The sequence below is a fragment of the Eretmochelys imbricata genome, chromosome 20 (assembly GCF_965152235.1).
Source record: "Eretmochelys imbricata isolate rEreImb1 chromosome 20, rEreImb1.hap1, whole genome shotgun sequence".
Classification (NCBI taxonomy): Eukaryota; Metazoa; Chordata; order Testudines; family Cheloniidae; genus Eretmochelys; species Eretmochelys imbricata.
The window spans coordinates 19,325,521-19,386,468 of record NC_135591.1 but is presented as its reverse complement, the minus strand read 5'-3'; the positions used below and the strand labels follow the sequence as shown (position 1 = coordinate 19,386,468).

At 51.0% G+C, this 60,948-nt stretch overlaps 2 protein-coding genes across 6 annotated transcripts; one reads left to right on the top strand and one right to left on the bottom strand.

Moving 5' to 3' along the window:
• Positions 1-428: 428 nt before the first annotated feature.
• Positions 429-10,760, top strand: PODNL1 (podocan like 1). Its single transcript, XM_077838644.1, has 10 exons — positions 429-552; positions 3,303-3,551; positions 4,100-4,193; positions 4,754-4,818; positions 5,587-5,696; positions 6,325-6,481; positions 6,974-7,089; positions 7,435-8,092; positions 8,959-9,107; positions 10,124-10,760. Exons 1-10 carry the CDS (start codon positions 550-552, stop codon positions 10,272-10,274), a joined length of 1,752 nt encoding a protein of 583 aa, XP_077694770.1. The 5' UTR covers positions 429-549; the 3' UTR covers positions 10,275-10,760.
• A 2,825-nt stretch (positions 10,761-13,585) lies between these two features.
• CC2D1A (coiled-coil and C2 domain containing 1A) lies at positions 13,586-48,880 on the bottom strand. 5 transcript variants are annotated; one of them, XM_077838228.1, is made up of 30 exons: positions 48,848-48,880; positions 47,824-47,911; positions 44,660-44,792; positions 44,280-44,389; positions 43,617-43,682; positions 42,080-42,217; positions 40,657-40,984; positions 40,382-40,506; positions 39,598-39,670; positions 38,749-38,844; positions 37,743-37,873; positions 36,558-36,630; positions 35,953-36,092; positions 35,324-35,462; positions 34,176-34,348; positions 33,090-33,212; positions 32,311-32,369; positions 30,879-30,995; positions 30,102-30,175; positions 27,694-27,752; positions 27,552-27,603; positions 26,396-26,495; positions 25,005-25,095; positions 24,174-24,305; positions 23,482-23,531; positions 19,717-19,783; positions 18,539-18,665; positions 17,814-17,890; positions 17,393-17,440; positions 13,586-16,945 (listed from the first exon to the last, which is right to left on the bottom strand). In XM_077838228.1, exons 2-30 carry the CDS (start codon positions 47,884-47,886, stop codon positions 16,925-16,927), a joined length of 2,985 nt encoding a protein of 994 aa, XP_077694354.1. In that variant the 5' UTR covers positions 47,887-47,911; positions 48,848-48,880; the 3' UTR covers positions 13,586-16,924. The 5 variants fall into 5 exon arrangements, 4 of the variants coding, with proteins under 4 accessions (XP_077694354.1, XP_077694353.1, XP_077694357.1 ...); XM_077838227.1 differs by lacking the exon at positions 48,848-48,880 and having other exon boundaries at positions 47,824-48,077; XM_077838231.1 differs by lacking the exons at positions 13,586-16,945; positions 17,393-17,440; positions 17,814-17,890; positions 48,848-48,880 and adding an exon at positions 23,127-23,185 and having other exon boundaries at positions 47,824-48,077.
• Positions 48,881-60,948: the final 12,068 nt, after the last annotated feature.

Here is a 60,948-nt window from a genome sequence, read left to right as displayed (position 1 = left end):
GGGTGCTGAGTAGCACAGGATCGGGGCGGGGGCAGAACATGGCGGTTCCGACCGCACGCAGGAAAAACAAACAGTAACAGTTAAGTTTCCCCAGAGTCCTAGCTGCCTCTGAGCATGGTTGGAATGCCAGACTCAGTAAACGTGATCCCTTCCAACCATTCCGTCAGGACCTCTGCCAGCCCCATTATGCAACCCCAGTCGCAGCAGACCCAGAGTCCCCCTACTTGCCCAGAGCCCGAGTCTCCCCCAGCCCACCTCCCTCCCTTGGCTTTGATCAGACGAGAAGACAACACCAAGCGAAGACGCAGCGTCCCGGCTGCAGTGCGACAGCTCCTGGCAGGTTGCTTTCTCCGTTTCCTTTCCCAGTGCCCCGGCGGGCGTGTGCGGAACGCGACTCTTCCTGTGGGGACCGTGTGAGGACGATCTTTATTTCAGAGGCAAAGACAGAGCTGAGGGAATCAGGAGCCCCACACCGATCTGGCTTCAATTAAAGATCCTGGGAAGACTCTGCAGAGTGGAGCCTGGGAGCCTCGCAGCTGGGACCCGGCTATGGTGAGGGAGAGCTTCGGCTCCAGCCTTTTCGGGGACCCAGCGGACTTAAGGCTTATTGGCGAAGAGGCTCCAGCGATGCCTGCTTGGGCGGGTGACTCATGAGGGCAGCTGGGGGCCATCCCACTCTGTGCTGGAGGAGGGAGGAGGTCTCCCAGACCCGCTTAGAGCATTGGCACTGGCCAAAAGGGGAAAATTTTATGAGGGATTCATCCCAGCCGTTGGGGGAGTCTCCGTCTGGCCCTGCCCCCCACCTGCTCTGAGCAGGGTTCGATGACACAGTGATAGCGCTCTCGCTGGTGGGGCTGTGTCGAAGGAGATTTCCCAGGCAAGGCCCAGGGGAGATCCAGCTTTCGACCCCAGGGCCGATTCGCTGCTCTTGGAGGGGAGTGGGGTCTAGTGGGTAGAGCAGGGGCCTGGCATTAAGGTGAGGGTCCCCAGACCCTGCAATCAATGTGCCTTATCCCTGCCCTGCAGGTACAACCCCAGAGCAGAGCTCATTCTTTAATGGCCAATTTGTTGGAGCTGTCAACAAGGGGCCATTCAGTGCCTGTTGGGCTGGCAGGTTTTGACCTGTCTGCCAGCTGGGAACTGGGCTGGGACCCTGCCCGCTCATTTCACACTCGTCTCCCAAAGGGGGAGGGAGCAACTCCCCCGGTCCTGGCCAATTTCAAACCACGTCACAGTTGGGTCCATTTTGGCAGCCTCGGCGGAGAAGCTGAAGACTGAACAGATTCTGCTCTGGAGGGACGGGACAGGAGTGTGTCCAGGCCGCACCTGTTGTTCTGTGGGGGATTGGGGCCGGTGAATCTATCGGAGCCCATCTAGCCCTGCAGGGTCATTCCCTCCAGGGCGTTTTCCAGGGCTGTGTCCCATCTGCTGTTAAATCACTCTCTGGCATACCAAACAGAGCTCGTGGGAGCCCTGTAGTGCGTACCTGTTGTTCCACAAATGTACACGTCGCTTCCAGTAAAGCATGTGGCCAGGGAATGAAACAGGCAGTGGGAGAGTGGGGTTTCTTGTATTATCGTTAGGGTGACCAGGTGTCTGGTTTTTGACTGGGACACCTGGTCGAAAAGGGACCCTGGGGGCTCCTGTCGGTACTGCCGACCTAGCCATTAAAAGTCCGTTCGGCGGTGCTGTGGCACCAAGGCAGGCTGGACCCTACCTGTCCTGGGGCACCGCACAGCGCCCCGGAAGCGGCCAGCAGGTCCGGCTCTTAGGCGGTGGGGTTGGGGGCAGGAGGCTCCACGCGCTGCCCCCGCCTGATGCACCAGCTCCACACTCCACTGCGGAGCCTCCTGCCCCCTCGCCTAGGAGCCGGACCTGCTGGCCGCTTCCAGGGTGCAGCGCAGTGCCCCAGGACAGGGCTCTGCAACACTGCCGCCCCGGAGCTGCCCGAGGTAAGCCTGCGTCCCAACCCCCTGCCCTGAGGCCCCCCAAACCCGGAGCCCCCTTCTGCCCCCCAAACCTCTCATCACTGACTCCACCCCAGAGCCTGCACAGACTGCAGCCCCTGACTGAGATCAGGGCCCCGTCGTACCAGGCGCTGCACAGACCCTGACTGAGATCGGGGCCCCATTGTGCCAGGCGCTGCACAGACCTAACTGAGATCGGGGCCCCATTGTACCAGGCGCTGCACAGACCTAACTGAGATCAGGGCCCCATTGTACCAGGCGCTGCACAGACCCTGACTGAGATCGGGGCCCCATTGTACCAGGCGCTGCACAGACCTAACTGAGATCGGGGCCCCATTGTACCAGGCACTGCACAGACCTAACTGAGATCGGGGCCCCGTCGTACCAGGCGCTGCACAGACCCTGACTGAGATCGGGGCCCCATTGTACCAGGCGCTGCACAGACCAAACTGAGATCGGGGCCCCATTGTGCCAGGCGCTGCACAGACCTAACTGAGATCGGGGCTCCATTGTGCCAGGCGCTGCACAGACCTAACTGAGATCGGGGCCCCATTGTGCCAGGCGCTGCACAGACCTAACTGAGATTGGGGCCCCATTGTACCAGGCGCTACCCAGACCCTGACTGAGATCGGGGCCCCATTGTGCCAGGCGCTGCACAGACCTAACTGAGATCGGGGCCCCATTGTACCAGGCGCTGCACAGACCTAACTGAGATCGGGGCCCCATTGTACCAGGCGCTACCCAGACCCTGACTGAGATCGGGGCCCCATTGTACCAGGCGCTGCACAGACCTAACTGAGATCGGGGCCCCATTGTACCAGGCGCTACCCAGACCCTGACTGAGATCGGGGCCCCATTGTGCCAGGCGCTGCACAGACCTAACTGAGATCAGGGCCCCATTGTACCAGGCGCTGCACAGACCCTGACTGAGATCGGGGCCCCATTGTACCAGGCGCTGATGTGTTAATTTACAGACGCACACACACGTGCACACACAATCCGGCTGCCGTGCTGAGGAGGTGAAACAGCAGCCTGTGTAGCTGGGGGGAGCTGGTCGGCTGCCAGGCCGGCTAAAACAACAACTAAGGCATTTCAGAGCTGCCAAGTGCCCTGTAAACCGACCTGCCTGGATCCCCAGCAGGCCTGGCTCAGTGGGGCCCTTCATCCCCCCGCAGCAGTGGCTGGTGCTGTGGAGACAGAGCCTGCATTGATGGGGCTGAGCAGGGCCAGGCCTGGGCTGGTAGGAGCCCCCGGGATCGCCGCTCCGTAGGGCTGCGGCATACAGACGGTTCAGTTCGCTCCGGAATTCACCGGACCCTCTTCCCCTCTCCCCAGCGGCTGAGCTGCGGCTGTCTCCTGGTCCTCTTTGTGAAGATCCCCTCCTTCTGCCTGGTCGGGAGCCAGGATGACGAGGACACCCCGCCATCCCCCCGGCTCGGGGGGGGGGCCCTGCCCAAGAAGAACGCCCCGGGCTGCCCGGCCAACTGCACCTGCCCATCAGAGGAGACGGTGGAGTGCGGTGGGCTCGACCTGCACGTCTTCCCCAGCAACGTCTCCAGAGCTGTCCAGCATCTTTCTCTGCAGGTAACTGTCCCCTGCCCCGCAGCGAACCCGGGAGCCCAGTCAGGGCCAGAACCCAGTTTCCGAGGAGGGTCTGTAGAGCGACCCGGGGTCAGGGGCAGATGGGTCCCGTTGGATGTGGCGTCCCAGGGGTCAGAGGCAGCCGGGGACCGTTGGACATGGCGCCCCAGGGGTCAGGGGCAGCTGGGACCCATTGGCTGCAGCGGCCCACGGTTCAGAGGGCAGCTGGGGGCCCTTGGATGTGGCATCCCAGGGGTTAGGGGCAGTCGGGGACCGTTGGACGTGGTGCCCCAGGGGTCAGGGGCAGCTGGGGGCCCTTGGATGTGGTGTCCCAGGGGTCAGAGGGCAGCCGGGGGCCGTTTGACGTAGCACTCCAGGGGTCAGAGGGCAGCCAGGGGCCTATCGGACGTGTTTCTCCTGGGAGGCCAGAGCCCAGAGCAGCCCTCCCCTGACTCTTCACCTCCCGTGTCTCTCTCACTGCTGCCCTCCGGTCCTGGGCAAATGCCTCCCACTTCCCCAGGGACTGAGGTGAGCGGGGTCTCCTTCTGCAGAATAACCAGCTACGGGAGCTGCCCTATGACGAGCTGGCCCAGCTGACCAGCCTGAAAACCCTCAACCTGCACAACAACCACATCATCTCCGATGGTGAGGGAGCCGCTGCGGGCAGGGGGCTGGGGACGCCATCGAAGGGAGCGGTGCAGTGGGCAGGGGCCCTGGCTGCGTGACCTGGGTGTGTGTGTGTGCGAGTCAAGGGAGAGCTCTTCCCAGCCTCCAATGGAACAGAAATCCCCATGGTCCGGTATCGGAGCCCGTCATCCCTTTGTCCTTCTCTCCTTGAATCCCAGCAGGCCGTCCCCCTGTCCTGCAGTTTCAGCTGGATACAGGAATTTCCTCCACTTCCACTTCTAAATTCTTGTGCAGCTGCTGGCTCCTACCCCAGAGGCAGCTGCATTTCAGCAGCATGAGAAGTTTTTTGGGACCGTTATAGAACAGCGCGGTGGGAAGCTGGATGCAAAGCATTCTGGGTAGCTGGATGGCAGGTACAGGATGCATAGCTCCGTGGGTGAGTGGAAGCAGCCACGGGGCCTTGCAGGGGTGGAGGCAGGGTCTGAGTTCGCGAGCTGGATGGAGCAGGTACACGTACCGGCCTCCCTTCTGCGCAGGGTGTGCCTGGACTAGGCAGCCTTCTCTCTGCTGCTTTCTAGGCCTCCCGGATGAAGCCTTTGAATCCTTGGAGTCGCTGCAGTACATCTACCTGGCCAACAACAAGGTGTGTGCGCGTCTGTCCTCTGACATGGGGGCGGCAGGGTGGGGCCCGGTGCTCAGCATTCACAGCTGCTTTAACGAGCTGGGATGGCACCAGGAGTTTGCACCCAGCTAGCTGGAAGGGGCTCTGCATGTGTGTGTGTGAGAGAGGGATTTCACAAGCTAAACCATGCTGAGTGTGGTCACCAGTGGGATGGGACCTCCAGGGAAAGCCAAGGGTGCTGCAGGGAGTGGTATGGCTGACTCCGTCATGTGGCACTAGGGGGCGCTACGCTGCAGGGAGCAGGTCGGGTGGCTCCTCTCTGGGTCCGTGCTGACCCCGGAGCCCAGCCTGGGGGCACTGTGCTGCAGGAGGTCCCACCTTTCAGAGGAGACAGGTCCCACATGGTCATTAGAGATGCTGTCCCATTTCCCTCAAGTGTCTGTGCTAACCCTGGTGTCCTGGGAGATTCCAGCTAGGGTGATTCCATCCTGTCTTCCTAACCTCCTGCTGCTGTGCTCATTGGAGACAGGATTCCTCTCCACTTCCTGTCCCAAACCTTTGTGTGGCGGCACTGGGCACTATTAAACAGCTGCTGCATTCTACCCCAGAGCAGATGTTGAGCAACCCCTGTATAAACAGCTGCTGCCTCTGACCCCAGAGGTGGCTGCGTGTCAGTGACCAGTGAAGCAATCCCTCTATAAAGCCTGGCCAGGCCCTCTGGCAGCAACGGGTAGAACCACACTGATCTCCTGCTAGCATTGGCCTGTCCCCCTTTGGTTTCTTTCCCAGCTCACAGTAGCACCGCAGATCCTCCCCAGCACAGTGCGCATAGTGGACCTGGCTGCTAACCTGCTCACTGAAGTCTATCCGCTCACCTTTGGACAGAAAGCCAACCTCAGGTAGAGCCGCCCTCCAGGCCTCCTGCCTCGGGCACGCGGGAGAAGGGAGCACTCTGACGCAGAGGGCCTGCAGCTGTGGGCCGTTTGCTGAGGGGCTCGGATCTCAGTGGGTTGGACTGGCTAAGCCAAGCTCTGGGCCTGATTAGTGTGGGCATCTTCTTCAAGCTGGGTGGGGAGCTCAGTAGGGGGCGCTCTCCCCTCTGTGTTGACCTCAATGTCCCAGCACAGTGCTAGGGGGCGCTGTGCTGCAGGGAGCGGGATGGGGGCTCCCTAGGGGGTGCTCTCCCCACTATGGCACTAGGGGGATGGGGGCTCACTAGGGGGCGCTCTCCCTTTGCAGTCAGTCCTCACCCCAGCATGGCTCTAGGGGGCGCTGTGCTGCAGGGAGCGGGATGGGGGCTCACTAGGGGGCGCTTTCTCCCCTTGCAGTCAGTGCTCACCCCACCATGGCACTAGGGGGATGGGGGCTCACTAGGGGGCACTCTGCCCTTGCAGTCAGTGCTCACCCCAGCATGGCTCTAGGGGGCGCTGTGGTGCAGGGAGTGGGATGGGGGCTCACTACGGGGGCTCTCCTCTTCGGGACAGAGACTGGTGTCAGCTCTGTTTTGCTTCCCTCTCCTCCATGTAGGTCCGTGTATCTTCACAACAACCAGCTAGCCAACTCCGGGCTCCCCTATGACGCCTTCAATGGCTCCGACGCCGTCAGCACCATGATCCTCTCCAGCAACCAGCTCAGCTACCTGCCCCAGAACCTGCCCCCCGCGCTCGTCCGGCTCCACTTACAGGTGGGGCAGGGCTGGGGCTCATGACCGGGGTTGGGCGGGGGGTCTGCCTCTGCAGGTACTTTGTATAAACGTGTGGTTGGCCTGGATCCCTGAGGCATGACACATCCCAAAGCCCCACAGCCATTTGCCTTTGATATGGGGAGAGGAGGTATGGGCCAGTGGTTAGAGCAGGGGGCTGGGAGCCAGGACTCCTGGGTTCCATTTCCAGCTCCGGGAGGGGAGTGGGGTCTAGTGGTTAGAGCAGGAGGGCTGGGAGCCAGGACTCCTGGGTTCTATGCTCAGCGTGGCCTTCGTTTCACTCTGGGACCTTGGGCAAGCCCATCCCCTCTCTGTGCCCCAGCTCTGCCATTCAGATGGCAGCTGGGCTGGGTGGCCTAGTGGTTATCTTGGTACCATATCGAGGGCAGTCTCCCCCCAGCCCTGCTGATGGTGTCTGAGGAGGGCTTGGGAGCTTCTCCCGACTCTAGTGGCCAGGACCTCCTGTCCCTGCAGAACAACCGCATCGCCCGGATCCCCAGGGGGGCGCTGAGCAGCCACTGGAAGCTCCGAGAACTCTACCTGCAGAACAACAACCTGTCCAACCAGGGCATGGACCCGTCTACTTTCAGGTGCGGCTGGGGGAGGGAGCTGCCGCGTGGCAGAGTGGTTAGAGCGGAGGAGATGGGACTTCTGGGCAGGGAGGGGGGGTCTAGTGGTTATAGCCGGTGGGGCTGGGAGTCAGGACTCCTGGGTTCTATTCCTGGCTTTGGGAGGGGAATATGGGTTAGGTGGTAGAGCTGGGGGCCTGGGAGCCAGGACTCTTGGGCTCTATTTCCAGCTCTGGGAGGGGAGTGGGGTCTAGTGGTTACAGCGGGGGGACCAGCGCGTCAGGACTCCTGGGTCCAGTACAGCAGGAGGCTGCGGCACTAGCTGCTCCCCCCGAGCCAGCGCCCCGTTCCCCGTCCCCTTTGCAGCAAGCTGAAGAGCCTGGAGTACCTGGATCTGTCTAATAACAACCTGACCGAGATCCCGGCTGGCTTCCCCCCGAACATCATGATCCTGCACCTGGGCAAGAACCGCATCGGCTCACTGCCCCGGGACAGCCTGAGCCGGGTGCGCGGCCTGCAGTACCTGCTGCTGCAGAGCAACCGCCTGACGGCCGCCGGCATCCACCCCGATGCCTTCCTCAGGCTGCGCAAGCTGCATACCCTGCACCTCTACAACAACCGGCTGGAGCGGGTGCCCCCGGGGCTGCCCCGCCGGGTGCGCTCCCTCATGATCCTGCACAACCAGATCGCTCACGTCGGCCTGCACGACTTCGCCAGCACCTACCTGCTGGCCGAGCTCAACCTGAGCTACAACCGGCTCTGCAGCGCCAAGATCCACCGGCTGGCCTTCCGCAAGCTGCGCCGGCTCCAGAGCCTGGACCTGTCGGGCAACCAGCTCACCCTCCTGCCCGCCGGCCTCCCGCCCAGCCTCCAGGTGCTCACGCTGCACAAGAACCAGCTCAACTCCCTCTCGCCCGAGCTGCTGGCCAACCTGACCAGCCTCAAGGAGCTGCACCTGGCCCACAACAGGCTGCGCATCAGCTCCATCACCCCTGGCACGTGGCAGGAGCTGCAAGGGCTCAAGGTGAGGGAGGGGGACGATTGCCCCAGTGACGTAATCGGTGAGGGCAGTGGGGTTGACTGGTTAGAGCAGGGGGGCTGGCAGCCAGGACTCCTGGGTTCTATCCCGGCTCTGGGAGGGGAGTGGGGTCTAGGGGTTAGAGCAGGGAGCTGGGGATCAGGACTCCTGGGTTCTATCCCGGCTCTGGGAGGGGAGTGGGGTCTAGGGGTTAGAGCAGGGAGCTGGGGATCAGGACTCCTGGGTTCTATCCCGGCTCTGCGGGGGAATGTGGCTTAGTGATTAGAGATGAGGCACCAAAACTCCTGAGTTTGTACCTTCATTGCTAGGTTAAAGAGCCCTCTGGCAGCATGGCAATGTGAGACTGGATCAGGACCAGTGGCCAAGTAGCCCCTTATCCTGTCTCTGAGAGGCCCACCATTAGATGCCTCAGCTGAAGGTGCAGGAACCCCCACAGGGATACTCAGCCCCCTATGGAGCTCTCCTAATAGTCAGAGATTGGCTTAAAACCACGAGGTTTAATCTTCCTTCCAGAACTGTTCTAACTCCAGATGTCCTTGTCATCCGTACAAACATCCAGCCCACTCTTCGAGTCTGACTGTGTTCGCAGCCTCATTGACTTCATGCGACAGGGAGTTCCACAGGCGAACAACATGCTGAATGGAGAAGTAGTTTGAGTTTGTGCCCCACTCCCAGTGTAGAGACTCGAAGGCTGCGATCAAGTCCCCGACCAGCCTGCCCTGCTATAGCCTTGTCTAGAACAGTCAGGCCTGGCAGGGCGTTACCAGTGATTAGTGGTGTAGAGTGAATCCAAGAAGCTGTTGAGAACTCTGCTGGTGGCTTGGGTAACCCTGTCCCTCCTTCTCCCCCAGCTCCTGGATCTCAGCAACAACGAGTTGTCGTACATCCCCCCTGACCTGCCGGAGTCCCTCGAGTACCTGTATCTCCAGCACAACCGCATTGCCGTCATCGGGGCCGAAGCCTTCCACACCATCCCAGACATCCGAGCCATCATCCTCAGGTAACAGCCGGAGCAGCAACAGTAGTGCTGGGAGCACAGGCAGGCTTCCGCCCCGCCATCCTGCTGACCAGAAGGTGGGGCCAGAGCAAGGGGCTGGGAGTCAGGATTCCTAGGTCTCTGTCCCTGGTTCTGGGAAGGGTGTGGGAGGAAGCAGAGCAGGGGGCTGGGAGTCAGGATTCCTGGGTCTCTGTCCCTGGTTCTGGGAAGGGTGTGGGAGGAAGCAGAGCAGGGGGCTGGGAGTCAGGATTCCTGGGTCTCTGTCCCTGGTTCTGGGAAGGGTGTGGGGGGAAGCAGAGCAGGGGGCTGGGAGTCAGGATTCATGGGTCTCTGTCCCTGGTTCTGGGAAGGGTGTGGGGGGAAGTGGTCAGAGTAGGGGGCTGGGAGTCAGGATTCCTGGGTCTCTGTCCCTGGTTCTGGGAAGGGTGTGGGGGGAAGTGGTCAGAGCAGGGGGCTGGGAGTCAGGACCCCGGCTCGCTGAAGGTGCGTCTACGTTGCAGCTGGGAGCACGCCTCGCAGTGCAGGTAGACAGACTTGCACTAGCTTCGCTGGGGAAAATCCAGCTGTGATGGGGAGAAGGAGAGGCGGCTCCAGCTAGCCCCCCGAGCTGCAACCCACGGGCTTGGGCGGGCTCGGACTCCGGTGGCCAGCCTGACTCCTGCCAGAGTCTCATCGTCCACACGGCTCGCGTTAGCGCACTCGCTTGAGGCTTGCTGCAGCGCAAGAGGTCCCCTGGGTGACCTCAGCCAAGTTGCTGCTCTCCGCACCCCCTCCAGCACCTCAGCAACACTTGTGGGGTGGGGAGGGCCAGAGGGTCAGGTTGGAGCCCAAGTTTGGGCTCCACGGAGCTATAGAGAATGGGACTGTCCCGTCCTTGCTCTGTCACCTGAGGCCTCTGGCGTTGAGGGGCCCAGTGCTGAGGGCAGGGTCCTAGGTGCCATCTCCCTGGACTATTCGGCCAACAGAGGCCTCTTCTTGGCAGAGAACGAAGTTTTTCACCAGTCCTCCTGTTCTTTCAGATCCAACCGTCTGCTGGCAGCCAGCGTGTCTGACCAGGCCTTCGCGGCCCTGAAGCAGCTGGAGGTCGTGGACACTACAGGGAACCCCGAACCCATCAGTGTCAAGATGCCACGAGCGGGGCACTGGCTCAGGTCCCAACCAGGCCCCTAGCAAGCAGCCACCTGAGCCGGTCAGTGTCTGCCCTGGGCCTGGTTTGTCAGGGAAGCTTGAGTAGCAGCGAGGAAGTGAGGAACCGGGGCAGCTTTCTCATTCTCCAGCTGCGCTATTCAGGTCCTAGACCGTGTTATCGCTATGGGCTTGGATGGTCCTGTTAAGGAGCGGCAGCTAAGCAGGGTTGGGCAGGCTCGGTACTTGGACGGGAAAATCCAGCTATGGTGGGGAGTAGGGTGGGTGTCTCAGTAGGGGGCGCGCTTCCCTGAGAGTCAGCACAGTACTGGGGGCGCTGTGCTACCGGGAGCAGGGGGCACGCTCCTGCTCTTTCAGCCAACCACAGAATTGAGGTCCTGTGCCTTGGTCAGCCTGGCGAATTCCATCTGCCTCCCTAACTCCCCCGGCACTCTCCACTAGATCGGCCACTCTTCTCCAACCTCTCATCCAAACCATCACGTGGAACTGCCACGTTCCACCCCAGAGGTGGCTGCATTTCAGTGCCAGGGAAGTTATTGCCCTCTGTATGCACATCTGTATAGGGCTAAATTCTGAGCTGCTATCAGGTGCGATTCCTTTGAGCCCTCCAACCAGCTCTGAACTAGACAGGTGCTTTGGGATTTCTCGGGCTGAGAGGAGGTCTAGCAAAATCCCCTGAAATCCCTCTCTCCTGCGGTCATTTCCTGCAGCCACCTTCCCTCTGTCATTTCCTGCAGCCGCCTTCCCTTGCTCCCAAGCTCTGCCGCTCCACAGCCCAGATCACAGCGATAACATGGTTTCAATATCCTCCCTGCCTGCCCCAAGGCAGTGTTCCAGAGGGATTACACTGCCCGCTATTCGCTCCTCGGGGCTCGTCCAGCTGCACAGAGCCCCGACACACCACTAGGCCCTGCCGCAGCCTCCTGAGGATCAGCACATCCCGTCGGGCACTTAAGGTCTCGCTCAACTTTAGCCACGTATTTGAACCAGCCTTACAGGGCACAGGCTCTCAGGAGGGCTGCTCGCCGCTGTGCCCGAGTGGGCCAGCTGGAGGCGTGCATCCGCAGAACCTGACCTGTCTTCAGCCAGGGCCTGAACTCCACCCAGCTGACAGGGACCCTCCCCGAAGATTAGTGACTGCAGTACAGGCAGGGTAAGGGCTGGGATGGGGTCTGGACCCTGCGCCTCAGGGCTGCCAGGTAACAGGCGTCTCCATGCTGCCGCCCAGCAAGAGCACTGATGAAGCCAAAGGAAGGTATTTCAGCTACTGGAACAGGGGAATGGGCCTGGACCCAGGCAATGGGGCCAGCAGAGCTGTCGGGTGTCTCCACGTCTCTGAGCCATGGGGCGGGGTGGCATGTTTTGGGTCCGGTAGCAAAGGACCCCAGGGTGAATGGAATAACCAGGGCCCCTGTCCTCTGTCCCCAGTTAGCTCCCATCCCCCTCGAATGAATCCCTAACAAATAGATGTCACCTGGCCCCAACGCAGGCCAGAGGAAATGACTGTAAGGTGGGTGCACCATTGGTTGAAAAACCACCCTCGAGTCGCTATCACTGGTTTCCTGTCGAACGAACGGGAGGGACAGAGCTAGTGGGGTCCTGCAGGGCTCTGCCCTGGGGCTGGTCCTAGGCAATATTTGCCTTCATGACTTGGCTAATGGAGTGTGTGCTTACGACTTTGGCAGAGGACACCAGGGGAGGGGCTAGAGGACTGGATTAGAATTCAAACCAACCCTGCCTAATTGGAAACTGGGCCTGAATTCAACAAGGTGAACTTCAGTAAAGTGCAAGTCCTACACTTTGGAAGGAAATGACACGCACCGATACACACCGGGGAAACCCTGGGTAGGTGACAGTGCAGTAGAAAAGGATCAGGGGGTTACAGTGGATCACAAATTGGATATGAGCCAACACTGTGAAGGCGGCTAATATTCTGGGCTGTATTCACAGGAGTGTGGTATGTAAGACACGGGAGGTAATTGTCCTGCTCTGCTCAGCACTGGTGAGGCCCCAGCTGGAGTGCTGTGTCCAGGACTGGGCACCAGCTTTTTAGAAGGATGAGGACAATTTGCAGGAAGGACAGAGCAGAGCAACAAAAATGATTAAAAGGTTTAGAAAACCTGACCTGTGAAGAAAGATTAAAAACACTGGGTATGGTTAGTTGTGAGACAAGAAGACCGAGGGGAAGCTGGTAGGTCTTTAAGTATGTTAAGGGCTGTTATAACAAGACCAGCAATCAACTGTTCTCCACTGTTCTCCATGGCAACAGAAGACCACGAAGGAATCGTCTTAGTCTGCAATAAGGGAGATTTAGGTTAGACATTAGGCTAGTGACATACAGGAATAGGTTACGGGGGGTAGAGGGGAGTTGTGGCATCCCTGTCATTGGAGGTTTTTAAGAACAGGTTAAACAAACCTGTCAGGGATGACGGAGATTTACTTGGTCCTGCCTGAGTGCAGGGGTTTGAACTAGGTGACCTCTTGAGGTTCCCTCCAGCCCGACAGTTCCCTGAATCTAACCAAATCTCCGACAAGGCCCTGAGCTGTTTCAGGCCCTACATGAGGAACTGGCAGCAGGAGCAGGCCATGGAACGAGTGATCCATGCGCGGCCCAGTGAGCCCTGATAGCACGCCCCCCTCAGCAACATGCTGCTCCTCAGCTTGCATGAAGTACTAGTGACTGCAGCTGGTTTGAGAAGCAGTGTAGCCTAGAGGTCTGCGTGGGCAGCCAGGACTCCTGGGTTCTAGCCCCTGCTTGCTCATTAATTCACTCTATGCCTATAGACCTGTCACTGCCCCTCTCTGTGCCTGTGTTTTAGTATCTGTAAAATGGAACTAACTCATCCTGAGACAAAGTTAACACAGCACTTTGAGCAGGTAAAAGGGCAACAGTGTTACTGGGGTTGTTTCTTCCTAGGCAGAGCCTGGGGCCATCTCCAAGCTGTGTTCAGGTCTCCCCCTTTCAGACCAGGCATGCCTGAGGCACCTAGGTTACCCTGTGAAGACGGCTCAGGTTGGTGCTGACCACGCGGCACTGTCAGAGAATGGTTTGGCAGCCCGCATGTGCAATGAGCACAGTAGATCTCAGTCCATTTCATGGAGGGGGGGCAGGCAGCCCCATTTGTAATTAGCCCCGTTGTTGGGAAAGAAGAAGCACCGCTGACCGAACCAGACCCCTTGCTGGAGAGACTATACCAGGTGGGCAGAAGAGTTAGGTAAGTTCAGTGAAGGATGGGTACAGAGACAGGGTGGGGGTGCAATCGATTTCAGCTGCTCTTTCCCCTGGGATGGGAAGCTGGCATTAAGTGAATCCGGCAGAGAACACAAGGACTAAAGAGGTTCTAGAGAGGTTTAATTGTTGTTACAGGATTTCAGTTCAGGGTAGAGCTGGGTCTTGTTTTGGTTGTTTGGTAGAAAAAGAGATTTGTCTTAAAAACTTTATTATATAGATCTGTGGTCTATCTAAGCACAAAATAAAACCAGAACGCAGTCAGTTCCAACATCTCTGCTTTTACATTTGCTCTCGGATTCTCCGGACTGACAGACGCCCCCAGAGACAGGCACTTACAGCATGTAAAACCAGACCCAGCAACACACACGGTTCACTGGGCTGTGGAATCAGACGAGGCGGATCAAGAGACATTTCGACAATCTACCCATTATTTACCCTCCAACAAGATTTCTCTTGGGCCAGAGACAGAAAGGGTTAAAATTTGGTTTTAAAAGGAAGGTCTGGGGGGAGGGGGAAGTTGAGATTGGACCATTTTGACAGCTAATCAACTCATCCCTCATCCAGCAGCAGCTCTTAGAATTTGGTTATTTACAGGGCTTAAAGGAATGTTTCTGTTTAAAGCAGGCTGTCCCTTGCAAGGGGTGGGGAGAATCCGGATCAGTCTCACACGATCCTTTCCCCTCCTGCCAGGACAGGGAGCAGCGATTAGCGGTGCAGCCCCGCTGGTGCGTGGAGGCTCATCGCCATTGTCAGGGCCACGCAGCTCTCAGTGCCAGGCACGTAAGGAAGAGGCACCAGCCCCACAGCCAAGCTGGGACTGAGATGCCAGCAAGAGTGGGGCAATGCAGGAGGGAGAGAGATCCAGGGGGAATCCCAGCACCACAGAAGTCCAGGATTTCAACCCCTCTAGTGTTTGGGCCTGGGGGTAAGTGGGACTCATTCAGCTATTGCCCTCCACTCCCAAGAGCTCCTAGGAACAGGACAGTTCCCCACCTCCCCCACCCAGCTGCTTGCTTGTACGATAGCTCTGTCTCTCCCCTCTTGCTCACTGGGGGGTGGGGTTTGTGGTCTCTGCTTTAGGCAGCTCAGAGCTAGAGGTACCTTTAGTAGCCCCCAGCTTTGGTCTCCTAATGAGCATGGGGTTTTTGAAATCAACCATTCCCAGCCAAGGTATCCCGAGCCTGCCGAGCTGCTGAACACGGTTCCTGCAGGGAGAAGCTGCAGCTGGTCCATTGGAGCAGGCGCCAGGGGAGAAGGGCAGCAGGGTGAAATGCAGATCTGTTTCAGCCTACGGCCACAGGGAGAGAAAGCCAGCCCTGCGTGCGCGCGTGGCTCTCTCTGTCCAAAGGGCAAGGAATAGGCATCGGAGCGGGACAAATGGCCAGAGAGGGGCTCTAGCTGCAGGTTCCTCTATGGTCACTACCAGTAAGTGGGAAATGCAGGGCGAGGGGCATCTTGGACAGCACTCAAACTGGGCCCCTATTAGCCCTTCTGGGTGGATCAGGTCAGTAGCGAGAAATAGCCCTATTCTCCACTTCCCTCTTTCACAGTCTCCTTAAAGCAGCAGGCCCCCGATAGGGTTGGCAGTTCACAACGTGTACCACCCTCCCCAGGCATCCTCTTCCTAGAGCCCTGTGAGTCCTGAACAAAGCAGTGTGAGCAGCTGGGGCCTGCAGTCCCTGGGGGAGGGGGTGCGTGCAAAGTGCATTGGTGCAGGGATCCCTCCATGCAAGATGAGCTGCGACCAGAGTGCAAATCAGGGGTGGGGAGAGGGTACCTGTGAGCCATAATGGGGGGAAGGGGAGGGAGCATCTTTAGTGTCATCTAGTTCTGACAAGGTGCGGAAGTCTTAGTCGGTATTTACACGGTAGCCAGTTGAGGACGCTGGGTCAGCTGCTCTGATCCACGATGAGGTGCCTTTCCCTCCCTGTGATTGTCCCGGCCTTGGCAGGAGGAGACAGCAGGAACATGTCCTCCCTTCCCCTGTAGTCCACTGGATCCAAAGGCCCCGGATCTCACCCGGTTGGGGCAGGGTGGGGGGGCCTCAGAGGGTGTCTCGGGGCTAGGGAAAGGGTTTTCTGCCCATCTCTGCTCACACAGCCCTGGCCTCCCACCACGCAGGCAAAGGCTGGAAGAGCAGCTGCTGCCAAAGCCGGAGCTCTGATGATACAGGCTGGGGAAGGGCGTCGGGGGGCATCCAGGGACAGGCCTTAGCTATGTCTGTGTGACGCAGACAGGCACTGGGGCCGTCCCCGGGAGATGCTGCTGCAGGCAGAGGACGGGGCATTCCACAGAAACAGCACCAGGGATTGGATTAGCTGGGCGACAGATAAATGCCCCCCCGCCTGGGGCCTTTGGGAGGGAGAGCACAGGGCAGTGCTCACAGGTCGCAGCCTTAGCCTGGCCCACGGTGCTGTGTGGTACAAAGCCCCCTTATAAACCGGTGCCCAGAAGGACAGCACGGATTGCACTTTACCAAGGTGGGGGGAGAGTTGCAGAGACAATGGCTATACTCTAGTCTGGCCTCGAACCCTGCTCCAGCCAGCACCCGTGCCCCAGGACAGGCACGGCCTTTTCCCAACCACTCCCTGCCCACAGAATTCTAGCCCAGGGTCTGCAAAATGGTTTCAGACTGGGCTCTGAGGGACAGGGCAGGAGATGGGACGGGTGGTTTCCCCTTGCACCAGGTCTTGCCTGGACTAGGACGGGGACTTGTGGCTGAGAACAGGGTGCATCAGCCACCGATACACCCCTAGGCTCCTGTCAGATGGTGCTGAGAACAGCCCGGGGGCTAGTGCAGACGGGGCATTACAGGTAACGGCTGCACAAATGAAGAGTCCTGCACACTGCAGTCCTGTCTGCCCGAGCAGCCAAGTGCTGAGCCTGCTGAAGGGAGGTGGGACCTGTGGTCAGCACCCATTTGCCACAAGTATCTGCCCTAGCACGGGCCCAGCCCTTGTAGAGACAAACCCGGCTGTAGTTTGGCCTTGTGAATAAAGTGCTCTCCCGCTAAGCCTTTTACCAGGCGGCCAGCAGAGCCAGGGACCAGGAGCGGGGTGGACTCCGTGAGCAGAGGGGCAAAGTGATTGTCACACGATTGTCTGGCTCTTCTCCCTGCGGGGCATCACGCACCTCAGGGTTCGGGGGGGGGGGCTTTTCTGGGGGGTGGGGGTGAGGTCAGGGCCTGAGCTTACTCCTACCACCAGAGTGGGGTGGGGAAGGGGCACAAGGACAGAACCCTCCCTACATGAGCAGAGGATGCAAGGTCAATTTCAGGGCCTTTCCCATCCCCTCATGTATATCCCACCCCTCGGGGAAAGGAACTCCACCCCTCCCATTAGTGTCTGTCTAGTTTCTCCCCCATGTGGGTCACGGAGGGAAGAGGAATGCAGTGTGTGGGGGGCAGGCCATTCTGTCCCAAGCCTTCAAAACACCAAGGGCTTCATCTGCGGAACTTCTGAAGCTGGAAGAGAAAGACACGTGTGGGTATTTGAGTGGCAGCCCCTGGGGCCAGGTGGGGCAGGGCAGGGTCAAGCAGCACTTAACTCCTGGGCGGGGGCTACAGAAACCACAGCAGGTCGGCATGAGGGAGCTACGGCTTGCACTTGGGACCCCCAAGATCCTGGGACTGCCGGACAGCTTTGGTGTTTCCAGGCCTGAAGGATTGGGAAAATCGACTGCGTCGGTGCCACCATAAATCTAATGAACGGCTCCGTCGCTGGTCAGCCCCCTCCATGACAGCCCGGGCAGAGAGGCCAAGGGGGGAATGGGCCATGGAGACTGAGCTCCCCTCCAGCTGCCAGTGGGGGTCCAGGGCTGAGATGTGGGAAACTGACCCTGCTCTTAGGATAAACCCAGGACTCCTGGCCAAATGCACTCTGACCCTGCTCAGCTGCTCGGGGACGCTTACCTCGCTCTCCACGAGATTCCGCTTGTACAGGGCTTCCTTGGCAGCGTCCTGTTAACCAACACAACAAGCATCAGGAAGTCTAACTCCCCTGGGGCGGGGGGAAGCTGCTGCAGGGACCATGCCAAGTTTGACAGCTCTGCTGCTTTAAAGCAGGTACCTTGGCAGCAGCGAGCGATGGGCCTGGCACAAGAATCTTGCCAGGCTTCTACCTACGCCCCCACAGAACCACTGGGCAGTAGTGAGCACGTGAAGTTAGACACCAGTCCCACAGATTCCAGTCGCCCCGTGTTATTTGTCACGAGTGGAAAGGGCTCATGCCAAGACGCCGGCCCTGTCCCACCACACACGATCACAGAACCAACGTTTGGCTTCTGCCCCAGCTTTCTGTCAGGGAGAAGAGAACGGTAAGCGGTTTCCTCACCCGATTGCCCTCGTTCCCGAGACGCCGTGCAGATTCGGTGTAGAACTGCAGGAACCTCTCCAGCTGCGTCAGGTACTCTAGGGGGAGGAAGGTTCGATTCAGTCAAGCCTCTACAGGCAGGACGGGGGTCTTCAAACCTTTCTGGGGTGGGGAATGCAGCTGAATATCGATTCTCTTCAAGACCCCTTCCCTCCCCAGCTGCAGAACGCTCGCTGTGGCGGTTGCTCAGTGTCATGCAGCGTTAGGAAAGCCCTTCTGTTCAGTTGCTCTTAGTGCAATCCCTCAGTTAAAGCAAGGCAGCCCCAGCACATGCGACTGGCCAGTGCTCTGTGGTTTGGGAGTCTCTGCTCTTGGCACGACCCCTGTGCCTACGGGGTGAGCGAGTGAGATTAAACAGGCCCAGTCAGGCATAGGCATTACGGCTAAAAAGAGCAGGGGGGTCCTTAAGGTGCCGTAGGAACGCGGCTTAGGAATTACCACAGACATGACAAATCACTGGTCTCTGCCCAAGTCCTAGTGGGACGTGTGTCCCTTGCCCCAAGTCCCTTTCAGAGGGCGAGGCCACGACGGAACGGCCGACTCACCCACAGCTCAGGGTGGAGGCTTGCAAGTCAGGCTGTACCCGTCCTGGGGCAGAAGCCGGGATTATAGGTTTTACACTTCTCACAAGCACTGCGATGGGCAGCACCCCCCAAAACGAGCTCCGATTGCCGGGCTGCACTTGCCTTTCCTGAACGCAGGGCCCCCATGCTGCAGCTGGGATTTCAGCCACTGGCTCCGCTGTGTGATGTCCTGGTACTGTTCCACTAGCTCGCTGGGAAGCGGTCTGTGAGCCTGTCTGTACGCCAACACCTGCCAGCAAAGCCAGAAGGCACGTTCGCTTCCCAGGCAAACACGGGAGCCCACAAAGCCCTGACATACATCAAACCATTGCAAGCTGCAGGCGGGAATCAGCGCCGGTAGCAGAGAGCACGGGCTGGGGGGGCAGCTCTGGAAAAGCAGCCAGGACCCAGTGAGCCCGGCGCAGGTCAGTGGTGGATGCATCCAGTGGCAGGGCATTCTCTAGCCCTTTTACATTGCCCCTAGAAGGGGACATGACCTGCGGCCACGTCTCCCATAACCTGGCACCTTTGTGATTGTGCGGCAAGAGCCACTGAAGCCCACCAAGCACGGGACCTGCAAGTCGTAAGCGGCTGGTTCCCCTCGGCGGCCACTGGGCGGGGTGGGTTCCTGAACTCAAGATCATTTCACATTCCAGTTCATTGGGAACCCGCACCGGGAGCAGGGCTGGTGAGGACCTGCCCAGCAGAGACAGCAGCTGGACGCTGCCTGAAGGGACCTGCCCCAAAGACCATGCTTGCACAAGGGAGAGACAGAGCCAACACATTTTAAAATCCTAGCACAGTCAGGGCAGTCTGTGGTGTGAATCGGTGCTCCAGGGGGAAGGTGAACCCGAGAGGGAAATGCCTTCCCGGCTGAGGCAGCCCCACAGAATTAACGTGCTGGGGCCTGATCCAGAGCCCACTGCAGTCAAAGGGAATCTTTCCATTCGCTTTCGGACCAGGCCACCAGCAGGGTAATATCCTAAATAGGGACGGGCCTCAGCCAAGCTCTTGGATTCAACGCCCCCGAGGCCAGAGTCCATTCCAAAACCTGCAGCGTGAACTGCTTCCCCATCCAAATGGTAAGTGCAAGTTTTGTCAAAGCAGGCAACTGGGAGTCAAGTCGCCACTGTTCTATTTCTAGCTCTGCCACTAACCTCCAGATCACCCAGGTCCCTCGTGGCATAACCCAGCAGCTGCAGAAGACCCCCGCCCCTTCCCCACAGAATTCTACTTGAGGCCTAGCTGAGCTGATGCTGCGGGAGAATCTGGGCAGGCATAGGGCATCGGGTTTCACTCACCTTCTTTTCCAGCTTCTCCTTGTCAAAGGCTAAGACGTTCAAGCTGTGTAGAGTGTGAATGGGTTTGCTGAGGAAAGAGAAACATTAGCCTTGGTTAAACCCAGGAAAGGGGCAGGATTCCATTCCCCCCGGAGGTACGTACAGAGCACGACTACGGGCCAGGAAGTGGCTAGAACTTCCCCTCGCTCTGACTTCCCCAGAGGGGACATGCTCTGACTCCAGAGAGAGGAGAGACGGTCAGGAATCGAGACCACGCCAGTGCAGAAGAGATCCCAGGGTTTACCCTACCGAGATCCTCATGGCCTGGGGAAGCTCTGCCCTGCCAGAATGCCTGACTTCAGGCCAGAGCTGCTACTCCAAAGCAGGCTTCAGCCCCTTGAAGGGATAGCAAGCATGCTCCTGTGATCTGAACCCACTCCCGCTGCCTAGAAATGAGCTCCCCTGACATCTGCCAGTAGCTCTAGCTCCCAGTTCGATGGCTTTGCCGGACTAGATGTCGCGTTGGGGAAGGTGGGAGGGGTGCAGAGGCAGCGCTGTCCCCAGACAGGCACTTGGGTGCTCTACATGGTGTTGAAAGGAAAGAGGGACACAAAGGAACAGGGAGGGGTGGGTCAAGTTCAGTCACGTTGTGTCAGACAGAGTGACGAGAGCTCAGGCGTAGAGAGGGGAAGTGAATTGTCCACCACCACAGCCAGGATTACAACTCAGGAATCCTGACTCTCCCAACCCCAGCCCCCCAGCTCAAACCACTAGACTCCACTCCCGTTCCAAAGCTGTGACTACAGCCTAGGAGTCCAGAGGCCCAGTCCCTTGCTCCAATCACTAGTCCACGTGAAGACTGGAAAACAACACAGCCTTTAGAGAAGCCACCCACCACATGTGAACATAAAAGCCTTTTGAGTCAACAGGTTAGGAGACTGGTGGGAGTGTTAACTCAGACCCGGTGCATGTCAGTGCACTGTGGTCTACCGGCGCTTGTAAAACATCCTGGAAACACAGGAGCCCAGTGTGGTGTTCCCATCAGACCCCCACTTGTCAAGCTCTAGCTACCTCTCACTTCCCAGCCTTGCCACGCAGCACAGTGACTGATGGGCTGCAGGCCCCCAGAGAGAGTCTGCATCCCTCTGTCATGGCCTGCACACCTGGACCAAGTGGGTCAGTCCAAATGCACAGAGGGAACATTCATCAGGTTAAAGGAAGGGCCCCCAACTCTGACAACCCCTGAGGAGGTGGAGGGTCCTGGAGTGAAGGCAAAGCAGAAAAGTGATCCCTGCCGCCACACAAATCCCACTGCATAAAGATGCTGGGCTCTCGGAAGCCAGTTAGTGGTGGGGAGATTAGAGCATGGGACTGGGAGTTAGGACTCCTGGGATCTATTCCCAGCTGTGTCACTAACTCATTGCATGGCCTTGAGAAAGTCACTTGCCCTCTACTGTGCCTCAGTTTCCCCTCATAGTTAACAGTATCGCTGTCTCCTCTCTGGTACAAACTAAGGCAAACCTTTTGCTGGGGATGGATTAGTTTGTCTCATTGAAACATTTTTACAGCTGCACAGACATAGCTCTTCACTCTCACACACCCACACCCCCACCCACCATGTCCAGACACCCACGCGTCCCATCCTTGCCATTTCCTTTCAGGACATCACCTGCTGCACTCCGGCTGAGAGATACTTTCAGAGCTGGGACCTCTGTCATGGGAAATCAGGGATCCAGGCAGGGAAGGGAGGTAGGGAACTGCTGTCCCTCCCCCCCCCCCGCCCCACCACCCCCACAGTCCACTTGCTCTCCCCAGTCCAGATCCAAAGCCTGGGACACATCACTGGGAAGCAGACTGCTCCCGACTTCATCCTCCTGCCACCTCTCCCCAGTGCTGTGACTCTTTCTGTGTCTACACTGTATTCGCTAGCCCCTGCTTGTCCCCCACCCAGCTCCTTTTCATTTTATTCTCTCCAGCTCTGAGTCCTACCTGATTTCTTGCTCCTTCTCCTGACTCTCTGCTTGGCCTTCCTCCTCCTCAAGCCTCTGTTCTTCACCACTTCTCTCTGTCGCCTCTGAGCCTTCCCCTTCTCCCTCCCTGCCTCCAGCCTGGTGCTGAGAAAACCCATTGCCTGCCCCCCTCCCCCATCTCTACCCCTAGCTCCCGGAGGAGTTGTTCGAGACCTCCATGCTGTTCTGCACACATCACGTCACCTCATACCTTTTCTCTGCCCTCTCAGGAGATGCATAGCTCACCTCTGCCACTGGGGAGAGGTGGCAGGAGGATGAAGCGGGGAGCAGGGTCTGTAGGACACCAGCAAAAGGGAGAGTATCCCTGGATTAGACTGAAGCAGGAGGTTCCTGGAATACCAGGGGCCCTAAATGCGCTAGTCACTCTAAGCTATCACTCTTCCAGGGCCAGCAGAAGCGAAAGGTGTTCCACGTAAGAACTTCCAGGGCCCGAGAGGAGGAAGAGGGTCCAGAGCCGGCCTTGCTACAGCACTGAGCAGATGGACGTTCTGAAAGGAAATTAAAGACAGAGACAAGAGACCATAAACAGCGACTGTCAGACAGAGGCTGCGCCCTGATCTCAGCAGGGCCTGCACAGTCTCACTCATCCCATTCAGGGAACCTGATAGGACTCGCTGGACATACAGCCTAAGGTATCTAAGCACAGCACACTGCCATCTCAGAGCGCTTCTCAGCCAGCACTGACAGGATCCCCTCCCCATGTATCCAGGATCTAGCCAGGATCCCCCTTTCCGCACATGAATATGGGAAGGGCAGGGTGGCCGCAATCCCATACATTAGACAGCTACACAAATGTTCTCCGTTTGCTGTCCTGGCTACGGTGGCAAGTCTCTCTGTGGGTGCTGCTGTTTTACTGATCTTTCCTCACCCCCACCCAGGAAGTTGGGTCTGTCCAGCAGGATGGAGAGAGTTGCTTTCTCCACTGGAGCAAATGGGAAATCAGTCGCAGATGAGCACAGCTTTGCACTTCTGCACCACTGCTCATCCATAGATCTCAGAGCGCTCGATGAAGGCAAGCATTCTTCCCACTTTACAACTGGGAAACTGAGGCATGGGGCAGCAAAGTGACTTGCCCGGGGTCACGCAGTGAGTCAGTGGCAGAGCCGGGAATGAGCTCAGTTCCCTGCTCTAATAAAAGCATTCCCCCTTCCCCCACCCCAGTTACAAAATAACTCTAATAACTGGTATAGGGTGTTACCGTGAGCAGCTACCATACTGTGCAATAATGCAGCTTGTCAGAGCACCATGCAGGGAAGGGATAATTAGTGACTAAATCACATGAGCGAGAGGCAAATAATCTGGGTTCTGTTCCCTACTCTGGCACCAGTTTGTTCCATAACCACTCACTTTCCCGTTTCTGAGCCTTAGTTTTCCCACCTGTACAATGGGGATAATTCTGACCTACATCCCAGAGAAGACATTGTGAAGTGCAGGGCGATTCTGTGAGTGGACAGAAGGTCCTAGAGAAGGGCAAAGAATTATTTATTATTGTATTATTACCCTGGAGTTTACAGTCTACAATATCAGCACTGCCAGCGGAGGGTAGTTTGCTTATGCCCACATGTCTCATCGTCCAAAGCTACAGAAGCAAAAGCTCAGCAGGAATGCAAAACATCCAGCAGGAATCCCCCCCCCCCACCCCCGAAAGAATGGGGGAGGGGAAGGATCTTTAAGCAGACAAATACTCAGTTTCCTTAGAGCACAGAAAAAACTTCAAGCAGCACAACTAAGCCAAGCCAACGTGAGTGGGACGTACCTGTTGCCCATGTCCCTTACTGGACCGATTGTTGGTTTGGGGAGAGCAACCTGAAAGAAGAAGCAGAAGCTTTCAAAATAAGCCACAGCACTGCGATGCCTTTTCATCCCCGGATCTCCAGGTGCTTTACAAGAGGCCAGGACAGGATCGTTACCCCACTTAATGGCTTGGGAAATGACTTGTCCAGTGTCCAGCCTCACACATGTCAGTGGCATAGCTGGGAACAGAATCTCCCCAGTACAGAGCCCTGCACACTGGACTGTGCTGCATCTCTATTAGAAGGGAAAAGGGCCTTTTTGAGCAAAATCCCCGGGGGCAACACCACAGCTCACATGGGTGACCCCAGGCAGACCGGCTGCATGCTGCTCCTTGGGCAATTTTTCTTTTCGGTCAAGTCCCAGCTCTTCGGACCCCGGTGCGTGATGAAGCTTTGCAGGCGAGGGCGAGGAGATGTGACCGCTCTGTTTGGGACCAACTTACATTCCCTCTCTCACGCCAACACCCTGAGGGACGCTGCCTCCTCTGACTGGCGGCCCAACTCCAGTGGCCTGGGGCTAAGGCAAAGTCTCTGCAGAGCTGGATCTGACTCTCTTGCAGGGCACTTAGCATTAGGAGGCTTTCCCAGTCAGTCCTAGCATCATCCTGCCTGGGTCACAGGGAACCCAGAGCTCCATCAAGACAGCTGCCCTTACCGCTGGCATGGTCTGAGGGTCAATAACCAGCCATTTCTCTGTTGTTGTCTCCAGCTGCTGAGAACTCAGAGGCTCCCTTAGACGCACAATCACCTCCAACTTCCCCCCTGTGGGCCGGCGGCCATCCAGTAGCTAGGCATGGAAAGAATGGAGCAGAGAAGTGGGTGAGGGGGAAACAGTGAAAAATCAAGAGGAGGCCAAAGCAAAATGAAACAATGGGGTCGCTAGTCCAATATCCCATCTCAGGACATATCTAGTCTAGCATTCTGCCTCCCTGGGGCAGACCACTGGGGTTCATCTAGCCCAGTATCCTCTCTCCAACAGTCTTCAGAGACAGGCTCAAGCCCATAATTGGCACCCGGGCTGACAGTGAAATACTTCACAGCAAAGGGGACTGGAATTCCTTCCTGACCCTGCGGCCTCCAGCTGTGAAGCATGAGATTGGATTATCCTCATTTTAGCAGAATTATCTTTATTACTGGTCAATTATCCAGCCCATTAAAAAAACCCATCCAGACGCAGTGTCTGCCTTTGCTCCTACAGCCGTGCACTCTCTACCCACTGTACAGCAGGGAAGTATTTCAGAGAGGTGTTGACTGCAGCTGGAAATGGTTGGGGGCCACATTAACAGAACCAGCCCGACATTGACCAGAGAGTTCAAGCAGCTGGTAATAACATCCAGCCCCTGCCCGTGCTCTGCTGTTTGCTCCTTTCTAATCTCAGCTCCTCTGGCCTGGAGGAAGCTCTGGGACTGAGACTCTGAAGGGTAAGGGGGTAGGATTTATAGGCAGCTGCTTAAAGGGAGGAGGGGAACCCTTCACCGTTTCCTACCTCAACAATCTCCCGAAGCTCACACGTAGTCTCCAGCGCCTCCAGTTTCAGTTGTGCTGTCCCCACCACGCGGTCTGTCTTGAACAGCCCCCTGGGAGATTGCGGGGGGGGGGGGAGAGCAGGGAGAAAAGGATATGACAACATTAAATTGAAGTCCTCATCAATCCCTCAGCCCAAGACATCCAATCCCAGCTCCCACAAAGACCTGTTTGTCCCTGGAACGTCCCCAAAGTGGGAATCAAATTCTCAGAAGTGACTAATGGGCAAAACCCTGCCACTCCGACCCCTGTTCCCACGCTGAACGATCCCAGCAGCACTCCCCCAGATCTAACACGTCGATGGGCGGGTTTCAGCTTTTGGGGGAAGGTCCCGGCTCTGTGCCCCCTAAGGGCCAGCTGTGCTCTGGAGGTGCTGCACCAGTGGGCTAATATATCCCTCCTCCGGCAGCTGCTGCTCCGTTCAGCTCAGTCCCACGCCGCTGTCTCCAGGACTGTTTCCCCTGCACCAGTGTCAATCTCCATGCAGCCTCTCTCTACAAGCAACTAGATGTTTCCTAGACTCTCACAACCCTCCACTCACAAGTCGTCTCCCCTCCTCCCTTGTCAGAGCCCGGGCAATCCAGCAATCCCTCTCCCCCACCGTGACCACTATCCTTCCAGCTAAGCAGGGCCACACATTCACTGCTGCTGCTGACGTGGCCTAGTGAGTGGTGCTGTTATGGGTATGCTACAGCGCGAGGGGGGGTGACTGTCGCGCACACAGGCATACCCAAGTGCTGGCTTTAATTTAGCCAGCACGGATAACAGCGCCAGTGAAAACATGGTGGCACAGGCTTCAGCCTCAGCTAATCACTCGAGTACGCACCCGGGGCCCTGGCGGGTATGCCTACACACCTGCTCTTGCAGCCTAGACATACCCTATGTGACAAACTGTTCTCCTCCCCAGGCAGGCTACCTCTGCGGTGCTCCCAACACAGGGGCGGGACACAGGCAGGGAATGAGCCCAGCTCTCTGCCTGGCAGCACAGAGCACTTACCGGCAGGACAGTGAGTAGGCACTATTCCTTTGCTACGCAGTGTAACAGTAACCTGACGACCAGCACTCCAGGTACACAGAGATGTGCACGCTTGGTCCATCTCACAGTACTGCAGGTGTTGATTTCAGCAGAAGACCGACCGTCGGCAGCAGCGAAGCTGTTAATAAGCAGTGATGCCCCACAGCCTTTGTTTATTTCACCTTTGAATGCTGCCATGGACCTTCTGCCTGCCCCCAGTATTCATGAGTTTTCCGCCCCAGGATATATCAAGAATGTCATAGGGAAGGTTCCCTCTAGCTTCTGCGGATGACATTTAAACCTGCCCTCCAGTGCTCCCAGCCTCGCATCTCACTCACCCTTTGTGGACAACCTCAAACTTGAGGCCTTTGGTCTGAAAGACTCTCTTGAGCCCTCGGTGGCCCCGATTAATATACAGCTTGAACTGCTCTTTGAATTCTGCCAAGGGAACAGCAGCAAATCATAGTATTAGCATGAGGATTACACACCAAGGGAAGAGCCGTTGACTGCATCCCTGGGCAAGACAGGAGCCAGGAATAGGATTAGTAGGAAATACTGCACAGCTGCAATGATTTTCGCCTTGGGATCTCAGTGCGCTTTGCAGTTAGTTATGCCTCAATATAACCCCCTCCACCTGCTCCATTTTATAGCTGGAGAAAAGGAAACAGTGTGGTGAAGTAATCTGCCCCCAAGGTATCACAGAATCAGCAGCAGAGCTGGGAACAGAACCCAGACTCCTGGTTCCCAGTCCCCTACTTTAGCCACTGCAGCCATCGCCTCTCAAAATCTTGGGAAGAAAGGCCTTGAGGCACCAGCTGACATGTCACTGGAGATTACAGCCTCTCGGTCTTCCAACCTCAAGCAGAGCTTATTTCACAGAACAAGTTTCCAAGTCAGGCAAGTGGAAATTGTGATGCTTACAGGAGAGGGAATAAAAACAGATCCAGAGAGGCACCGAGGGGGCATACACTGAGCGGTCCTTGCCTACACAGCTCTGCCCCCACAGTGAAATCTTGTCCCTTTACCAACCACCCACCCACCCCACCCTAATATACCAGTCCTGGGCTCCCCACACACACAGCTCTGCTGATGCCTCTCAATCCCAGCCTGCTGGCTCCCCACTATTCCAGCCCATGAGCTCCTTGCACACTATTTAGCGACTGTCCCTCAATCCTGACCTGCCCCCCTCTGCTCTCCCAGTCCCAAGTCTCCAGATAGAAGACTGACGTGCACCTTCAAAGCTGTTTATCCAGGATCCCTGCAGTATCTAAGGGCTTCATTGCAGAACCATTTCCATTTCTGCTCTGCAACTCTCTTGAACAGAGACTACCCGATTACATGTGGGGTGTTTTGTCACCTGGGCTCATTCCACATGCAGATCACCTGAAGGCCAGAGCTCTAGTCTTCAGAAATGAAAGGCTAACAAGGGAACCCTCCTCCCAACACAAACACACACACACGCACACGCACCCATAACTCCAGACGGAAACCTACCGGGCGAATCTGTGTTTTTGATCACGTTGGTCTTATCTTTTTGAGCTTCCTCCTACAACACAAGACAAAAACAAGGGGGCGTGAGAACTGAGCCTTCCCAACTGAAGCCTGGGAATGTTGCCGAGCAGCAATCATAACTCACCGCGTTGGGGTGGGGAAACTCGAAGCGCACAAAGGCATCCAGGTCATTGGGAGTCACGCCTTAAAATACAAAAAAAACCCACCCAGTTTATAGCTTAAAGACGACGACCTAATATGCGACACATGATATACAAATCCAAGGACTCTAATAGGATTACTGGGAGCAAGCAATCCCCCCTGAAGCTACCTAACTAGAGGAGAGAGCTTTTTAACTAAAGGGCAGATTAATCTGTACTGGAGACATCGGGGATAGTTGAAATGGTTGTTTAAGACAGAAGGTTCTGGCCTACACGGGAGACAAATCCTTTTTCTAGGACTGGCTGAAAATTGTCAAAACTCTTCTGTGATGGAAAGGTGAGTTTTCGATTCAACAATATTTTTCACAAGAAGTGCCCAATTTCCACAGAAAGTTTTGGCTTTTCCGCAAAAATCCCAAATGCCCCCAAACCAAAGTATTTCTATTTGGATAATCTGCCGCACCACCTAATGGGAGCTGTAGTTCCGCTATCTCACATCCCCATTCTCCTCGACTTTAGCTGAGCTCCCTGGCTGGACTACATCTTCCACGATGCACCACAGCCAGGGATTCCCCTCTCCAACTGGGGAGTGGGTGCATCATGGCAGATGCATGTGAACCAGGGAGCCCAGTGTGTAGGAGAATGGGAGCACAAGGTACCCAAACTACAACTCCCATAAGGTACTGCAGCAGCATTTCCAAGTAGAAATTTTGCAGTTTTCAAATTTTCTGAGAAAAAATAAATTTTCTTTTGGGGGAAAAAAACCATTTGCCAACCAGCTCAAATGCTTTCACTCAGAGAGAGAGTCTATAATCCATCCTAGATCTGTGCAGTCTCACGTTCTGCTCATTTCTTCCCACACATTCACAGTTACCACCATCCACCTCATGCCCAGCTATTGCTATTTGATCATATTTTGGTGTTATTTTTGTCTGATACCCTCCTATCGCCCCATATCCCACTTTGTTCCTCCTCTGCTAACGACTGGATACATTTCACTAAAAGTTAATCCTGCTGAAGAGCGTTGGCTCAGATTAAGGACTGGGCCTCAGGAGAAATGGCTTCAGTGTGTGGCTCTGCCAGACTTCCCGTGTGACCTCGCACAAGTCACATAACCTCTGGGTGCCTCTGTTCTCCCTCTGTAAAATGGGGGTAGAAATACTGATCTACCTCCAAGGGGCATTGTGATAATCAACAACATCTGTAAGACACTCAGATATTAGGGTGATGGCGTAGTACCTAGACAAGTACCCAGGTACTAGGTAAGTACCTAGACGAATAGACAGAGTTGCTGCAGGACAGGGTTATTTCCAACTGAGGCTGAAAATATGGAGACAGCAAATCTTCTACGGTACTTAAGTTCCTCATAAATTGTAACTTTGCATTTCCATAGCAATTTTCATTCCAGGATCTCAAAGTCGATGCCAAACATTAATAAATTAAAGAAACAAAGTGGGTGAGGTAATATCTTTTATTGGACCAACTTCAGCTGGTGAAAGAAACAAGCTTTTGAGCGACACAAACAAGAGTGATGTCCAAGCTCGAAAGCTTGTGTCTTTCACCAACAGAAATTAGTCCAATAAACGGTATTACCTCACCCACCTTGTCTGTCTGATATCCTGGAACACACACAGTTACAACAACACTGCAAACAATTAATAAATTAAGTCTCTCAGTCCTCTTCCCCAAGAGCTAGGTGGTATTATCCCTATTTTACACATGGGGAAACTGAGGCACAGAGGCTAAACAACTTGCCCAAGGTCACACAATCAGTGGCAGAGTCTGGGACAGAACTCATTTTTCCTGACATTTTTCCTGACAATTTTCCTGACATGTCATGATTAGACTCAGACTCTAATCATCTGAGTCCCAGCCCCCGTGGGGTTCTTCTCTTTATTGGGACAGCTCTGCATAACCGTGTTTCAGACACACAATTATTGATGCACCTACTAGTCCACAAGGGGATCCCATACGAGAAGAGCAGGGAAAAGCACCAGTGATAATTGCTGGTGCTCTGACCAACAGCCTCTGGGGTATTTTAACAAAAGGTAATTAAAAAGCAGCTGAAAATGGGCTGTGTGTGTGGCAGTCCAAGAGCTCGAGCAGACACCATAGCAACAGCCCACCCCACCCACATCATCGTCAGACAAAGCTCCATGCTTCCACTGCACCTAGGCCACCACCTTTGGCTGATACCCCACTCAACAGCAGTCACAGTGCCTGGGGCTCTTCACCTGCTCCAATCGGTCACGGCATTAGCAGAACAGATTATTCCCACTGCAGAGCAAAACCTCCACTCAGCCCCTCTGTTTATGGTTATTCCTCATAGCGGTAATAAGACACATCCCCATCATCCCACTCCTTTGCTAATAAGAGTTGATTGCTGTTTTACCTGGAGGAGCTGGGAGGTTGATCCCTTTCACTATAGTTAGAACCATATCGTTGCTGTTCAGCTCAGGAAAGATCCTTCAAGAATAAGGCAGAAAGAAGGTTAAACATGAAATAATTCTTACCTCCTCCAGCCAAGTAGTGACTTGGGGATGTGGAGTTGGTATGCTCTGCAGTGCCCCCTGCTGTAGGTCGACACTTCCTGCTCTTGCATAGAGCAGACCAACACAGCTATGTCTCAACTATACCAGTAAAAATATATCTGCCATACAAATGTTCAAACACTGCACGTACACCACCTTCCATCCAAGAATTGCAATGTATTATCCCCATTTTGCTGATGGGGAAACTGAGGCACAGAGTGGGCTGTATAGATCTCAGTTTTAACAAATATTGTGTTTAACGGACTATCAAGTATGGCAACAAGACGGCATATAGGGTTAGCCATGGATGAAACATACAACAGTCCTATCCACTCCACCTGCTGTGGGCCCCCATCTCTACCTGACCCACACACCATAGCATGAAAGAACTCAAATCAGTTATTCAGTTCCTGAGAACAGAGTGGGAGGGAGGGCCCCAGACCGATTGGGAGGCAGCGGTCAACATGCACACACCAGTAATAGAAGAGCTCCCCCAAAAGTGAGGCCACGGGAAGCCCAGTGGAGGGCCAGACATGTCAGCATTGGCGAGGTCTTGGTTACCTTCTCCCACCCTGCAATGAGGGATAGCACGGCTGGAATGAAAGAAGCAGGAACCAACTGGCAGCAAATTAACTTACTTGACCACACTGAAGGTCCTCTGCTCATAGTGGTACTTGGGCAATGGGAAGCCTTTGGCGTGGGCTTGCTTTAAGATTTCCATGTTCTTCTTGCAATCCTCTGCCATCTTCTCAAACCTGCAGAGGGAAGGGCTAAAATGAGCCAGGAGTTTACTCTTATGGAGATTCTTTTGTTATTCTGGGCTCTGCTCTCAGACCAGTACAAGAACCTTCACGCCTGCAGCGTCTGCTGTCTGGAAGAGCATTCCTGCATTGTCCACTCTCCATCTCACTACAGATTGCAGGAGATGGCCTATCCCATTCGCCCTCTTGTCTGTGGCTTTGGGTATGTCTCCACTACAATCAGAAGCGGGGACTGCAGCTCCTGTAGGCCTAGCTAGAACAACAGCAGCAGTTTAGCCACAGCAGTGCAGGTGGTTACACGGGCTCATTGTCAGCGTACACACCCAGGGTCCCGGGTGGGGTTGTACTCGAAGGTCACCTGGGTATGCCTGTAGAGCTGCAACCACACCTCAGGACTGCAGCGTGGACGCACCCTCAACTTCTCTCCCCTTCTGTTTATTAAGCTCTGAACTGTAGCCTCAAAACTTCGCATGAGTGACACTAAACAACACCCCAATTGCTTTATTTTGTAACATATATTGTGCACATTGCATAAATATCTGGTATTGTTGGCCACTGTCCTTGCTGAAGGCATCTCTGTGTGCCTGACCCATTGAGTCAGTTCCTATCTCACAAATTCAAACCACGAGCTTATGTCTAACAGATGTGGAGCAAACTGGACCCATTTGGGCCAAGGCAATCTTAATCTTAGCTTTGACTCAGGGTGGGGAGTGGAAGATAGACTGCTGAATTTAGTAAAAGCACCTTCTAGGATGGAGAGAGAAACTGGAGACACTGGGTTACTAGTTTAATATGATCACTACAAACACTCTCTATATTTAATATAGCACCCTTCATCCAAATGCTTCAGAAGTTGCAATGCTTTTAAGTATTTCGGCCACCACTGAAATGCAGCCACCTCTGGAGTAGAAAACAGCAGCTGGTGTGTGCTATTAAACAACACTGCACAGTGAGGTGTCCTGTGTGCCAGGAATTTTAGGCAGGCAGTATGGAATTACCTATGCTGGAATTTAGCCAGGACACGGGGGTTGGGAAAAATGCCATAGGATCGTTAACCCATGAGCAGTCAGGACCTCTGCTTAGCATCTCATCTGAAAGGCAGAACATCCAGCAGAGCCCCCAACATGACAGAAATTGGCGGCCACACAGCACAACCACATTTCAGAAAGGAAATGCATCACTTCCCTGACGGACGCAACGGGGACGGACACCCTGGATAATTCTGCAGCAGCCTCATGGTGTGTACAAACAACACAAGGAAAGGAGCCTGACAAAAGGGGATAGAAATCACTCCTGCTGACATACTTACTTGGTTGTTTCAGCGATATTTCCTAGGTGAGTGAACTGCTTGGAGTAATTCAAACACATCTGGGACAAAAACACACGAGCAAGTTACCACCATCTGCCCCCCTCTAGTGCCTTCTATCCATCCAAGGATCTGCAGCATGTCACAAACACACACTGACACCGCCTCCTGTGAAAGAAGTATTCTCATTCACAATTACAGATGGAGCCACTGAGACGGAAAAGGGAAGGTCGCTCTACGAGTCAATGGTGGATCTGGAAATAGAACCCCTGAGTCTTGTCTCCCAAGTTATCCTTTCTTCCTCATACAGGCCTTTACAATCCAACCAGTACACTCATCAGGATGGCATTCCTGCCAACACACACTACAGCAATACAAGTCTGCTTAACGAAACTGGAGTCTCCCTCGGCCCCCTGCCTAATGCCTTGGATCAGCGGCTCTCAATCTGGGAACCAACAAGACACCTGTGTTTTCTTGCTATGCCCACCGAAATCCCACAATCCTTTGCAAAGGGATGACTCCAGAAGAGGCAGAGCAAGTTTGACTTAACAAGCCGCAGCAGCTGGTGTGATCCTAACACTCCCAGGATCACAGCTGGCAGAATCTCCTCCTGGAGGAAGAAGGGCAAGAAACTTCATTTAAGCCTGGGCATGAAAACTCCAGTCCCCGAGGAATCCACTCCCCTGTCACTGCTGTTCTGAAGAGCTTCCCCGTAGATTCTAAGCCTCTGAAAACCCAACCCAACCCTCTCTTCCTAGCTGATCCCCCCTTGGATCTTCTACCTCGTGCTGCTGCCTCATCAGCTTCATCAACTCCATGTACTGGCTGGCTGCCTCTGGGGAGATGCTGACCCCACGACGCTGCACGAGTACGAAATCCTCCTTGTTCACTGGGGCTTGGGGCACCTGAAATGGAAGTGAGGCACGACAGTGACCTGTGGTTTCAAGAGAAGAGATTTTCACCTACACCGACGCATCTGCAAAAGTTAGGCCTGGAGTAAGGAATGGCCCATGCTGGACCATATCTTCCACCGAGGCACTCAAAACCCTTCTTCATTATCTCACCAAGCCTCACAGCCCCCTAGAAGGTAGAGATTATCCCCACTTTGCAAACTGGACAAGTCACTTCCTCTTTGCATCTCCATTTCCAAAGTCCCACAATGGGTCAGTATCCAGAACCAGAACCCAGGAGTACTGACTTCCACTCTCCTGCTCTAAGCACTAGACCCAACTCCCCTCTCAGAGCTTGGAATAGAGTCCAGGAGACTTGAATGCTCACCCCCTAACCTCACCCCCATTAGACATGTCTTCTGGTACAGGCAGAGACATCAGCACTCCAAAAGCAAGTGCAGGGAGCGGGGTATTCAAGTGTTCAGTAGAGAACACAGATCCAGTTACATTTAAGTTCAGGAGCTTGTGCATTCCATACTCTTGAATTCAGGCAAAACACATAGCTACGAATATTCATACAGTGGCTAGTTTTAGAGACAGATCATTATTACAGTATAAGAAGCAATATAACCATTTATCTTTTTGTTATGCAGGATCCCCAATGATCTTTACAAACTTTAACAGTGACACACGTGGTCCGTGAGGATCACAATGCCCCGCACTAAAATGCAGCCACTTCTGGGGTGGGAAGTGTCAGCTGTCTAACTAGCACACTGCAATGGTGCACAACATGGTAGGAGAGGGAGTGAAAGATGCCATAGTAAACACATTTTGAATCGAAAGAGGCAGAATAGAATTACCCAGGACTTCTGGGCTTTTGAAAAGGCCAGGAATCGTTAACAACTGAGTGGTCAGAAACCAGTAGTTCTCATGCCGTGGATTGGTCTCAAATTAAATGCACCGCAGGGACCTCCTTACTTTGGTTATGTCGACAGGAAGCCCACCCTGGGACGCCTCAATCATGGGGTCAAGGCCCTTGGCCTGACGCAGGAACAGCTTCGCTCCCTCAATGTCATTCTTCTGTTTGGCTCGAAGTGCTGCCTGCATCAGTTGTTTCTTCCTGCCCTCCAGGAAAGCCAGCTGCTGTTGGGCTGCCGGGAGGAGGAGAAAGAGGATAGTCACATCGGGGGTGGCTGTCAGGACCTCATGCTGTGGGTAGTCCAAGCTGGAAAGGGAAGCTGGGAATGTTGGTGTATTCAAAATACCGGGCCCATCACCTCGTGGGACCCAGTCTGACATTTCAAACTGGGTACATGAGGCGTGTGTCATTAGTATCGTCTTGGGGACCTCTCTCACAAACGAGACATCACTGATTTAAGACCACCATTTGCTCAGGACAGATGTCAGATGACTCTGGTGCAATCGAACCTAAAACAGTGTTTGTTGCTTGGCAGCCTCACTATCAATAAAATATAGTGAAACTAGAAGATGTTCAGAGAAAGGCAACAGAGATTAGAGGAAGGGGAGGGACTGACTTAGCAGGGAAAAGGTAACACTTGGCTAACTGACAACTAAGATGGCAATAGAAAGGAGGAGAGGAAGAGATTCTAGTCTCATGTACCTGAGACACAGAAACAGCAGGGAAGGAAATGGTTTCGGATGGGCTGAGAAACAAGGGGCAATGGAATGAGTTTGAGTTAGATCACCTACAGTTCAGCAGTCAGGGGGCCACAACATCCTACTCCCTGACATCATCTGTGCTGGAAATGGCAGATACACCATAGTGCCTCTTCCTACAGGAGACAGGTCTTGGGTGTACCAAATATATAAACAATTCTTTAGCGAGGCTGCTGAATACAGACCCTACAGTCCTCTCTGGTTCCTAGCCTGTGCTGCCTAGTGTCACTGTGCATGCTCCCCCTAAATCCTGGCCTGGCCTCCTGACTACACCATAGGTACCGAGTCAGACAAGGGAACCATTCCAGCCAGAGAACCGTAGCAGGGACTGGTACCAGCACCACAGATCAGCACATAGCCCAGCGTGGCACTGAACGCAGCCTGACCGCTTCCTACAGCATCAGCCTTGATAAAGACGGAACGTTTCTGAGAGCTGGAAAGCAAAGTACCTTTTGTGGTGGCTTTCGCGGTGGATTTACCAGACCCAGCTGGATTTGCTGAAGCAGGGGTACCTCCCGAAGACGCACGTGGAACCAGCTTGGGCTGGGACAGGGCGGCTGGCTTTGACCGTTCAGGGCGGGAGCCAGGCTGTAATTAAGAATCAGAAAAATACATGAAGCTATTTTTCTTACAACAGAACACGATAAGTCTGAACTCTGGGACTCAGGTAAGATGGGAATTGAAACAAATGGAGATGAAAAAAGCCCATATTAGCCAGCACTATAAAATTCAATCCAAACACAGACCCATAGGACTTCAAGGGTCCATCATGATCATCTGGTCTGACCTCCCACACATTGCAGACCACAGACCCTCACCCACCCAATCCTGTAATAGACCCCTAACTTGTGGCTGGTCCTCAAATCATGGTTTAAAGACCAAATTACAGAGAATCCACCTTTTATGCTACTTTAAACCTGCAAATGACCTGTATCCAGTTTCCATAGAGAAAGAAGTTTCATAGCACAAATGAATGGGGTTCTGTATAAATGGGTCCCACCCCGGATATGCAGTTAATACAACTCAGATTCGGTTTTAATTGAGCCATCTTGTGCCTAACAGGTTAGCAGAACCGGACCTTCTTCATCCCCTCCACATTGTCATCTTCCTCATCATTCTCTCGGTCTTCCTGATTGGCTAGTTTTATAGCAGTTTCCAGGACTCCCATGATGCTTTGGTCTCCTGATGAAGCCTCCATGCCATGGATGGGTGGGAAGCCTGCCAAAGAGATGGCAAGTCTAAAGAGGGGATCGAAACAGATCAAACTACTATAGAGAGCAGCTGCATACCCGAGCACCCCAAAGAGTTAGGAAGATACCACATCTAGCTACTCATGTGTTAATTCCATTCAAGCCCACTGAGTGAACCGTGCTAGAGAACAGAACTGCAGGGAACGAGGGGGGGCGTCTCAGAAGAAATGCCAATGACCACAGAAAGGAGACTGAAATTCCCTCTTGCTCCTAGGGGAAAGGTCCTTCCAGGGCAGGGCTGAGAGACATTGGTGGGGATGGAGTGGTAGAAATGTGCCCTGTTACTGCCAATGCTGCATGTGTTGTGAATAGAGAGGTCTCCAGAGCTGCTATTCCAGAGTGAAATTCACACATATGGAAGTTTTAAAAAAACTGTGAGTGAAGAGTGTCCTCTACTGTTCTACTCTGGTAGCAAAATAAAATCAGAAAATACCTGGTGGAACAGGCAGCTCAGCAAAATCCACAGCTTTCCCTGCTTTGTGAGCTCGGATGGCCTCTTGGTATTGCTGAAAGAGAAATCACGACTGAGCACCTCGGCCATGGTGCCTCACAGGCATGCCCTTCTGAGAAAGACGTATCCCTTATTATTTACACTAGGGTAGCACTTATGAGCCCCAGTTGTGGGCAAGGACCCCGTTGTGCTAGGCACTGTACAAACAGAACGAAAAGGTGGTCCCTGCTCCAGAGAGTTTACAATTTAAGTATAGGCCAAGAGGCGAGGTGGGTACAGACAGATGGGGCGAGCACAAGGAAACAATGAGACAATCCACATGCAAGCTGCCAATAGAGGGATGTTCCATCAACTAATCAGAGTCAGACAACCATATTGAGCCTCAGAATCTTTTTACTGAGGAGTTCAAATCTTATCCCATGGCACCAGTTAGGAGTTTCTCCTCCCATGACTGCATTGAGTGGGGAATGAGAGAAGAAACCTGGCTAACTAACGTCCATTGGAATTATGCACATCAATGGCAGATTAGATTCCAATCATGGTAGTATTTTGTTTAGGTCTAAAAGATCAGGTTTTTTTTTTGTTTGTTTGTTTGTTTTTTTAAGCACTCCATTGCTCTGTCAAGATATTGGCAATTTGCACCAGGCTTTAATGCTCAGCCTTCAAGAAGATACTGAGCAAAACTGATGGACTTTACAAATAAAGATGATAGGCACAAAGATGTTTCATCACTGAAATGCAGCAGTCTCTGGGGTGGAACAGAGCAGCTGTTTAGCAGCGCACAGAAACATTTATGCTACTTGAAGTGATGTATCATGGATCCAAATGAAACTGCAGGGGGATTTAGGAAGGCAGTATACAGTTACCCAAAATGTACTATACCCCCCAACCTTTGGGGAAAGCACTAAAGACTCTCATGACTATGAGTGGGAAAGAATCTCACTCAAAAAGATGGCACCTCCCGAGGCACTGTACCCCCGGCAAGTGGGATCAGCACTGACTCAGAGAGACACAACCACCAACTGAATCGCCAGCAGCAGATAACATTGCTCCAGAAAGAGTACTGTCCTGCTGTACAGCTCTGATTCAGAACTGTATCTGTCGGCAGCGAGGGGAGCCAAGATCCACGCAGAGCTGTAGGTTATGGGACTTTCATGCTTTCCTCACCTTCACAATGCGCTCATGCATTCTTGCCTTCCGGTCATCTCCTTTGCTCTTGGCCTGAGCTGAGGCTGTTTTGTACCGCTCCATCCTCTGCTGCAGGGCTTCCAGCATGTCTCGCGGGGGTGGAGGGATATCTGTTTCAGGGGTGGGAAGAAAGGGATGACACGCTTATTGGGTTTACTTTTCTAACTTCTCCCTCCTTAACAAAAATCTGTAACTCTGCCCCAGCCCTCGCTAAGGTGGTGACAGGAGGCAACTCAGCATTTCAATACCAACCCATTTCTAACCGCTGCCTAGAATATCTGGCTCTTATCACAAGTTGTCATCAGTAGATCTCAACGTGATTTACATATGAAGTCGTATCAGTATATCCACTTTTTACAGATGGGGAAACTGAGGCACAAAGCGGGCCATGACTTGCCCATGGTCACCCAACGGGAGAGCCAGAACTAGAACCCAGGTCTTCTAAGTCCTAGTCCAGTGCTCTATCCACTAGGCAACACCGACTGCTCCCCGAGAGCTGACGATAAATAAGAGATGTTCCCTGCCAATCAGGGAGCAAACACGTTCCCACCCCAGTACTCACGTGCCCACCCATCCCCGTGTCATAACGATTCTTCTGATTATCTGCACATGCGGCACAGAGCTCCGCACGGCTCTAGAATGTTTTCTGGTAGCTGCCGTGATCTCTGCAGGTAAGAGCTGAACTGGAGTTTGCACAGGAACGCCACTCAAGCTAGAGATACTCCCATGCTTGCCTCTTTCTCCCCTCCAGGTCCCACTTACTTTCTGGGCGGGTTTTTCCTTTCACTACAGAGGGGGTTTGCTGTCCTTAGGAACAAAAGCAAGGCTGGCAAGATACACAGCAACTACCAAACAGGCAGTACAGCTTGCAGCTCCCATTCAGTCTAAAAGAAATTCCAAGGTTGATCAGCTGCATGGCATAACGAGCAACCTCTAGTCATGCTGGGGCGGCTCAGATACCAAGGCACAATTCTGGAGCTCATACCTGCAGCGGGGGCTGCTGATTTTGCTAACGGCATTGTTGTCGACACAGCAGATTGTTGTTGTAGACCTGGGGACAACAGCTCCTTGGGCAGCTGGTCTGTGAAAATAAGATTGTAAATGACAAGCAGAAAGTGAAAAATAAAAATAAATCAACCAACCCAGGTTGACAGAAAGTAAATAGGTTACTCTTCTCCCACCAGGCCCACCCAACCCAGTCCTCACAAGGAGCATCACCCAGATGGTACACTGCAATAATGATATTTCGTCTTTCTCTGGCACCTTCCAAGCCAGGATCCCAAAGCACTCCTCCCCTTTCCCCCCAGCCCCATTTTACAAATACAGAAATTGAGATGCAGAGTGGTAGAGTCCCCTTCTAAAGGCCACACAGCGAGTAAGAGACAGAACCGGGAACAGAACCCATGAGTCCCAACGTCCAGGGGCTCTCCAACCACTGGACGACACTAAGGGCTAGTCTACACTAGAAAGGCTTTGCTGATACAGCTGTACCAGTGGAGTGGTACTGGCAGAGCCCCCTAGTGCAGCTTTACTGGCATCAGGAGATCTTTTGCTGGTACAAGCCACCTCCCTGAACGACAACGTAAAGACTCGTACCAGCAGCTGCATGTCAACGGGCGGTTTTGCAGGCATAGCCATGTAAGTCAAGGGCGTGGGTTTCTTCATGTCTCTGACTGGTATAGGTATGCTGGCAAAATTTTGTAGGCCTGTCTTAGCAAGGAAAGAGCATGACTGCTGTGTTAGCAATTTTAGCACAGGCTGTTTCCTCCACCCAGTCAGTGCCTCCATTGCCATGTCAGTGAAATCAGTGGCAAAGCTGAGTATCAAGTCTCACCTGCAGGTGGGGGCAGGTGGCCCAGATCCACGGTTTCACCTTTCCCCAAGGCTTCTAGAATGGGATCAAAGCTCTGAAAGGCACAAGCCAGGGAGAAAAGTACTTTTAAATGCTTTCTTCAAAGATCTTAAAACATTTTACTCAAAACCACTCAAACCAACCTCATATATCCCATGTAAAGTGGGATTTATCTCCAAATTACAACTGAGAAAACGAGAGCAATTTGCCCAAGGTTTCACAGTGAACTGAAATTAGAACACAGTAGTCTTGGCTGCCAGCGTTCTGCTCTAACTACTAGGCCACATTCTCCCCCAGAATCAGAACCCAGTCCTCTGGGCTCCCAGCCTCCTGCTACAGCAAATGAACCATACTACTAGTGCAAGTTCAGTGTTGGTTATAGAGGGATGCTCCAAAGGTGGAGGACAGACAGGAGCAGAGGAATGTATTGTCTTTAGCCACACCTGAGCTGACCTATGGAGATAACAACTGCATCTGCATTAACTGCAATTTTCAAGGTCTTTCTTTTGTAGAAGGGAGGCCACAGCTTGATTTTAATTCTCCATACGAAGCTGAACTGAAGGAAAAGCCTGTCCCAGAATAAGACTAGCCAAGGTGAAATAGAGTCACAAACGTGCTGCAGAACCAGTGGATGTGGTTTACCAGCAGCCTTCTAAGCACCAACTGGTCAACTTCTTAATTGCACCCACTGAAAGTGTCACTTCTAGGGCCAAACCAAAGCCCCTGCCAGTCTAACAGAACAGCGCTTTGGCTGGCAGGCACCTACCTTAGCAATGCGGTAGTATTTACTAGCCATCTCGACACTGCCTTGCTGTTTAGCATGCAGCGCGGCTAGCTTGTACTCCCGCTGCCTGTCCTGTAGGAGTGCCTGGGTGCTGAAGTTTTCAGAACCTGTAGAGAGACAGAGAAAAGAGTCACTGTGCTTTGTGTTTCAGAATCATCCAGTGCAAGATCAGGGGAACATCATGGTCATAGATCAGTAGGTATTTATAAGCTCAATCTTCTGCGATGAGAGAGAATGAAAAGGTCCCCCATGCTTACCCGATAGTGCCAAAGGGACAGGTTTTTCCTCTGGTGTCTCTGGAGATCTGATGGGCAGGGCCAGGGCTGGCTTTGGAAGTACAGGAGGCGGCGGCTTGGGAGATGCTGCAGAGGGTCCCTGTGGAGGTGCTGCAGTGGGTGGCTGTGGAGGGGGATGGCTGGATAAACTGAACCTTCCGTTGGGTGTGGAGCTCTGAGATGAGAGAGCCAGTGGAGAAGGGGACGGCAGCTGGGAGTTCCCGCCCTTTCCTAGTGCAACTGCAGGAGGGATTTCTTCCTCATCAATCTTTTTGCCCTTCCTCACAGAGGTCAGCATGTTTTCTAATGTCTTGGAAACAAACAACAGATAATGAGCGATAAGCTTCCAAACTCTCTCACTCTTGGTTTTGCCAACAGCTATAGAAAACAAGTGCTTTAAAATTAGCCAGAACTTCAGCTGAGAGCCTGACAGCAGGAAAACTGGATACCAGCACCTTAGTCCTTAGCCAGCCCAGAAACTGCAGCCTAATTAGACCTCAGAAACCCACAGCCTGTCATCAGCTAAAAAGCCATTCCTCAGTCAGACAGCAAGTTCCTAATTCCCACATTTTTCATGACTAGAAGGTAGCAGCCTCTTCGATTGCTACAGTGCCATTCATCCTATGGAAGCCAAAAGTGCTCTACAAACCACATGCCCTTTGTGGAGAAATCTCATTGCAGAAATGCAGCTCTCAGTGGGGGGAAGCAGCAGGGCGATTAGCAACAGCACACAGTCAGAGCACATCCAGTTTCCTAAGTGAAGACTCCAGACCCCAATGAAGGTGCAGGGAGAATTTTAGGGCGGCAGAATAAAAGTACCCAAGATGGAATTGGCCAGGATGCTGGGACAGGCACTCTGACTTGAGAAAAGCACTATGGGAACTTTAATGATCAGGAGTGATCAGGTCCTCAATTGTACATATACTTGGAAAGCCCACTGCTGCAGTTGTACAGGATCTATTAGGACCATGCGGGGACCTTTGGGCTCAATGTTATCTCTGAGGACACAGCAATATCACTAAATATTAAGACATCAAAGCGCTGCATCCCCTGCAGTATACTGATCGCAGAGGAGGTTATCAGCTATTGATTATCCATATTTAGGCACCTCGATAAAAGTGATTTTCAGAAGGGCTCCGGACCCATAGCTTCCACCAAAAGCACTAGGAGCAAGGCTGAAAAAACCGGCCCCTTACGTGGGTGCCTAAAAATGGATTTAAGTGCCACTCTTTGAAGTCTGAAAACGTTGGCCATGCTCAGTTGCAAATTTAAGATCGAACAATTTCTATTATGTTTCTAAAAAATCTTTTCAGTTTTATTCTTAAAGAGCGTCTTGGAAGACAAGATAGTTACCAAGACGTTAGCCTGGGCACACTGTATTCTGGGTGCATTATTTAAAGCTCACCTTGAGGCCTCTTTCATATCTGCGCACTTTGGCGCTGTCTCCAGCTTGCTTTGCATTAGCGATGGCCATTCTGTACATTTCCAGCCTTTCCACCAGAGTAGATTCTACGCTGCTGGAATCAGCCGGAGTTTCATTCACCTGTAAGAGCCCAGGGAAGAGGAGGAAAAAGTGTTGTTAATTAATCCAAAGCCCTGGCCTGCTGGGGGACAGCCATATCAACACTTCCAATGACAGACCTATTTTGTTCGGCTCAGGACAGTCAAACTAGACTGATCAGTTTCACTTTCCAGTTCTTACATGCTGGCAAAATTCTCCTGGACAACATGACCACAACTCAGGGTATCTCTGTTCAGACATTAAGGACTGAAGGTGGGCAGCTGGTGAAACAATAGGTGCCTTAGGAAGGTCTGAAAGCACAAGGCTATTGAGTTTGGGTTAACTAATCTGGCCACATACAACAAAAATGTCTCTATTCATATTAGATTTCCCTCCACCCCACACCCTTTTTTTTTTTTTTTTTTTTTAAATATAAACAGAACTGGTCCTCAACTAGTTGAGAGTCTTTTAAAGATATTAATAGAAAAAACGATACAATATGTAATATGCAATATGCAAAGGGAATTGGTAAAGAAATAAGAACTCTTCTCAGCGTATACCAGGGTTCAAGCAACGGCTACTAAGAACTGAAGCTGAGGAAGGATGCATTCATCTTTGATATTCAGAAAAGCCTTTAAAAAGACAATGGAACAGTTTGCCGATGTATGGCTGCAGGAAAGTGCAGTACTTATGACACAATCTCCAACGAAAGTGAGAAATTAATGGCAATAGCACAAGGCCCTTTCTGCTAGTCGCAATGACCTAGACTCAGAGGTTTATGGGTTTTTCCAACCTTATCAGCTGTAATTCTAAAATACATCTGATTTCAAAACACAGCTAATTACTCAATTTTTCCTTAGGGACTTGGCTCATGAAGGTTCTGAAGAGTGACTTTACTGGGGGTGCAAATTTAGGCCCTGACCCTGCAATTTGTGACACACGGGACAGCGGCTGCACCTGCAGAGCCCCGCTCCGGCAACACGACTCCCAGCGGTCACAGCATGTTGCCCACACACTGCGAAGTGCTGGAGTGGGCCTTATCTTCTCCACTCAATTACTTTGCTCAATTGACAGGGAGCAAAACAAGCCTCCTGACTGTCTACCAATGTCACCAATTCAATGTGGTATTTGAAAAAACCCAGATCCAATATTGTCAGCTGTCAGAACCTGACGGTCAGTTTTGCTATTGATGGGTGAAGCGGAAGAGACTCCAGCTCACTCATCCCCTGAACCAACAGGAAGATGGACTTTGACCGCATAGGTCATTTACATCTCTAACTTCAGACTCTGCAATGCTAACAGGAAACACATGCTGGTTTGTGTCAATGGGGCAAGCATATATAACTTGCAGAGCTACAGGGAACAGATACGTAGCACAAGGAGGAGCCATTTCTGTACTATAACCACAAGAGGAAGCAAAGTTGGAAGGGGAGTTTTGCACCTTAGTAGCAGGTATTGTGGCATCCTTGATTTCTCTCTCTTCACCCAGGACTTCATTGAGTTCCGCCTACAAAACAAAGAAATTTAGTCTCTTAATTTTGTCTAGAGATGCTCAAAAATGTAAGTCACACTGATGGGAAGTGAAGCAGTAATTTATAAACTACAGAGAGACAGATTAAGGGTGACAACTAGCAAGAGACAGGCATTGCAGCAGAAGTCCCAGCACTTAATGAGCATCTCCTCCTTATTAGGATGTGACAGGCACTTATGTATAACACCCCATCTTTAAGGAAATGGAATAATCTAGGAGTCAAGACACTTACTCCGGTATCTACAGATAGGTAAGATTGCGGGATTCTAATATGAGTATCAGTATAATGGGTTCGGATCACAATGCAGCTGTGAGCAAAATTCAGTAGAAGGATCCCTGGTCAGTGATACACTGTGGTACAAAGCTTTTTGGAGAAAAAAATCCTGTTTCTCCAAGAGGACCTAGAGGGAGCAGGGAGGTGGCAGATGAATGGATCTATTCACCTGTTGCTACACAAGAATTCTCATTTAGACATGTCACTTTAGACATTCCCCACATATGAGGCATTGACCTGATAACAAGGCCTTTTGTGTAACATTCCCAGTCCTTCACCGAGTATGAAGTCCTTCATACCATCAGATCATCTTCATCTTCCAGATCTTCTTCCTCTTCCCCTTCCTCGTCATCCAGGTCCTTCATGCAGAGAGCGGCCATTCTCTCAATAGCTTCCATGGGCAAAGGGGCTGAAAAGAAGAGGAGACAAATACACAACTCATTTCACATAACCATATATCATCAGAATTCAAGCTAGTGTGCTGGGAGGGTGCGGGGAAGAAAGGTCTTGTTGCTAAGCACAGGACTGCGAGGCTCTGCCACTTCTCTCTTGCTGTACCTCTGAAATTAAGGCACTAGAAACTTAACAGTTTGTAACTCTTTTAATCAAGTCCTTCTGGGATTCAGATGTGTCCTAGCTGAGCCGATGTATAATGAGGATAGAGTTGAGGACCACTTACTTTTCCCTTTCGGCTTCTCTTTTGAATCTGGCCGGCCTCCAACTATAGCTATTAATTCTGCTTCCAGTTCACCATCCTCCTCCTTATCATTGTCCATCATCCCATCTGGAGAGAAATCCACTAGCAAACCCATCTAGAGACGATAAAAGACAAACCACAAGTCAATGGTTTCCTAATAGACAACAAGAGGCAGTGGTATCTAGTGCTTAGATCAACGGACCAGGCGTCAGGATTCCTGAATTCTAGTCTCAACTGAAAGAGGGAGAAGTGTCATCTGATGGTTAGAGCAGGAGATAAGGAGGGGGTACTTTTTTCTCCCTGCTTTGGGATAAGAACATAAGAATGGCCATACTGGGTCACACCAACGGTCCATCCATGTACAGTATCCTGCCTTCTGAGAATGGTATGCACCACCTGGAGCCTGCACCGCATCCCAAACCCTCTTCCTCAGCCCTGAGCCCCCTCCTGCACCCAAACTCCCTCCCAGAGCCCGCATCCACTCCCGTACCCAACTCCCTGAGCCCCCTCCTGCACCCAAACTCCCTCCCAGAGCTGCACCCCATATCCCCTCCTGCACCCCAATCCCCTGCCCCAGCCCTGAGCCCCCTCCCACACCCTAACCCCCTGCCCCAGCCCAGTGAAAATGAGTGAGGGTGGGGGAGAGCGAGCGATGGAGGGGCCTCGGAAAAGGCGGTGGGGCAAGGAAGTTTGGTTTTCTGCAGTCACTTCACCTCTGTGTGCCAATTTGCCCACTGATAACATGAAGCTAACAGGACACCTACTTACACTACTAGGCATTGTAAAGTTTAACGTATGTTCATAAAGCATTCCGAGAGCCTCATATGAAAGGAGCTACAGGCGTATAATCATATTACACAACACGGGCTTTTTGACAGCTTCCCCTAACATGTGGTTAGGGTGTGTCTTGCTGTTTGTACAGTGGAGTGCACCTCACTGTAATATCAGAGAAGATTCAATTTTCATACTGCTCGTTAAGAAGAATCCTCTCTCCCTCCTACAGAGACTGCTGCAAAGACTTAATTGCAGGTGTGTACGTGCTTTTATAGGAGTGTGTTGGTTTGCGCTTCCCAGCACCTGTCTCTGCTTGGAGTTTGACCCAATCCCTGATAGGCGAGAGAATAAAGCATAAGGGAGGGGGCAGACTTTCACCTGAGACAGGACAAGGCAATACAAACCCTGTGTGCATGTGCCACTATGTAAAAATCCCTGACAGATGGCAAAACTCAACCCAGTACCTCCTCCTGGTAGATTATTAAAAGAAAGACTAATGCAAGTACCCTAAACCTTCAGATGGCCTGAAAATGGGGAAGCAACATGCAATCCCCTCGCCCTCCAAGCACAGTCAGATAAATTTTACGGCCTATCAAGGTTTTATAGCCAGTGACATTGAAAGCTCTCACCAATTAACTGGTCAAACATTAATTTTATTGAAAGCAGGATTCAAGCGAAGGGGGAGGTTTAGTACATTATCCACACCTAATTGGATTCTGCTGGACACAAAGCCCTCCAGCATATGAAGAGAGGGAGGGCTATTACCATATGTCCCTGGACAGTTTGTCCTCCATAGACTTGCTCTAGATCTCTGATTTCGTCCACGACTTGCATGTTGTGACAATTTGGCCGTTCTTAACATGCTCTTTCTGCAGACAAGTACTTCCATTAATAATTCGGTGCAGTGCCAGACAGCAGTACTAGTTACTATCATCTGTGCCTCGGTACCGTAGTGACTAGAATACCATATACAATACCACTGAAAGTGATAGGTTTTCCAGCCATTCCATCTTTTAGCACATAGACAAGTTCAGTAAAAAGGGTGCAAAAGAAAGGTCTACAGAAGCTCAATTACCCACATCCCCCGATACAAGAGACCTGGAATAATGCCCAGTTTTATCCACCATAGACTGGAAATGCTGCAGGATGCTGGACCATCTATCCTACAGAGTGGCAATTTAACCTGGGATCTATGACAAGTCATCAAATTTTATTCCTCTGAGAAAGTCACTTAGGAGCAATCAAGTTCCCATCCTTAGACTGGCACATGTGCTCCACAGACGAGTGAGTGGCAGGCACAGTGTGACAGAAAAATGAGCTTTGAAAAGTTAAATTGGTTCTTTGACATTTGCAAAACAGTATTTAACACCATTCATTTCAAACATCTTCAGCAAAATTCTAAATTCACCTCCCCAGTCATTCTAGGAAAATAAAGCAATTGTTTGACCATGCCAGAAGCTGTCAGAAAGGAGACCTGCAACTCACGTAAACCTGCTATGTGATTCTGATCTAGGTTAATAAAAGTTAAGAGCCAGAAACAACTCAAAAGATCACCCTGCCCATCGGCCTGTACACAGAGATTGAGAAATTTCTCAGATTTCTAGTTCACTATGTAAACACAAATGAACATTAACATCAGGAATTCTGCATCACGAAACTGGGGTAAAAGAAATGCTGTGCTTTAAGGAAATGTACGCAACACTATTTTAAATTCCACACATTACTATTTTCCTTGTTTACTTTTAATTCCACATTTTGGGCATTAGCAGAGGGATGTTGGGAACAGATGAATCACTCCTCTTCATCGGGTCCCATCGTTGTCCCAAAGGGCTAGGGTGGAGGTGGGGTATAATGATGATTTGTTTACTTCTATTATTTCTGGTTTGTCAATTCTCCTGATGTGATTTCTAAATGACAGCAAATCTGATTCTCACCTCGGGACGGAGGCAGAGACCACTTTGGTTACAACCTGGCCAATTTTCTCACTGGCAAAACCAGTATTTTTACCATAAGGCCAGCAGGACAAAAATTTACCCACAATGAAAGAACCAATATTATTAACGAACAGCAACAATTTTCCATCTCTATAGAACTTTTCATCCTGCAGAAGCCAAACTTTACAAACTACAGGCCTGAACCTGCTCCCACTGAAGTCAAGAGTAGCAAGGTTGGGGCCTTTATACACACAAAGGTTACTTCAGGGATCACTTATTGGGGGGTGGGAGCAGCAGCCTCAGGGATTGGGGGAATTTAGGAAACTGACAACAATAGAACTACATTTTTTTATACCAAGACTCTCAAAGCAGATCCGAAGGAAGAGGCGTTTCCTCATATAGACAGGGGAGACGTAAAAAAAGAAACCCAGGACTCACCTGTCTGGCTTTGGCAGCACCACTGCGTCCTGGTGGTGGAGGCGGCCTCCTGTTCTTGTTCATTTCTTTTTCCCCCCCTCAGACTGAGCTGAAAAGAATCAGTGCATTGGGTCAGATGGAGCTAGATGGTTACAATGGGATCACCCAGGCACTGTCCCTGTGTTTCCGCTCCACCCCAGGACAGTTTGGCTAACAAACCTCATTCCTTCCTCCTCCTAATGCTTTCTTCTTCCCCTCCTCTTTACCTCTCCCTACTCAGCCCTCTGACTCCATCCCACTTTCCCCCTCATACCCACTCCAATGCCCTCCTCTCCTCCACAGAGTTCCCAACTTCCAGGAGTTCTCCCACAAATCCCCAACACAGCACACACACTTCCCAGATCCTTGCTTCCCTCTCAATCCAGGAGAGGCATAATGAACTATTCTCCCTGCCCATAGTGGTCCCTCTCTCTCCCTACCTGAACTATCCACATGCCCCCCCCACCAGCTCCTGCTCTCCCATCCCCAGCAACCACACCCTGAAGCCCCACAGAGCTCATTGTCCACTCCCCCAAAAGCCTACTCTCCCCAGCCCCAAGGCTTCTGCCACCACCAGCACCCTGCTCCCCCACCCCAGAACCCCCCCACTTCCTGACCCCTCCCCCTGGCACCCCACTCCCCCACCCCAGAACCCCCCCACCTCCTGACCTCCTCTCCCCGGCACCTCGCACCCCCACCCCAGCACTCCCCCACCTCCTGACCCCTCCCCCTGGCACCCCACTCCCCCACCCCAGAACCCCCCCATCTCCTGACCTCCTCTCCCCGGCACCCCGCACCCCCCCCACCTCCTGACCCCTCCCCCCGGCACCCCACTCCCCCACCCCAGCACCCCCCCCGCCTCCTGACCCCTCCCCCCGGCACCCCGCTCCCCCTCACACTTCCTGGCTCCCCTCAGGAGCCTCGCTGTCTCCCCCAGTAGAGGGCTCCCTTCGAAGACACCCCAGGGGGAGGTGGCCCCACTCCCTCCTTATCCCCCCCAACTCACTTCCTGCTTCGCCCAGGCAGCTGACAACAACACGCCTTGCTTTACGGCCACCGGCACACCATTGTCGCAAAACCGGCAGCGCCGTCGACGTGCTTTACGGCCCCCCCGGCGGAAGGCGGAACCCGAGCTAGCGGGCGACCCTGCGCGGCAGAGCGCACGGGCTGAGGGGAGGGGACTACATTTCCCAGGAGACAACGCAGGGAGGGAGCTGAAGCGCGCATGTGTAATAGTGGAGGAGGCGAGACCTAAAGAGGGGCGGGGCTAACAGCCAAAGGTCGGGAGGGAACTGGGAACCTTAACCGGGGGGCGTGGCTAAGAGAGAGGGCGGACGAAACCTGGGCTGGGCCCCCATTCGGGGGCGGAGCTAAATGCCCGGCCAGGGAGCCGGGGAGCGCCGCGGCGAAGCGAGAGGGGCGGGGCCAAGCTAGGGCCGGTTGGGGAAAGGGCGGGAAAGGCAAGCGCGAGCCTCTGGCGGCGACGGCGGCGTGAGGTGACGCCGGCGCGAGCCCTGAGGCGAAGGGCGGGGCAGGGGGGTGAGAGAGACCCCGAAAGGGCGGGAAAACCCTAGTGGCGCTGAGGGGAGCGCATACCCCCCTTCTCTCCTGAGGTGACTATCGTGCTTGGGGGGGGAGGAGGAGGAGGAGGAGGAGGAGGCCCACCACCCCCATCCCCCGGCCTCAACAGACGGGCCGCAGGGCTGTGGCTGGGCTGCCCGCAGTAGCACCCGCCGCAGCCAAGCAACGGGTAACCGTGCGTTGGCAGGATGCGGCGGTGCCAAGGGGCCGGCTCATCCGGTGGAGATGGGCCGCCTCCGGCCATACCGTCAGGAGCTGCTGGTGCAGCGGGGTGACGCCAGGATGCCACCGTGTCACAGCGAGCGAACGACGCGCTGGCTGGCGGGCCCCGGCCAGGGAACGGATCGTGACAAACTTAGATGATCTGAGGAAACGTGGCCTGACTTGAGACGAAAGGCGAACCTTCCAAAACAAGAAGAAAAGGCGCACTTCATCGGACGCATCGGCTCCCGAAAGCTTCTGCTCGAATAAATTTGTTAGTCTCTAAGGTGCCACAAGTCCTCCTGTTCTTTCTGCGGATGCAGACTGACACAGCGGCCACTCTGAAACCTGTCAAAACAAAAGTCTAAATACAATTCCTTTTAGGTCCATTGAAAACGCTTGCTTTTGATACATATGAAATGTTTCAGTTTGATCTTTGACTATTTTAAAGAGGTTTTTACTGTAAATTTTCAAAACTGAAAGCTGCTTCGAAACTAAAAATCGAAACTTTCTCTTTTGAAAATGTCAAAGCAGGATGTTTCCGCATTTTAAAAACTTTTTCCAGTTTTTTTTTTTTTCAAAACACAATTTAGCCAAAATAATACAGTATTTGGTTTAGTTGAAATAGCGTTTTCCAATGGAAAACTGTTCGGACCAAAAAAAAACTTCAACCAGCTCTAGTGCTGGCACAATGTTGGCATACCAAGATGCCATGTGGTGATGAGGAGATATGCCTTTCACAGCGACATCACTACATTGCATCGGAATGGCATAGTTTTCTCAATAGCAGGCCCATACCACTGGAGATCACTCCCTGCAGAAAACAGGTTTCAGAGTAGCAGCCATGTTAGTCTGTATTTGGAAAAAGAGAGACTGCTGAATTGGAATTAATTTGCAGACTGGAAACAATTAATTTAGGCTTGAATAAAGACTGGGAGTGGATGGGTCATTACACAAAGTAAAACTATTTCCCCTTGTTTATTTCCCCCCCCACACACACACAGCACTGTTGCTCACACGTTCTTGTCAACTGCTGGAAATGGCCCACCTTGATGATCACTACAAAAGGCCCCCCCACCCCCCCTGACCCCGCTCCTGCTGATAATAGCTCACCTTAAGTGATCACTCTGGTTACAGTGTGTATGGTAACACCCATTGGTTCATGTTCTCTATGTATATAAATCTCTCCACTGTATTTTCCACTGAATGCGTCCGATGAAGTGAGCTGTAGCTCACGAAAGCTTATGCTCAAATAAATTGGTTAGTCTCTAAGGTGCCACAAGTCCTCCTGTTCTTTTTCCCTGCAGAAAAGTGATTTACCAGGAAGCTGCCCACTCTTAGAATAGAAAGAGCTGCAAAAAGAAGTAACTCATTGCCCAAGCCTTCTGAGCTGGTTAAATCCTGATTTCCCAGCTCACTGGTAAAACTGCAGGCAGCAGGGGTGCATGGTGCTTGGCCTCTCTAATTGAGATCTTGAATATTTCAGTGTCAACTTTGTAAGGTGTCTGATACTTTGATGATAGGTGTAACAACATGTGGGCAAAATCTTTATCCCTGTACCTGAATAATCTGCATAACTTCCCTTTGTCTTGCATGAGAAGACAAGGTGGGGGAGGTAATGTCTTTTTTTGGACCAACTTCTGCTGGTGAAAGAGACAAGCTTTTGAGCGACACCGAGCTCTTCTTCGAGACGGCTACAACAGCACTGCAAATACCTTCTTCTGGCATATCCACTCAAATACTATGGATGGAAAAAATATCTCCTGGCATTATGTACTAATAATTTTAAAAATCCATAGTAAAATTTCAACATTTATATTTAATGTGTTTTGGCTTGTATGAAATAACGTACACTGAGACTCGTGTATCTTGAGCACTCTTGTGTTTTCCCCCATCTAGATTTACCAAGCCGTCAAGATGAATAAAAGGAAGAAAAAACTACCAGGTAATAATAATAAAATACCAGGGCCCAGTTTGGTGCTACAAGTGGGTGTGAGATGCCACCACTTATTTCTTTCCCCCCAACCTAGCAGAGTCCAGGGGTGTATTGAAGCCTGCTAGTTTCATGTACCTGGTGCTGGAGAATAATAAGAGGGCTTCATGTTTCTAAAACTGAATTGGCTCTTTATTAAGATAATTTTTTACAGAGATGTTGTCTACTCTAGCATTCAAACCATGCACAGGCAGACTGGCTCTTGCCTGGTGTCTCCTCCAAACCTTTCCGCCCTGCAAAATGTGTTTCTCCATCTCGATGCAGGTTGCTACACTAGTGAGAGGGATCTGGTTTCAGGGAGTACACACACTCATATTTTAAACAACTGCACAATCTATTGTGAGCCACTGCTTTCTCATTTTGGCACCTCACATGGGCAGATCTTACTTTGTGGGTGGAGCTTAGAAGATTATCACCACCCGCAGGCACCGGCTTCCTCCAAGCCGCGGGGGTGCTTAGCACCCCTGCTCTGCCCCACACCCATGCGACCCCTTCCCCCAAATGCCCATACCTGCCCTGCCTCTTTCTGCCCCTGCTCCACCCCAGGCCCCACCCCCACCCCTTCTCCCACGTCCCCATCCCCAGCCTGCCCCTGCTCCACCCCTGGCCTGCCTCTTCCCACCCAGTTCCGCCCCCTCCCCAGAGCAAGCCCCCCTGCACCCCCCCAGTGCCTCCTGCATGCCGTGGAACAGCTGATCGTGGCAGGCAGGAGGTGCTGAGAGGGAGAGGGAGGAGTTGATCGGCAGAGCCGCTGGTGAACAGGGGTTGGGGGGCAGTGGCTGCTAAGCACCCACTGATTTTCTTCCGTGGGTGTTCTAGCCCTGGAGCACCCACGGAGTCAGCACCTATGTCACCACCGTTTCTCCTCCTTTCATCCTGCTGTACAATACTTTGCATTTCTATAGCAACTTTCATATGAAGATCTCAAAGTATTTTACAGATATTAATTACATTTACAACCCCTTTGTGTGGTAGATATCTATTATTATCCCTGTTTTGCAGATGAGGATATGGAAGCACTGACATGTGCGGTAATTTGTCCGTAGCCACACAATGAGCCATTGACAAAGCAGGGAATAGCACCCAGTTGGTTCCTCCAGTTCCTTTATAACACTTCCTCTCAGGCAGTGCTTAATTTGTAAAGAAAGAGGTGCCTGGGCTCAAACAATAACAATGGCATCCTCTGCACAGCATGACCTCACATGCACTGTACATGCGAGGTCACACTTTGTATGTCAGTGACAGAAGAGGTAAAGCTCTACTCTCAAGTGGTTTTGTTTTAATAAATAGTTCATGAAGTTTCTCAGTAGTCTGCACTTAGAGACCCTGGCTGTTTATCATGTAGCAAGTGCATTTCTTCTTGTTTGGGTACACAAGAATTCACCATTTGCATTGTGTGTTCCTGCTGTCTCTCTTGATTGCATTTGTTCTTACTCCATAGGATATCAGAAGGGAGTCTGGCCTGGTGCCTCTTAGTACAGTTGGTAATAAAGGACTAGAGTTGATGTGGGGAGCACAGTCTGCATTTCTTTGGAAAGAATCCTCATCTTTTTACCCCCGTCTAACTGAAACACACTTGAAGAATCAATAAATGCTGCATCTTTAAAAATCCAGCACAGCATGACAGTCCATTTTAAAAACACTCTAGAATCAATCAGATCTGCTTAGGTTCTTTTAACTTTGGTGGAGAGTATGGGAAACTGGTACTCCTAGAGGGCTAGCGGCACTTGAACTCTCTATTCAAAGATCAGATGGCAGTGCATGTATGCAAGAGCAAGCTTCCTGCTAATGCACTGCAGTAAGGACCTAAAGGCAAAGGGCCTGATTCTGCTCTCATTTACACTTAGGCTCGGAAGAATTAGATTTTTTTCAATAAATGTCAGTAAATGTCTATTTCATCGTAATTTGCAGTGTTGTAGCTGAGTTGGTCCCAGGATACACAAACTGATGAAAAAATATTTCTGTCAGTAATAATCAAAATTTACAGAAAGGCAAAGTATGAAAAATGCTGCTTGAGAATTTATAAGTATTTTATTTATGGATATTTACTTTGTATATTTTGATAGGTGATGTTGATAATTTGTGTTTTAATAGTTATAAAGTTTTAATTTTAAATCTATGTCTATTGTCATCAAATAATTGTCTGACCACCTTATAATTTCCTGCAACTGTGAACATTTAAATCAATAAAAATAGAAAAAAATACTTGAAACCTGTAACTTTGCACAATGGTGAAAATTTAAATAAATAAAAATGCTTAAAAATTAAACATTGATATTATCTATCAAAATTATGAAAAAATAATAATCAAATTCTGTCAAACCTATTTACACAGTTGTAACTGCATTGACTTCAACAGAATTGCTCCTGATTTACACCAGTGTGTAAAAGAAGAATTGGGTCCAAGGAATGACATGACCAAACTAAGCTTAACCGTATGGGTGATAATTTTTAGTTCTTACTGCTGAACTAGTTCAGTCTCAGCTCCCTCCCCTGAGTAGAACCTGTCTAATCTACTCAGAGATTGAGTTTTGTCAAATTATACATTGTGGCATAATTATTATGTAGTTTGTGTTATGCAGCTTTCTGGTAGGTGGAGGATCACTAGAGAATTCCTGTTCAGCCTCTCTCAGCTAGCAGTGCTTACAGGTTTACTTGAGAAAGGAGACCTGGAATTTGACCACTGCATAATTAACTTTTAACACTGGCAACATACATGAGGCTTTCTTCCAAGATGCAGAGGGGGTTTCAGAATTCCTTTCTTAGCATTTGTTTTCCACTCTGCCAAATCAGGAGGTGTCCAAAGTGCAGCAAGTGGGACAAATACAGCCTGTAGCCTCTTAAAATATCACTCATAGCTAATTTGCTTGCAACCTCAGGATGAAGACAAACATGGACAAATTTAGGTTTTACTGGTCATGAATTTATCCAACCCATATGTTTTATGCATTTACTGAGAAAAATAAAAGTACCAGGATCTTTATTTAAACTGATGTAAATACTGTACTGAACTGGCTAAGGCACCACTTCCCTCAACTGGGATCAGAAGTCCTCTACTGTGTATCATAGGTCCTATATTGCTAACAACTAAAGAAGATCCTCCTTTAGCTCAGATGGTAGAGATGTGTGTTTCTGTAGCAGGAGGATATAAAATTCATCTTTGATATTGTAATTAAGCTCCTGATCACCATGATGTGCAGGATAGTAATTTCTGAGAAGTTCCTCGGATGCTCAATGAATTATTACAATATATATAAAAAATAGGTTCTGGCAGCTAACAAATATCTAATGTAGCTTACCTCAATGTTGCTAAATCCCTGTGCCACATTATTAAGAGGATTGCTGTATACAGTTAAAGGGCCTGATCCTTAGTTACACTAAAGCCAATTTAAACCCCTCTGGCAGTGTAAAAATGCTGCTTTACACCCACTTTAAGGTACCTTAACACTGCAAGAGTGCTGCAAAGGGTCCTTAGCAAAACTGACTATCAGATCCAAAATCATCTGTAGCATTTTATGTTGTGTCGCAGACTGCATTAGAAATTTACTGTTAGTTTGACATTTTTATGTAGCCACAAAAATTAATGCAAAACCTGCACTAATGACCACTTGGTCAAATATATAATGATACTTTGAGGTTATTAAGTTTCCATTGATAGGGCCTGTGGAGTAATTGCCACAGCTCTCAAGCTACAATGTAACTGTATAAAATTGCACTCTTTTTCTGTTCTAGATGAGAGATGTAGTGTAATTATTCCTGTTGCATAGAACATTTATCAATTTGACTTTTTAATGATTTTTTCCCTTAAAAGAAGAAAACAATGAACTCAATGTTTCCAAAGCAAAAAGAAGCCTTAGGGAGAACTCCCAGCTGACAGCAGAGTATAATTTTGAAATAGCAATACAACCTCAATCCAATGATTCCAAAAGAAAATCAAAACCAACTACAGCAGGAACAAAGCAGGAATGGGAAGAGAACAGCCAGGAAAACACTGAAGCTTTGGCAGTAAACTTGCAAACAAGGTAATTGAATTTGTTCCCCATGAAGCACTGGAATCATCAGACATGAGTTTCTTGGATGATAGAAGACAGAGATTTGGAGTAACAAAGGCGGCGGGGAAGTTCTCACTGTAGAGTTGGGTGAGCGGGATGAATATGGAGAAAGACTTCCTTTTTCTGACTCCCTGCACATTTAATTTTCACTGTCTTTGATCACTTGCACAGAATTTCTTTCACATACGATTTCTTTATAGGAGAACGTTCACTTGAAGCCTGAGGGCCAAATTCTGCAGTTCTTTACTCAGGCAAACCTAATAAGTCAAGAACTGCAAGATTTGTCCCCATGGACCTAATTTTCAGAGTTATTAAGCATGTATAACTCCAAATGAAGTTATAGAGTTGTGCTGGCTCAACACCTCTCAAAATCAGGCCCTGTATTTGTACCAGGGATTCTCAGACTTTTGTATTGGTGACCCCTTTCACATAGCAAGTCTCTGAGTGTGACCCCCCCTTATACATTAAAAACACTTTTTAAATATATTTAACACCATTATAAATACTGGAGGCAAAGCGGGATTTGGGGTGGAGGCTGACAGCTCGCAACCCCCCATGTAATAACCTCGCGACCCCATGAGGGGTCCAGACCCCCAGTTTCAGAACCCCTGATTTATACTGTATATGTTTGCTTCAGTTTTACTGGTATATATTAATACTTCGTGCTTCAGTAGTGTCTTTCAGTTGAGGGTCTCAGAGTGTTTTACAGATAGTCTCACAGAATTCCTGTGAAATGGATCCATATTGTTATCCCCTTTTTACAGAAGGAAGAACAGGCCCAGAATTATTATGATTTGCTCCAAGATAACATGGCAAGGCATTGGTAGAGCTGGAAATAGAATGCAGGGGCCCAGAATCTGTGCTCTAACCTCTCCCTAGGGAATTTATTAATTTGTTAATTTACAGTTTCTAAATGTGCGTGCTGTCGTGCTCTCTTTTTCTAACCAGCTCAGATGATGAAGAAAGAAAGACTACCACTGAGCTGAAACAGTTAAGTCAGGCAAAGGAGTTTATTTCTCTTCCTTTATCACAAGTAAGTCTGTTCTAATGGTGTGATGCAAAACTAATATTAGCAATAAATTGTGCTGTGGTCTGCTAGGTGCTGTCTAGACATTCGTCTGTTAGTGAATTCCCTCCATGGCACAGCTGGATTTGATTCCACTATGTAGCTGGATTTGTTGGGTGTACATATTGTTATCTCCTACACCTCAAACTTGGATGCTCATGGTTTGTTGGCAGCAGCTTTACCAAAGCAACATGCATTAGAAAAAGGTTGACTTAGTAGAGATGCTGCCTATGGACCACTCATTCATCACAAGACCTAAATACATATTAATAATGTGCAACTAATGCAATCCTCTGTTCTACTGTAAAGTAAATGTTAAAATGTGTGAAATTATGTGAAATGCATTCTTTAAATTATTCAGCTCTGTTTTCTATGTTCAGGCAAGTAGTCTGTGTGAGTTTAGATTCAGGCTTGACATGTCATTTGGTAGACTGAAATGGGTTGGTTTGCATTATTTAACTAGACAGGGTTATAAAACCAGATAAATTCATTCCCTTGTTATCTTTCTAATCAATAGTGAAAGTGTCTGATCTGAGGGAGCTCCGGTCAGGGTTGCTCAGAGTGCTGTATTACTTAGTACATTTGGTAATAACCACCCTTTACAGTCATCATTATTGAACTTGGTTGTAGAATTCAGCAGGGAAGTTTGTGCCTGTCTTTGCAAAACCAAAGAAAGGTTTGACTGAAACACCTGAGAGAAATGATGGAGAAGCAGCAGGGTTTCAAACAGAACAGGTACAGCACTGGATCATCAATTAACATGTTAGACAGCCCTACCAATGCATGTGCAGTTATATACAAGAGCACCTACAATTTACAGGCACCTCTTGTTATATGTTGGAGAACATTTAGCAAAATAATTCCTTTTGACTCTAAAATTTAAAGTACATTTTATTTCATATTAGTAATTAAAGATGAACATATTCCATGCAACACAGTTCAATGGAACAGTGCCCAGGAATGAACCCCTTTGGTTCTTCCAAAAGTTTTGCCCAGATATGAAGAGAATGAAAACATTATGCATGAAATTTTCAAAAGCATATAAGTGACTTAGGAGCCAAAGTCCCTTCTTCAAAAGACACTTAGGGTTGAAGTCTCTTTCAATGAGACTTAGAGGCTTCTAAGTGTCAAAGTTACTCTTAAAAATGAGACTTAGGCTTTTAAGTTACTTAGGCACTTTTGAAAATGTTTCTTGATGTCAGTAATATACAATAATTGACCAGCCAACAAGATATAATAAATCTTGGCTCTGCTTATTGTAGAACCATAAATATGAAGGATGGGAAAAAAACTTATTAGGTCCATCTACTCTAGTCTATTTCCTCTTAACTAGGCCTGTAAGATTGCTATGCAATCTCTTTTCTAGTGCTTTGTCTTGTTCAGTTTTAAATGACTCAACGACAGGGTTTCCACTAAATCACTTGAGAAATTATTCCATGGTATAAGTTGGCTCAGCAGAGTGGAACAACTACTATATATTCCCATGCAAATGGGAGTAATAAATCCAGGAGGACTAAAAAAGGGAAAGCTGTTCAGTGGGTGTATTTAAAAATCTTTCTGAATTCTGTGAACTGCGGCACAGTCTGCTGTTGGCAGGGGTCCTTGGGAGATTCATCGGGCCTCAGAAAACTGTTCTGAGAGAGAGAGGACAAAGCCTCATGCAGATCCTGGGTCAGTATATATTAAACTCAATGGAACTATGCCAGTTTACACCATCTGAGGATTAGCCCCCACTACTTTTCATTGTCTGCTAATGGACTTTCAGACACCTTTGGGAACAACTGATTATTATTAACTTTATCACATACTTACATATAATTTTCACCTTTGTAAATATCCTCTGAATTCAGTGTACAGCTCCTATAAATTGCCTGGTAATTGTTTGTATAGATTGGAGTAGAGATCTATAGACTGGAAAATACTGACGTTGCTCTGTTATTTTCCTTCAAGACACTAATGATGCACAAACTTCAGGAAATATTAGAGTCTAATCTCCAATGCACAGACAGCAATCCGGCATGTGAGTCCTCAGAAGCAGATATGCAGGAAGCAAAGTTCCCACCAGAATCATTTCAGTTGATGGGGACCAAAGGGCAAGAAGCTGGAGATACGGTAATTTCTCACTGTCAGAAATGTACTAGTGAAGGGCTGGATGTTAAAACTCAAAACCAGCACAAGATTAAAAACATAAGCAATGAGGCTGCTATGGTAGGTGATTCTCACCAAGGAACAGGGATAGCATTTAATTTACAAGAAGACAATTGTGACAAAAACACCTTCGTGGAACTTGTTCCCTTATTTCTAGATACTTTATATCATAAGGATGCAGGCAGTCATGAAAACAGGAACCTATCTCTAGGGTCACTTGAATGCCCCATTGAAAAGGATGTGAGCTGTAGTATACTAAGAGAACACAGAATTTCTGACAGAGGTAAAGGCAATCAAAATGAAGACCTTCTGAATAGTTGCCTTGAGAATGTGGACCAAAATAAACCTACAGAGGAGGATGAAGTTGCCATAAAATTAGACAACTTTGTTAAAGAAGAAAAAGAGACTAAAAATGTTCATGGGGAAGTCATAGATCTGATGGATACAAGCATCAAAAGCAAAATGGAGAGCAACCTAATTAAACCTCAATTTTTAGTAGATTTAAACATCACCACAGATAAAGAAAAGAACAACTCATGCACAAGGGGCAGAGGAGAAGAGCAAAGCAGCAGTGACAAAGGAGCAGAGCAGAACAGTCCATTCAAAGATGGCAAAGCTGCAGAACAAAACAGCCTTCACAGCAGTGGCAAAATTGCAGAACACAGCAACCTGTGCAGCGCTGGTAAAATTGCAGATCGAAGCAGCTCAAAAAGCAGTGGCAAAGCCACACAGCAAAGTAGTCCATGCATAAGTGCTGAAGTTGTAGTAGAGCAAAGAGCCAATTGCAAAGTCACAGAGAAAAGCAGCCCACAGAGCAGTGGCAGAGTCTTGGAGCAAAAGAGCCTGCAAAGCAGTGGTAAAGTTGCAGAGCAAAGCAGCCCTCACAACAGTGGCAGAGTCTCGGAGAAAATCAGCAGTGACAAAGACAGAGATATTTCTGGGAAGGATTTTCTTAGTAGTACTCAATCCATGATTGTTGATCTGAAGATGGATGTAGAGATTACTGAATCAAAAAGCATACAAGCTATTGAACCAATCAGTCTATTCTGCCTACAAACTGAAGGGTGTGGTCACTCAGAGTGCAGCAACACCTCACTGCAACCAGCTTTTTACACTGGAGAGAGTGATACAGGCAAAGAAGAGGCAGAAAAGAAGAGTGAGACATCTGTAGGCACCAGAGAAGAATCTGACCCAAATGCTTCAACCCTCTTGATTGATAATAGCTTTATATGTGAGAACAATCAAGAAGACTACATCACTTTGGAGTGGTGGAAGGAAAATGGAAATGAGAAGGTGAGGCCTGATAGGAAACAGTCACCAGTTAGTATCTGTGACGCAAGACCTAATTTATTAGAAGTGAAACAGTCAAATACAGAGATTGTTCCAGAGGCAGGAATAAAATCTTCTCCCCTTTCATTTGGCCTCCCGTTGAATGTAAAAAACAATGAAGAAATGGTCATTTGTGAGAAAAATAAGATGGACCTTGTTCCCATGAAAAATTGTCTTTCTCCTGTAGATGTTCTTGAGCAACTGGAAAGAGAAAAGGTGATACTCAATCATAAAAGAGAAACTGATGCTAATTCAGGTGGCTGGAAATCTCTTTCTGCAGCAGATACAGGTTTGCCTAGTGGTGCACTGAGGGATCCTTCCCCTGTGGACCAAACCTGCTCACCTTGGGAAGATGCACTTTCTCTGGATCTAGAATTGTTGCCTGACAACCAGTTACAGAGTGTCCTTGAAGATAACAGAATTGAATTTCCACTGCAGCAGGTAAGTTGATTGTCAAGTTACAATAATGTTGAGCATACATACCCATTTTGAACTGAATTGGGCTCACCTAGCATACAAAGGAAAACAACATTCAAAATGCACCTGGCAAATGTGGAATTTTATATATAGATGCAAATTTTCTGGCTTCTTTTATGATCAGTTTATAGTGTACATTATGAGATTTTATTAGGGCCTACCTCAGGCCCCAATTCAGCAAAACACGTAAGCATGTGCATAATTTTGAGCATGTGAATAATCCCATTGGAAGTCAGAGGGACTGTTCCTGGAGTATCTGC

Coding starts and splice junctions, on each gene's coding strand:
- PODNL1 (XM_077838644.1), top strand. Junction 3,552..4,099: donor TCCAGCATCTTTCTCTGCAG/GTAACTGTCCCC, acceptor CTCCTTCTGCAG/AATAACCAGCTACGGGAGCT. Junction 8,093..8,958: donor AGGAGCTGCAAGGGCTCAAG/GTGAGGGAGGGG, acceptor CTTCTCCCCCAG/CTCCTGGATCTCAGCAACAA.
- CC2D1A (XM_077838228.1), bottom strand. CDS start 47,886: ATGAACAAGAACAGGAGGCCGCCTCCACCACCAGGACGCAGTGGTGCT. Junction 40,507..40,656: donor TGTCCCTTTGGCACTATCGG/GTAAGCATGGGG, acceptor GTCTCTCTACAG/GTTCTGAAAACTTCAGCACC. Junction 23,532..24,173: donor ACCCTCAGACCATGCCAGCG/GTAAGGGCAGCT, acceptor TTCTTCTTTCAG/GTTGCTCTCCCCAAACCAAC.